This window comes from Mauremys mutica, unplaced genomic scaffold (assembly GCF_020497125.1).
Source record: "Mauremys mutica isolate MM-2020 ecotype Southern unplaced genomic scaffold, ASM2049712v1 Super-Scaffold_100419, whole genome shotgun sequence".
Lineage (NCBI taxonomy): Eukaryota > Metazoa > Chordata > Testudines > Geoemydidae > Mauremys > Mauremys mutica.
Window position 1 is genome coordinate 21,924 of NW_025423338.1, and position 61,164 is coordinate 83,087.

General features: G+C 53.0%; 9 non-coding genes across 9 annotated transcripts; 7 read left to right on the plus strand and 2 right to left on the minus strand.

The window, feature by feature from the left end:
- The first annotated feature begins 3,249 nt into the window (after window positions 1–3,249).
- On the plus strand, window positions 3,250–3,321 carry TRNAD-GUC. The gene has a single exon. It is a non-coding gene; the product is annotated as a tRNA-Asp (tRNA).
- A 14,299-nt stretch (window positions 3,322–17,620) lies between these two features.
- On the plus strand, window positions 17,621–17,694 carry TRNAN-GUU. The gene has a single exon. It is a non-coding gene; the product is annotated as a tRNA-Asn (tRNA).
- Window positions 17,695–20,123: 2,429 nt separating this feature from the next.
- TRNAN-GUU lies at window positions 20,124–20,197 on the plus strand. The gene has a single exon. It is a non-coding gene; the product is annotated as a tRNA-Asn (tRNA).
- A 754-nt stretch (window positions 20,198–20,951) lies between these two features.
- Window positions 20,952–21,060, plus strand: TRNAL-CAA. Its single transcript has 2 exons — window positions 20,952–20,989; window positions 21,015–21,060. It is a non-coding gene; the product is annotated as a tRNA-Leu (tRNA).
- A 1,486-nt stretch (window positions 21,061–22,546) lies between these two features.
- On the plus strand, window positions 22,547–22,619 carry TRNAK-CUU. The gene has a single exon. It is a non-coding gene; the product is annotated as a tRNA-Lys (tRNA).
- A 6,960-nt stretch (window positions 22,620–29,579) lies between these two features.
- LOC123361238 lies at window positions 29,580–29,768 on the plus strand. The gene has a single exon (XR_006576130.1). It is a non-coding gene; the product is annotated as a U2 spliceosomal RNA (small nuclear RNA).
- A 4,406-nt stretch (window positions 29,769–34,174) lies between these two features.
- On the minus strand, window positions 34,175–34,337 carry LOC123361236. Its single transcript, XR_006576128.1, has one exon. It is a non-coding gene; the product is annotated as a U1 spliceosomal RNA (small nuclear RNA).
- A 4,756-nt stretch (window positions 34,338–39,093) lies between these two features.
- On the plus strand, window positions 39,094–39,166 carry TRNAE-UUC. The gene has a single exon. It is a non-coding gene; the product is annotated as a tRNA-Glu (tRNA).
- A 2,095-nt stretch (window positions 39,167–41,261) lies between these two features.
- TRNAT-UGU lies at window positions 41,262–41,335 on the minus strand. The gene has a single exon. It is a non-coding gene; the product is annotated as a tRNA-Thr (tRNA).
- Between the last annotated feature and the right edge of the window lie 19,829 nt (window positions 41,336–61,164).

Here is a 61,164-nt window from a genome sequence, read left to right on the forward strand (position 1 = left end):
TTAAACTGGTGCCCCTGTGCCTGATCTGCTCTTAGCAACACAAATATAAGCATACAGTATTGGAAAACTTGCCACATTCACGTTATTAAAACCAGTTTAACTTAATGAAGCCCACTGTAATGCTAATGCATTAGCACTAAAGAAGTAGCACTATAGAAAAAATTCTGATTTGACAGAATGATGCAAATAATATAATTTTTTTAATTTGTCAAAATGTTATTGGAAATTTATATGAAGCGGTATTGAAACAAAGATTTGTTTTTAATTAAAAGCAATCTTTCTGGCTTTTTTGGCTGCAAAATCAGTTTAATAAGCTGGGTTTCCAAACAGTGGGAAAATATAACCCTGGTTTTACTGCTAGGTAAAGCACAAAGTGACCAAAATGAAGTCAGCACAGAATCATCTCATCTAGATTAAGGTAGCACAGAAATGTTACAGAAGTCCTATTGTACCTTATTTTTGTTTGGAAAGACATTAGCAATAGCAGCACATTCACATGATAAAATACATGATAAATCACTGCCTCTAAAGTTCCATCAAAAACTGACATTTTCACAGCTCTAGCATGATCTGCTGTACAGATTCTTCACAAGGAAGTGTCCCTGACCTTTTAAACTCATATTAACTATGTATTTACTTTATGAAAGTTGGAGAAAACATTGTGAAAATGTAAAACATTGGCTGCCCAACTTCTGGGCTGGCAAAAGCTATACTGACTCACAGGAAGAAAAAAAAAAGCAGGAGAATCTTAGTACAACATATGGTCAGTCTATACAAGGGGTCGGTAACCTTTCAGAAGTGGTGTGCCAAGTTCACTGTAATTTAAGGTTTCTCGTGCCAGTAATACATTTTAATGTTTGTAGAAGGTCTCTCTCTATGTCTATATTATATAAATAAACTATTGTTATTATCTGAGGTCCCGGCCACCAGTCCTGCTCAGGCCACTGCCAGCTGAGTAAATGAAACCCCAGACCAGCAGCGGGCTGAGCGGGGCTGGTGGCTGGAACCCTAGACATGGATCCCAGGCCCTGCTCAGCCTGCTGCTGGTCTGGGGTTCTGACCACCAACTCCTGCCAGCCACCTCACACTGTGTCCCTGAGGTGTCAGGCAAACTCTCAGCACCTGAAGCCTCTGCCACTCACCTGGTGCCCCATAGATCAGCCATAGCCCTGGTTCTGCTCCTCTCTCTAGGGTGCGAAAGGAGCCAAGTCAGCGACTTCATGGGAGCTACGGGGCTGCAGAAAAAACAGAGGAAAAATAGGTGCTCAGCACCCACTGGCAGCCAGCTCCCCCCCCCACCCCACTACAGGCCTTGCTGACAAGCTACTCCTCTTCCCCTTCAGCACCTCCCACCTGCCAGTGATCAGCTGTTCAGTGGGGTGCAGGAGGGGCTGGTGGGGGAGGGGGAGGAGCAGGGACGGGAAGAGGTGGGGGAGGGGGCAGGAATGGGGCAGGAAGGTGCAGGATGGGAAGAGATGGGACAGGGGTGGGGGCTTGGGGGAAGGGGTGGAGTGGGGGCAGGGCCTGGGGAGGAAAGGGGGGATTTGTCCCAGACCCCTCTAGGGCCGGCCCTGAAGGGAAGCACCGACTATCACAGTGACAATAGAACTGACCAGCCTTGTGGGGGAGGCTGAGGGAGATCCGCACTCACCAGGTCTCTTCTCTCCCCCACGGTGAGCCAGACACTGCTCTCTCCTGGCTCTCACTCTAGCAGCTGGACGCCAAGGAGCCATTTCCCCACAGGAAGTGCATTGAGTGCCCCTGTGGTGCTGGGGGGCTGGCGCTGCTGCTGCCTGTGGGGCTGGCAGGGGGGCCGATGTCTGCACAGACTCTCAGCTGCCAGGCCGGAGGGGGCACTTGGGACCTTACCAGACTGGCTCAGTGAAGACGGGGGGTTGACAGAGCAATGCAGACGCTCTCCAGAGCACGGAGCAGCAGCCGCCCATGCAGCCAGGCAATGAGCATTTCCCACAGCCTGGAGCCGAGGGGGAGGCAGCAGCTGCTGCTCCAGCTCCTCGGGGACAGGCCCTGTCAGCCAACAGCCACTTCTTACTCCCCACAGCTAAGGGCGTCGGGTTCCTCCGGTGGGGGTGTGGAGCAGCCATTCATTTTCCTGTTCGCACTCCTCTGCGGGGTGAAAATCGGGGAGGGGAGGCAGAAGCCCCACTTCCCTCCCGAAACGATGCCCAGTGGGGGAAGCCAGGCACCCAAAAAAGGGGGAAAAAGCTTTCTGCTGCCCACAACCAACTTTCTCCCTCCTCTCTTTCTATCCTGCCTCTGCAGCACCCTTCCCCATGTCTGGCCACGCGCTCCCAGCTCAGGGTGACCACACTCCCCATCGGGGCAGGCTCTGCTCAGCCCGGCTCCCCATAGCCTGCACTAAACATATGGGGCCCAACCCCAAAACTTACTCATATTTTACCCCAATGGCCCCAAACTGCCGCTTTTAATATATGCAAATAAGGTGCTGCCACACTCAGGCCTCTCCCCAGCTCTGCCGTGGAGCCACCCGGCAGAGAACAAGGTCATATTTAAATTAGCCAAGACGTCGCTCAGTCATTTCCCTCTGCTCCCAGCAGGTGGCGTCGGAGAGCTCCGAGCTCGCTCCCTTCCCTTTCTCGCGTCGGCTTCAGCCCCCGGGTTACAAACGCACCAACCGGGGAGCAGGAGTGCGGGGCTGCTCCAGGGTGACCAGATGTCCCATGTTTATAGGGGCAGTCCGGTCTGGCTGGACTTTTTCTTATATAGGAGCCTATTGCCCCCCACCCCCATCCTGTTTTCCACAGTTTCTTCAATGTCACCCTATGGGGCTGCTCTGCGGGGACGGACTTGCACACTTGGGAGCCATCAGCCGGATCTGCGTGCCTGGGAAGCTGCATCCCTCCAGAGGCGCTTGAGAAGCCAAAGGGGCCGTGGGTGAGTTTGTGATGAGGTGAGTCTGAAGTGTGGAAGGGGGAGGGTGTCAAGAGGAGGTTTTGAGAGGAAAAAAGGTGCTGCTGAGCTGGTAGGGGAGGGCAAGGTCCCAGGCGGGTGTTGTGTGAGGAGCTGTGTAGGCCCAAAAAGGCGTCCTGCTGGGCAAGGGCAGGTGAGGAGGGCCAGGGCTTTTCCCAGGGCTGTTGCTGCGGCCAAAGCCTTTGGGAAGCAGAAGAGGGCCGGGGGTGTTGTTGCTTGTTGGGGCCCATGTGACGGTGTAGGTGTACGCTGACCATAGCTGGTCTGTTGGAGCTGGGGCCCCTCTCCATGCCTCTTTCCTCGTTAGTATAGTGGTGAGTATCCCCGCCTGTCACGTGGGAGACCGGGGTTCGATTCCCCGACGGGGAGGCTGACCCCTTTTGAAAGGGGGACAAAGAAATCCCTGGCTTGCCCACCACATGCCTTGCGTTCTCCTTCGACGGCCACTTCCCTTCGCACCCCGCACTGATGACTTTCACCTCCAGAGAGACAATTACCTCGCAAGGATACGCTCGCCCTAGCCAAAGCCTCTCTCTGGCCTTCTGCCCCCGGGCCCAGCTTCGGGGCCTGCACGTGGGGGCACGTTTCAGAGCGGCAAAGGGAAATAGGCTGGCCAGGGGCATGAGCAGTGATTTCCCAACACCCCCCACAGTTTTGTGAACTAGTTACACGCCAAACCTGGTGGCTGAACTTTGCGACTTTGTCCTCACCCACAACTATTTCACATTTGAGGACAATATATATCTTCAAGTCAGCGGCACTGCTATGGGCACCCACATGGCCCCACAGTATGCCAACATTTTTATGGCTGACTTAAAACAACGCTTCCTTAGCTCTCGTCTCCTAATGCCCCTACTGTACTTGCACTACACTGAAGACATCTTCATCATCTGGACTCATGGAAAAGAAGCCCTTGAGGAATTCCACCATGATTTTAACAATTTCCATCCCACCATCAACCTCAGCCTAGATCAATTCACTCAAGTGGTCCATTTCCTTGACAGTACTGTGCTGGTAAGCGATGGTCACATAAACACAACCCTATACCGGAAACCCACTGACCGCTATACTTACCTACATGCCTCCAGCTTCCATCCAGGACACCCCACATGATCCATTGTCTATAGCCAAGCTCTAAGATACAACCGTATTTGCTCCAATCCCTCAGACAGAGATAAACACCTACAAGATCTCTATCAAGCATTCTTAAAACTACATTACCCACCTGCTGAAGTGAAAAAACAGGTTGACCGAGCCAGAAGAGTACCCAGAAGTCACCTACTACAAGACAGGCCCAACATAGAAAATAACAGAACACCACTGGCCTTTACGTTCATCCCCCAATTAAAACCTCTCTAGTGAATCATCAAAGATCTACAACCTATCCTGAAAGATGATCCCTCACGCTCCCAGATCTTGGGAGACATGCCAGTCCTTGCTTACAGACAACCCCCAAACCTGAAGCAAATCCTCACCAGCAACCACAGAACAACAACACTAACCCAGGAATCTATCCTTGCAACAAAGCCCGATGCCAACTCTGTCCACATATCTATTCAAGTGACACCATAATACGACCTAATCACATCAGACATGCCATCAGGGGCTCGTTCACCTCCACATCTACCAATGTGATATATGCCATTATGTGCCAGCAATGCCCCTCTGCCATGTACATTGGCCAAACCAGACAGTCTCTGTGAAAAAAAATAAATGGGATGTAAAGCAGACGTCAAGAATTATAACATTAAAACACCAGTAGGAGAACACTTCAACCTCTGGCCGTTCAGTAACAGATTTAAAGGTGGCAATTTTGCAACAGAAAGCCTCAAAAACAGACTCCAACGAGAAACTGCTGAACTTGAATTAATATGCAAACTAGATACAATCAATTTAGGCTTAAATAGAGACTGGAAATGGCTGAGCCATTACACACATTGAATCCATTTCCCCATGTTAACTATCCTCACACCTTCTTGTCAAACTATCTTAAATGGGTCATCTTGATTATCACTACAAAAGTTTTTTTTCTCCTGCTGAGAATAGCTCATCTTAATTAATTAGCCACTTAGAGTTGGTTGGGCAACTCCCACCTTTTCATGTTCTCTGTGTGTATGTGTGTGTGCATATACATATATCCTCACTATATGTTCCATTCTATGCATCCGATGAAGCCATTTATCAACATTGAATTTCATCTGCCATTTTGTTGCCCAGTCACCCAGTTTTGTGAGATCCCTTTGTAACTCTTCGCAGTCTGCCTGGGACTTAACTATCTTGAACAGTTTTGTATCATCTGCAAATTTTGTCACCTCACTGTTTACCCATTTTTCCAGATCATTTATGAGTATGTTGAACAGTAATGGTCCCAGTACTGACCCCTCTGGGATCCCACTATTTATCTCTCTCCATTCTGAAAACTGATAATTTATTCCTACCCTTTGTTTCCAAGATTTTAACCAGTTACTGATCCATGAGCGGACTTCCCTCTTATCCCATGATGGCTTACTTTTCAAAAGTAAATTTAAATTAAATACATTTTTTTTAAATTATATATATTTTTAGAAATCTAGACCTGTTATGTGTAACTTGCATTATCCTTATGTTAAATTTGCATTATCCTAACAAAACATTTACTTTATTCACATCTCTTTTATATATCTCATTGGCCCTGACACCCCCCCCCCCCATAAATTCAAACACCCCCCCTAATTTCAATTCCTGGGGAAACTACTGGGCGCCGCCTCCTGCCTGGCGAGAAGGCACAGCACCGACGGGGTCACAGGGCGCGATGGGCTTCCACGCGCGGCTGTTTTCTGCCGGTCGTGGGGTGACGGATCCTGCCCATGGCGGCTGGGAGCCGCGGGGTCCCGATGGCAGCTGGGGGCTCTGGCATCCACCTGCAGCGGCTGGGAGCTACGGGGCCATCTGCAATGGCCGGGGGCTGCGGCTTCTCCTCACCCCCACCCTGGTGACTGGGAACGCCAGGCTCTGCCTGCAGTGTCTGAGAGCTGGGGGCTCCCTCTCTTGCCTGTGGGGGCTGGGAGCTCCAGGGTCTTCGGCGCTGCAGGGTCTGTTAGCAATGACATGGGGCTGCAGGGTCCTCACGCCATCAATGCCTGTTGGGATATCCTGGGTCCCTCCGCAGCAGCTGGGAACTCTGGGGTCCACTCGTAGGAGCTGCAGGGTCCATACGCAGTGGTGTGGGGCTCTGGGGGCTCCCCGGCCACCCATGGCTGCTGGGAGCTCCAGGGTCTGCCTGCGGGAGCTGTGGGGAGATGAGGGGTTTGGGGTGGAGGAGGGGGCTCCAGGCTGCAGGGTGGGGCCGAGGGATTCAGAGTGCAGGAGGGGGCTGTGGGTTGAGGCAGGGGGTTGGGGTCCAGGACGGGGTGATGGCTCTGGGGTGGGGGCAGGGATGATGGGTTCCAGGTGTGGGAGGAAGCTCTGGGCTGGGGCAGGGGGATGAGGGCTCTGGGGTGCAAGAGGGGACTCTGGGTTTGGGGGGGTTCAGGGCTGGGGCAGGGGGTTGGGGTGCAGACTTACCTCGGGCGGCTCCTGGTCAGCGGTGCAGCAGGGGGGACCTACTGGCCACTTCCAGGGCACAGTGCGGTGCCCTAGGATGCGTAGGGACCAGCCTGCCTGGGCCCCGCAGCACCGCTGACCGGACTTTATAACCTGGTCATCCCACTGGGAGCTCCAGGGTCCCCCTGTCACATGTGGTACCTGGGAGCTCTGGAATCCACCCACAGCAGCTGGGAGCTCTGGGGGCATCCCGCTGCTCACAGTAGATGGGAGCTGTGGGGTCCATCCGTGGTGGCATGGGCCTGTGAGAGCCCCTTCCGCCACTGGTGGCTGATAGCTCTGGGGCCCCCATCAGCCGACAGCTCCAGTCTTGCTGCCACAGGGTTGAGGTGGAAAATGTCGCTGAGATCTCTGAAAGTCACAGATTCTGTGACACCCTTTATATAATCTTAGCCTTAATAGTTGTTGACTGTCTCTCTCAATCTAGTGGTCTGCTCTAGCGCAGATGGGACAGGGAAGACAGAAGCTCACCCCCCAGCACAGGTTTGGGCAGAAATGGCTCTTGGGCTATTTGCTGTGCATGCAGAGGACTTGTCCAGGCTGGTGGAGCAGCTCAGCCAGATGAGGAGCTAGAAGAAGGAGACCTGAGCAGCCTGGAGATCCCTCTTTTTCTCCACAGCCACTGCCTATCAGCAGGATTCCTCCTCCTCCTCCTCCTCAGTGAGACTAAATCTCCCCACCTAGACAGCCAGTCCGTCCGCTGCACCCCAATCTTCAATGTATACCCCAAATTAAGAAAAACAGTAAAAGAACTAAAAAAGAGCCACCGTGGCTTGACAACCATGTAAAAAAAGCAGTGAGAGATAAAAAGACTTCCTTTAAAAAGTGGAAGTCAAATCCTAGTGAGGCAAATGGAAAGGAGCACAAACACTGTCAACTTAAGTGCAAGAGTGTAATAAGAAAAGCCAAAGAGGAGTTTGAAGAACGGCTAGCCAAAAACTCCAAAGGTAATAACAAAATGTTTTTTAAGTACATCAGAAGCAGGAAGCCTGCAGTGGGGCCCCTTGACGATCAAAATTCAAAAGGAGCGCTTAAAGATGATAAAGTCATTGCGGAGAAACTAAATTGATTCTTTGCTTCCGTCTTCACGGCTGAGGATGTTAGGGAGATTCCCAAACCTGAGCTGGCTTTTGTAGGTGACAAATCTGAGGAACTGTCACAGATTGAAGTGTCACTAGAGGAGGTTTTGGAATTAATTGATAAACTCAACATTAACAAGTCACCGGGACCAGATGGCATTCACCCAAGAGTTCTGAAAGAACTCAAATGTGAAGTTGTGGAACTATTAACTAAGGTTTGTAACCTGTCCTTTAAATCGGCTTCGGTACCCAATGACTGGAAGTTAGCTAATGTAACGCCAATATTTAAAAAGGGCTCTAGGGGTGATCCCGGCAATTACAGACCGGTAAGTCTAACGTCGGTACCGGGCAAATTAGTTGAAACAATAGTAAAGAATAAAATTGTCAGACACATAGAAAAACATAAACTCATGAGCAATAGTCAACATGGTTTCTGTAAAGGGAAATCGTGTCTTACTAATCTATTAGAGTTCTTTGAAGGGGTCAACAAACATGTGGACAAGGGGGATCCGGTGGACATAGTGTACTTAGATTTCCAGAAAGCCTTTGACAAGGTCCCTCACCAAAGGCTCTTACGTAAATTAAGCTGTCATGGGATAAAAGGAAAGGTCCTTTCATGGATTGAGAACTGGTTAAAGGACAGGGAACAAAGGGTAGGAATTAATGGTAAATTCTCAGAATGGAGAGGGGTAACTAGTGGTGTTCCCCAAGGGTCAGTCCTAGGACCAATCCTATTCAATTTATTCATAAATGATCTGGAGAAAGGGGTAAACAGTGAGGTGGCAAAGTTTGCAGATGATACTAAACTACTCAAGATAGTTAAGACCAAAGCAGATTGTGAAGAACTTCAAAAAGATCTCACAAAACTAAGTGATTGGGCAACAAAATGGCAAATGAAATTTAATGTGGATAAATGTAAAGTAATGCACATTGGAAAAAATAACCCCAACTATACATACAACATGATGGGGGCTAATTTAGCTACAACGAGTCAGGAAAAAGATCTTGGAGTTATCGTGGATAGTTCTCTGAAGATGTCCACGCAGTGTGCAGAGGCGGTCAAAAAAGCAAACAGGATGTTAGGAATTATTAAAAAGGGGATAGAGAATAAGACTGAGAATATATTATTGCCCTTATATAAATCCATGGTATGCCCACATCTCGAATACTGTGTACAGATGTGGTCTCCTCACCTCAAAAAAGATATTCTAGCACTAGAAAAGGTTCAGAAAAGAGCAACTAAAATGATTAGGGGTTTAGAGAGGGTCCCATATGAGGAAAGATTAAAGAGGCTAGGACTCTTCAGTTTGGAAAAGAGAAGACTAAGGGGGGACATGATAGAGGTATATAAAATCATGAGTGATGTTGAGAAAGTGGATAAGGAAAAGTTATTTACTTATTCCCATAATACAAGAACTAGGGGTCACCAAATGAAATTAATAGGCAGCAGGTTTAAAACAAATAAAAGGAAGTTCTTCTTCACGCAGCGCACAGTCAACTTGTGGAACTCCTTACCTGAGGAGGTTGTGAAGGCTAGGACTATAACAATGTTTAAAAGGGGACTGGATAAATTCATGGTGGCTAAGTCCATAAATGGCTATTAGCCAGGATGGGTAAAAATGGTGTCCCTAGCCTCTGTTCGTCAGAGGATGGAGATGGATGGCAGGAGAGAGATCACTTGATCATTGCCTGTTAGGTTCACTCCCTCAGGGGCACCTGGCATTGGCCACTGTCGGTAGACAGATACTGGGCTAGATGGACCTTTGGTCTGACCCGGTACGGCCTTTCTTATGTTCTTAATCCCCCATGCCTGAGCCTCCCTGCCAAAGTCCTGCACCTGGCCCCATAGAATTAAGTCTCATGTGTCACTGGGAACTCGACTTCTTGTGCCCAGAGATTCTCGGCCCCCCTCAGTAGATGACCCAAGAAACACAGTGTCTGCCTTTTCCAAAGAAGGGCTTGGAGAGGCTTTTCCATTATAACTGTGTGGCCTAATGGATAAGGCATCTGACCTCTGCTCAGGCAAGTGAGAGCTTGAGTCCCTTTGCGGTTGTGGTTGTCCGGTTTTAACTTTGTGCTGAAAGTCCTGCTCCCTTCAGGGCTGTAACTTTTTGGCTGCTCAGGCCAATGCTCTGGCTTCAGCTAGAGCCCCGGGAAGGAGTTGGGGGTCAGGCGTCACAAATGATGGGGCATGAGCCCCAGGTGCTTCCAGTCTTGCCTTTGCCCTTCCTGACTTGCCAAAGAAAATGGGCGGCTGCCCGGACTAGCGTGTGGAGCAGTTTCCCTCTTCCAAATGTGCGCCCGTCCCTGTGCTTGAGGGGGTTTGCTACATAGCACCTTGGGAGCCTGGGTGTTTCTCTGCTTCTCGCCAGCTGGGGAAAAGCCTCTTGGGGAAAAAATCTCCTGCCCCACTGCCAAAGTGAGCACCTTGAGTGGGAACGGTCAGAGGCCCCACCAAGGGGGCTGGCCCTGCTTTCCTACCGTCTTCTGGTGTTGGCCACAGAGCGTCAGCAGCTGGCCTGTGGGTGGCTTTCAGTGGGTGTTTGGCCTGGCAGGGAGCAGCCTGGCTGGGTGTTTTTGTGCCCGTCTGAAGGCCACACATAGGCATGGTCCTGCCCTCCTCTGGCCCTCACCTCGGTTGCTCTGTGGCTTTTAAACCTTCCCTTGGAGCTGTCAGCACCAGCTGCCTCTGCTCTAGATGCCCAGAGCAGGAAAGGTGTGTGGGGCTCCAGCCTGGGACTCTGCCTCCCTCCTGCCCAGCCCTGACTATGAAGCCTGGCCCTGACACTCCTTCCTTCAAGTGCCATGTGGGCAAGAGGAAGAGGGTGGCAGCTGCAGGTACAGGGACCAAAGTTGTGGACATCAGGTGAAGCAGCGAGAAACAACCATCCGGTCAACCCGCAGGAATCTCTAGCCAGACTGTTAAGTTCTGGGATCCCCAACCTACAGTGGCCAGTCCACTGAACAAGCTGGACCAAAGACCTTTCTCCAGTGGGCATCAGTCAGGGCCGGCTTTTTTGCTGCCCCAAGTGGAGGGAAAAAAAAAAGCTGCAGTCAGCAGCACTTTGGCGGCAGCTCTACCAGCACCGCTTCATTCTTCAACGGTGATTCAGCAGCAGGTCCTTCCCTCCGAGAGGGACTGAGGGACCTGCTGCCGAATTGCCGCTGAAGAACCGGATGTGCCGCCCCTCTCCGTTGGTCTGCCCCAAGCACCAGCTTGCTGTGCTGGTGCCTGGAGCTGGCCCCGGCCTCAGTCACCCACAGGGCCGGCTTTAGGGTTTGAACAGTTTCAACGGGGCCCCAGCAGGGATGACTTAAAAAAAAAACACATGTAAAAAAACCACGTGGGGCTTGTACTCACCGGGCGGTGCTCCGAGTCTTTGGCGGCACTTCAGTGGTGGGTCCTTCACTTGCTCCAGGTCTTCAGCAGCACTGAAGGGCCCACCGCCGAAGTGCCGTTGAAGACCCAGAGGAAGCAAAGAACCTGCCGCCGAAGACCCGAAGTGCTGCCAGGTGAGTAAAAATTAAGAAGGCGCCTCTAGCCAGGGAAGGGATTCTCACTAGGTGCGGGGCCTGATTCAGGGGAATAGGCCTAAAGCCCTGGTCACCCAGCAGGAGGGGAAAGAAACCTCACTGTAGTTCACCCAGACAAAGGGTAGTCAAGGACATTGAGCTCCAGGGCTTTGCAGCAAAGCAACCTGTTTCCAGGAAGTCCCACTGAGATTTGAACTCCGATTACAGGATTCAGAGTCTTGAGTGCTGCTAATTACACCATGGGACCTGCTGCTAGTCACTTTTCTGGACCCCTGTGACTCTCAGCTGGCTGGTTTGCACTCTGCACTTATTGCTTCCCACCGGCGGCTTCCTCTCGCAGGACTCTCTTTCCTCCTCCATCGACTGTGGTCCTGCACTATCAGATCCATGGGTCCTGCCCTGAGTCACCTCATCCCCCTGCTTTGTCTCCATTCCCTGCAGGCTGCAAAAATGTTAGGGGAGGCCGCCCCTCCCTTCACTTGGTGCTCCCGCTCAAATCAGCCAACTGCAGCCTCATCTCCTAGAACTCGTTTGATCCAGTCATATAGTCACAGGCTGACTAGCTCCCCAGCCTGGATGCTCTTGTGGAAATCCCACAGGCAACATTGCAGGACGTGGCACCGTTGGTTTCTTTAATGTTGCGGTGTTTGCCCAACTGCCAGAACAGAGCCGCCAACTCCTCCCTCACTGACTCCCACCAATCCCCCTGGTTGCCATAGGACCCTCTGATGCTTTCCTATTCTGCCAACACCACCAGGCTTTGCCTCCCTGCTCCTTTATCTTGCAAGCTCTGGATGTTCAGCTTCCAAAATCCTCTGCCCTGGGTCAGGGATTTGCCCACATTGAGCACATGGTGAGAACTGCGGGATCCAAACTGTCCATTGGCACACCCTGCACTGGGCTGTCGACGTGCTCTCCTTCACAGAAATCCAGTCAATGTGACTCCTGGCCTGTCCCCGCAGAAAGGTGTATCCCCTCTGTGGCTGGTGTGAGCTTGGATCAGAGGAATAGGAGGTTACTGCCCGCCCTCCACTGGTTCCACTACAGAGAAACAAGTCCTCTAAGCCGACCTTGCTACAGACCTGCGCCAGCTAGTGCTCATCATAAAAAAGTTTCCTCTGATGGTTGGGAAAACAGGACCAGTGGTCCTCAGGCCAGTTGGAACAATTGAAATCCCCCCAACACCAAACACCGTGCAGTCCAGAGGAAGGGAGCCACTTCCTTCCATTGATCTTTTCTTTCACACCTTAACTGGGGACGATAAACACTAATATAGAGTAACCAGTGCCATGGAGCACAAAGTCCACCAGTAATTAGGTACCTAGTCAGAGCTCCACCACCTTCTGTACTCGCACCACGGATGTGAAGAACAAGACTCCAACCCCATCGTTCTTCCCTGGCCTGGAGGACCAGAAAGACAGGCCCTTTCTCCAATCACCCTCTGCCCATCAATGTACCCTGAAGTCATTAATCTGCATTTCCTGAATGCCCACCATGTCTATGTCCAGCTGCTCCAAGGCACTGAACATCAAGTGCCTCCTCCTGGGCCCCCAGATCCCTTCTGCCTTCCACATGGCCACTTTAACAGATGTCCCTTCCCTGGTACTGTCCTCACTCAGCTGTACAGAGGAGCTTTCATCCCCAGTCCCTGCCCATCACCCCCTCTGGCACTATTCCCACTGCCTCACTTTATTCCTGCCATATTTGGTCAACCAATAAGTCATATGGGAAAGACAGATCCCAGCCCTCATTGTTAAAGGTCAGGTGGGCCAATTAGGGGCAGAAGCCCACAGTCTGTTGTCTGGCTTGGGAGCAGGGACTCATGTCAGCTAAAGGCTCTGCTACTGCTCCCAGGAAAAAAGCCAGCCTGGCACAAAGAGGGATGAAAGGGCCTGCCAAAGCCCAGGTTTGAACTAGGAACCTTTAGATCGTCAGGCTCATAGAGCTGCAGGGCATTTCTTTGGCCAGTTGCTTCTTTGCCTGGAATGTTTTTGCAGCAGTTGCACACAAAAAGGACGTCATTGTGAGCAGCCCATGAAGACAAGACTCGCTTTGGCCTGACTTGCTCAGCTTGACTTGCTGCCTCATCCTGTTCCTGCCCTAGTGCCTGGGTCAACCTGGTGGCGGAAGGGAAGGGCCAGTGGTGCAGGGAGGAGGTTGAGCTGGACCCTGAGCTAGACAAGGCCCTGGTGGTTGGATTTTTTTTCTTGAACTTCTTTAGACGGCTGAAGCTTAAATTGCTTAGAAAACAAAAAAAGCCCCATAGGCCAACAGAGCTTTGAGAGAAATAGCATTTATGTTATCTTTAGAGCTTGATGTGTTAGCATGAGGTTTTTCCAGGAGGGGGCTATTTTGTGATCTATATTCACCTAGCTGTCTGGTTTCATGTGTTGTCGGTATTAGTGAGTTGCTGAGGCAAGGCTTACATAATGTTGAAAATAACTTACCGATATCGTTTTGAGTTTCATTTTTTTTCTTCATGCATCATTTCATTTCCAAAGGAAGGAATTAGAATAACTAGTCCCCATATTTTCTGTGTTAATATTGAATGGTACAAAAAGGTTATTCATACTGGCCTGTCCGGTTATTCTAGATGACCTTATGCAGCAGAGCTCATTAGCAATTCATTCTTTCACCCCCATGATTTCCTGTAAGGCCAGAGTGGGTCAGACCAACGGTCCATCTAGCCCAGTGTCCCGTCTCTGACATTGGGCATTACAAGAGCTTCTGGTGGAGTGCACAGAACAGGACAAGCTGAAGTGATCCACCCTCATCTTCCACTCCTGGTCTCTGTGTAGTCAGAGATTTAGGGCTTCCCTCAAGCGTGAGATTGCAACTGACCAACTTCACTAATAACTCTCAAGGGACCTAGTCTCTATTAAGGTCTCTCATTCTCGGTGGAAGCCAGTTCTACCTTTCGCCCTCACAACATACCATGGCAAGGAGTTCCGCACGTGAATTTCATCAGGTGGCTCCCCCTCCCCCCACCTTTACTGCATGGTGGGAAAGGGTAAATAACACTTCGCGCTTCACTTTAGCCCATTCATTCCTGGCTTCACAGACCTCTCGCATAGTGGTTCTCAACATCTTTTTACCAGGGGCCCCTAAAATTAAACACACAGCCCTGTGGATCCCCAACCATTGGTGAAGCGGGGGGTGGGGGGCACATGGGGTCACCTGTCTCCCCCCCACCCATGTTCTGCCTTCCATTGTGCCATGCTCCCTGAAATGCTAATGTAACAGGGCAGAGCAGTGGCATGTTTCCTTGGCTAGCTCCTGCCTGCTCCTGGAGTCAGCAGCTGTGAGGCAACCCTCCCTGATGGCAGGGGGTGAGCTCTCTTCTGCATTGATACTGCAATTTTTTTTGCCCTCTGTGCCCCACAAACAAGGCAGGCAGGCTGGGTGGCCTACTGAGCAGCCACTGAATTTGGGGTAGTGCAGCCACAGCATTGTGCAATTCAACGGTATTGGCCTCTGGGAGTTATCTGAGAGTGCTCCAATGTGACCACTCTGGACAGCACTTTCAACTCCAATGCACTAGCCAGGTGCACAGAAAGAGCCCCGGGAATGTTTTAATTTCATTTCCTCTTTTTTTGGAATACGGAGGCCTAGAGATATTCAGGCTGCCTGCAAAGACTTTAAGAACTTAGGTGTATTTTTATCACTGTGAAAGCTATTTGGGGTAGCCCCCACCCCCCTTCTTAATAGTTTTGCAAACAGCCAGTAGGTGGAGGCAGAAGCCTCCAAAAGGCCTCACGTACACAGTACCTTGAACTTTGTAACTAATCTTTTTTGCTTGCCAGAGGCAGAAAAAGATCCTGCTTTAAGCCAGTTTTTCCTTACCAGATAACGGTGTTACGGGGTTTAGTAACCACCAATGAAGTGTTAACATGGCATGGTCTTTGTCTGAAAGTGTATAAAAAGCTTGTGAAACTTGTGTGCAGTAGAGTTTTCTGTATCTATTACAGAGCTCTCCTTTCTTCTGCAGAATAAAGCATTTTTTCCTTATCCCTGTCAGGCTGTTATTGGCTCTCAGCTAGGTAGACCCGATATTTCGGTAACATCACTCAGCTAGTGACAGGGGTATAAAACAAAGACCCAAAATCCCAGTCTGCCTGTGTCTGGGCCTTCTCTCCCTAGGAGAGTCTGAGCCCTTGTTCGTAGGCTAAGGCCTTTGGCTAAGCAGCAGGGGCAGCCATAAGCTGGGAAGCGAACGGTCCCATCCTCACCTCCCAAACCCGTCACACTGAACTAAGGTGGGGTTGGGCTGTTAGGAAGACAATCCTGTCCCGATAGTGCCCATCACCAGCAGATAAAGAAACAGATCTTAAGAGAGCATCCGGTCTGGCAAGAAATCCCTTCTCAATGGTTGTGGTTGGGAAACCCTCATTTCTGTAGGGTTTATCTTTCTGGCCCCCACTTTTCTATTGTCAATCTGTCTGGTTCTCTAATTGTTTCTGGCTGCTGCAGAATTAATTTTGCTGGGTGTAAGTTAATTAGGGGCATGGGATGTAATTGGTTAGAGAATTCTGTTACAATAGGTTAGAATTGGTTAGTTACATTTCAGTAAAATGATTGGTTAAGGTCTAGCTGAGAATATTCCTGTATAAACTGGGGTCAGACAGGAAGTGGAAGAGGAAATTGGAATCATGCTAACGGGGGGGATGGAAATAGGGAACGGGGAACAGGGACACAGCCAAGGCTCTGCAGTGTCAGAGCTGGGAATGGGGACGTGGGGTAAACACTCTGCAGTGTCAGAGCTCATAGACTCATAGACTTTAAGGTCAGAAGGGACCATTATGATCGTCTAATCCGACCTCCTGCACAATGCAGGCCACAGACTCTCACCCACCCACTCCTGTAACAAACCCTTGGCCTATGTCTGAGCTAGCGAAGGCCTCAACTCATTGTTTAAAGACTTCAAGGTCAGAGAATCCTCCAGCAAGTGACCCGTGCCCCATGCTGCAGAGGAAGGTGAAACCCCCCCCAGGGTCTCTGCCAACCTGCCCTGGAGGAAAATTCCTTCCTGACCCCAAATATGGCGATCAGCTAAACCCTGAGCATGTGGGCAGGACTCACCCGCCAGCACCCAGGAAAGAATTGTCTGTAGGGATGTGGGGTAAACGCTCTGCGGTGTCAGAGCTGGGAAGGGGGACACTGGGGAACAGACTCTGTGGGTGTATAGAGATAAGCCCGACTGGTGTGAAGGGCTTTGAAATTTGCTTGCTTGGAAACTAACCCCAGTAAACATCCCTTTGTCTGCGCTTCTGACTTCTGGCCTTTTGCTGCTTGCTGTCTGCGTGACAAGAGCCAGGGAAGTGGGCGGGGGAAGGGAAAGCCCTCTAACAATGGCTCTTTGCTCCTCTCCCTCCAGGCTCAGGGGTCAAGGATGGGCAGGACTCCAGGCTCTGCTTGAAGGATCCTGGCACAGGGGCTGCAGGAGGGAGGGGGGCAGAAAGGATTGCAGGTTCTGACCTGTGCTCTGGAGAGGAGGTAATAAGTGAAGGGGGTGTTTTTGACTCTTGCCCAGCCTCAGAGTCCCCAGGGCTAGAATTCTACATTCCACAGGGCCAAATAATGGGGTGAAGCCATTTGGCTAATGAAAACGAGTGCTCTAGGTGAGGTTTGAACTCACAACCTCAGCATAGCGCCTCTCAGCACTGCCCTATAAGTACTGTGCGCTAACCAATTATGCCGCTGGAGTACCTGTTAATTGTGATTCTCTAAAACCCCTAGGTTGATACAGGCGAGGAGTGACCCCAAAACATTCTCAGTGGGGTTGAGAGCAGGTAGCGACAAGTGTTGTACTTGGTGGGGTGGATTCTTCTTAAGGGTTCCAGGCCCCATTTGACCCTTTTGTTCTTCCCTGTGTAATAACAGAGCTGGTTCAGACTCAATGGAGAGTCTTGCTGCAGACCAACAGAGCTGAAATCACTGATAACCAGCTCTAAGCATTAGTCCTGCTTTGGGACAGTGTCTCTCATGCAACAAACTGCCCAGTCTGCGCTAGCCGTGAGGCTCCCTCACTAACAGCTGAAATCAGGGAGAGCTGTGTGAAGTGCAGGGCCCCAGGGGTGCCTGAACAGGGGGGAACAACACCCCAGGACTTTTAAAAATGGGAGGGCTCTGCCTTGCCACTTTGTAATGACCGTAAGGGCGAGTGAGGGGGGGAGGGGACGGAGAGCAGTGAGCGGGAGGAAGGATCTTGGGGGAAGAGGCAGCGTAGGAGCGGGCCCTTGGGGAGGGGGTGGTGCATGGGCGTGGCCTCAAGTTGAAGGGGTGGGGCTACTGCTTGGGCTCTAGTGGCCGCCACTTTTAGGCAAGGCCACCCAGGGGGTGGGCAAGTGGGGCAAGAAACCCTCCATAGCAGTCCAGTTCCTTGCTGTTGCTTGGCTAACCACTGCATGCATGTGCTATACCGTACCCTGAGCTGATTCCCGGCTTTTGTGCTAAATACAGCCTTGCCCCTCCATGTCTCTGTGGCGCAATGGGTCAGCGCGTTTGGCTGTTAACCGAAAGGATGGTGGTTTGAGCCCACCAAGGGACGACGCTAAGCCCGTGCTACTTCCTTGCTTCCCTGAGGCCTGTGGGGGAGCCTCAAAGGTCCCATTTTGCTGCCTCTTGGCCTCAGTGCTTTCAGCTGGTGGTCCAAAGAGCAGGCTGGATGCCATTCAGAAACCCATCTGCCAGCAGCCGTGCCGGAGGCTCAGGCTTAATCCCCAAGGCCGAGCACAAAAACTTTCAGCCGGGAACATTTCGCTCCCTTCCCGCATCCGCCCAAGCGGCAAGGGAGAAGCGGAGGAGACAGGCCGGCTCAAAGACGCCTCCCTCCCACTTCCCTGTACGCTGTACAAAGCTCTTGGCCTGCCTCATGCCTCGTCAGGAAAGCACAGCCATGCGGCCCAAGCCTGAGTCACGTCCGCGGCCTGGCCCACCCCGCCCCGCCCCGCCCCGGCTGATGGCGCACAGAGCCATGCGAGTCAATGGCAGGTCGAGTCGGGAGCCTCGGCTCTTTCCCCTGACAGCCACACACACAGCGCTGCCTAGCGCCCCCAGAGCCTCCCTCGTGTTCTCCCGCAGCAGCCGCCTGCCGGTGTGGGTGGGAAAAGGGGACCAGGAAGCACTGCAGCCTCATTCCCAGACAGGAGGCCCTCGCCACGCCCGGGCCTGCCTCTTGCCTTCAGCCCAGGCAGCCAGAGGTGCCAGGGAGCTCCCTGGCAGGCTGCCGCTTTGCCTCAGCCACCTCTTGCCTCATGGCCTAGGCTCTTGGGTCTCTGCTGGTCACCGGCTTGCTTGAAGGCCCAGAGGGAAAAGAAACAAGTGCACGCGTAGCAGAGGATGGTTTCAATCCATCGACCTCTGGGTTACGGGCCCAGCACGCTCCCGCTGCGCCACTCTGCTGTTTCTTCACACTCTCCCCCTGCCACCTAGCTGCCACTATCCGGATTAGTGCCTTACACGCCCTCGCTTTGGCAGGCAGATGCACAGGCTGCTAGGCAGCTGCCCTGGTCACAGGATTTTACAGCTAGCTTCTACAGGGTAAAAAGGATCTATTTGGGGTTTGGACCCCATTGGGAGCTGGGTAGCTGAGTGCCGGAGACGGGAGCACTTCTTAAACTGTTTTCAGTTACGCTTGTGGGGGACGAGGTTCAGCCTTGGATCCGTGTCTGCAGCAGGCAAGCACCTCTGGCTCAATCGCCCCCCGCCGTATTAGCAGACTAAAACGCGGAGCGAACGCACACGCCTTGCAAAGGAAGAGGAGCCAGGATCTCAAACAAAAGTCAACATTTTATTAAGATAACGTTCAAAGAAAAAAAAAGTGTATGGTACACAGTTTCGGCGTAGAAGTTTCTGGTGCTCAGGGAACAACGTACAATTTACCCAGGGGGTGCAAAGTTCGGTTTAAAATGGGGTGGCGTAAGGAATACATAATGTGCAATAGCCCTGACTGGGTGTAAAAGGTTAACATACAGACACTGAGTTAGGAGGGTATGTTGTCCATATGAGGGCTACGTTCGGGTGTGGAGTATAACGAGCGGTTACGACGATGAGGATGGATTGACCCGCGTTAGGTGAGTTTTAACGTTCGGTGTTTTGGAATCTTTGCCACAATCTAGTTGAAGCAGGGTCAGTATGAAGTCTACCCTGCCATCTGTTGGTGATCTGTCATCAAGGCCTTTTGGGGCTGATGTCATTTGCATGGTTACACCCACCCCGGATTGCATGATGGGAGTGCTTGTCCAAACGGTCATTTCAGCTGCTGCGGGATCCCCAGTCTCTTTGTTATTGGGGCAGGAGTAATCCAGTGTATTTTCCTGTTGATTTTGGATCAAGGACAGAGTAACTGTACCTGGCATTTGAGGCCTGAGAGTGTCACCCTGGCCTGAAAAGGACTCACCATTAAGGGGTATGGGTTCCTACCAGTAGTGTGTGGAGGGAGGTAGAAATGGATGTTTGTTGGTCTTTTGTAGGTGCTGCTGATGTCCTTTCTGCTGTCCCTGGTGTGGAAAGACAGAGGTGGTTTTGAATCTCTTAAAATTGTTGTTAGTGCTGCAGTTGCTCACCCTCAGCTTATGCAGTTACATCTCTTTCACGGTGTATTTTGGTCCTGAGAGGTAAAAGGTGTGTTGTTAGGGAGTGAGGTAGCAAACGTTAGTTGCAGAGGTGGTGCATGTGCCACAGAAGTCGTGTGCTGCCCCCACCCTGGTCCAAGAGTCCAGTATTTGCATAAACCCACCCACTGACCTGTGACTAACAATCTCGCTCTGCTAACTCTTCCAGCAAAACAGGCCAAAGAAAGTGTATGCGAGCGCTGTACCACAGCCCCGGTGCTCTTTTCGGTTCCTTCTCACAGAACTTTCCCTCCATAGCAGTCCAGTTCCTTGCTGTTGCTTGGCTAACCACTGCATGCATGTGCTATACCGTACCCTGAGCTGATTCCCGGCTTTTGTTCTCAATGCAGCCTTGTCCTGCTGTGTCTCTGTGGCGCAATGGGTCAGCGCGTTCGGCTGTTAACCGAAAGGATGGTGGTTCGAGCCCAGCCAGGCACGACGCTAAACCTGTGCTACTTCCTTACTTCCCCGAGGCCTGTGGGGGGAGCTTCAAAGGTCCCATTTTGCTGCCTCTTGGCCTCAGTGCTTTCAGCTGGTGGTCCAAAGAGCAGGCTGGATGCCATTCAGAAACCCATCTGCCAGCAGCCATGCCGGAGGCTCAGGCTTAATCCTCAAAGCCGAGCACAAAAACTTTCATCCGGGAACATTTTGCTCCCTTCCCGCCTCCGCCCAAGCAGCAAGGGAGAAGCGGAGGAGACAGACCGGCTCAAAGATGGCTCCCTCCCACTTCCCTGTATGCTGTGCAAAGCTCTTGGCCTGCCTCGTGCCTCGTCAGGAAAGCACGGCCATGCGGCCCAAGCCTGAGTCACGTCCGCGGCCTGGCCCGCCCTGCCCCGGCTGACAGCGCGCAGAGCCACGCGAGTCAATGGCAGGTCGAGTCGGGAGCCTCGGCTCTTTCCCCTGACAGCCACACACACAGCACTGCCTAGCGCCCCGAGAGACTCCCTCGTGTTCTCCCGCAGCAGCCGCCTGCCGGTGTGGGTGTGAAAAGGGGACCAGGAAGTGAGGGGCGAGATTAGAACACCTCAGAAGGCACAGGGTTGTAGGAAACCTGAAACTTTAGATGAGGGTGATGGTGTCTAAAAACCAGATGTGATGTTGGTGTTGAACGAGAGATGCTGTCTTGGCCCCCTTGAGCGGCTCATACAATATTGAAGAAAAGGAGGATTGAGAGAGCTGCTTTTGTCCCAGTGTCAGGATGGCCGAGTGGTCTAAGGTGCCAGACTCAAGGCTCTGTCTTTCCCACAACTGGGGCTTCTGGTCTCCTACAGGAGTCATGGGTTCAAATCCCACTTCTGACACAACCTCTTGATTCCACCTCAAGAGGTGGCCTGGTTTCAATTGCCTTTGTAACATATTGGAAGAGCCCTTGTTTAGGAGCTTTCTTAGAGTAGCGGCAAGAGAAGTTAGAAGGAATCGTAAATACCTTCGGAATCCATGTACTCAAGGCACCTAGTTGGGTAAATTCCAGTTTATTCCCCACCATAAAGTTGGCATTGCTTGATCTTGGGCAGGTAGGGAGGTCAAACATATACAGGTGGAGGAAGAAGGGAGCAGTACAGTAGACACTGATAAAGGGAAGGTAAGACTCTTAGTCTCAGGGTTTGGGCTTGAGCCCTAAACTGGGTGCTCTACGTACTCTGGTTTGGCTGCTTCATGAGGGCACAGAATTGACAACATAGGGAGCAGAGATAGGAGGCAGCTACAACCAAGAGCCCTGTTAGATTGTGTCAACATCCTATCAGGAGGTCTCAAAGCCTCTCTCTCAGTTTGTATCTCAGAAATTCTATCCGCTCCAGGATCTTTCTCCATCAAAGAGCCGCTAGGTAGGCAGAAGAAGAGGTGGAGAGGCTTGCGATGGAGGCAACTAAAGCAGAGAAGAATTGTTCCTCTTGGGATTTTTTGTGTTTCTCTTGTGATCCTGACGGAGGAACCGGAAGCATCATTTGATTTTTTTCTGGCTACTTTCTGTCCAACAGATTAAGTTCGTCCATTGTCCATTCCCCTCAGGGGTTAAGAGCTGGAACCCCTGTGCTCAGGGTCACAACCTTAGCCCAACCGAAGGCATTGAAACAAACTCAAATGATGCTTCAGCTTCCTCCCTCAGCATCACAAGACCAACACAAAGAAAACTCCCGAGGAACGGGGCTCTGAGCATTGCCAGGTTGTGAATTCCGTGCCCTCAGGAAGCAGCCAAAATGCTCGAACCCCCACCCGCTTCTCTTGGACCGCTGGCAACATGGTGTTTGCACAGGAGCCGCAAGCCCGTCTTTCCTGTCTTTGTCTATCCCGGCCCCTTCCCCCCAAATGCTTTCATCGGACGCTGCAGGGACCTAAGGACCTGCAGGTTCCCGCACCCACCTCCTAAAGCAAACAGTCCTTCCCTTCTCTGACATTCTTGGAGCCGCACATCCTTGGAGGAGTTTTACCCCAGGGGGTTCTGATTCCCTGCGAAAAGATGTGTCTGGCGGCCGGCGGGAAACTGTCTTCTCTGCCCCCTCTTTGGGCGCTGAGAAGCTTTTTCTGAGAATCAGCACCTCCTCCTGGTGGGAGAATCCTAAATTCCACCCTCCCACCCAGGTTTCTCTGAGCAGCTGCTAGATGAACCCCACTTCTCTGGTCTAGACACCAGCATCTAACTAGCCTTGGAACGGGCCCTGTTTGCTAGCTGGAGAGCAAAGGAACCAGGAAAGAAGGCAAATGTCAGGAAACGAATCTCAGCACGCAAAGAAACTTCCTTCGCTCTTCTTTTGCACTGTCTGTGCCTTTGCAAACCCTTCAGGCCTAGCCTGACTAGCTCCGTCGGTAGAGCATGAGACTCTTAATCTCAGGGTCGTGGGTTCGAGCCCCACGTGGGGTGTTCAGTCTTGCACTCTTCGACATCACTCTCTCCCTTAGAGTCTCAGAGCATAACAGAATCCACTCTTTGTTCTCTCAACCATCTGAGGCGGTCTCGGACCTTTAGTACATCATGAAGACAAGACACATTGACAATTCCATGGTCCTAAAAGAGTTGAGTCTCTTCTAGCCCAGGCAAGAGAGGGAAAAAATAACCTTTCAGAAGCTGATTGCCCCCCCACCCCCTGAGCAGCCATCTAGAAGCTTCTCTACTTATTTCTATATCTTCGCCAGCACTCAGTAGTTGAGATAACTGCTTCTTTCTCAAATCCTCCACCAGCCCTCTTCATTGGGATGGAGATTGCTTAAGGCTGACGATTCCACCACATCTTATTCATCCCTTGTACATTTCTGTAAGCCCATGGAGAGTAAAACAAGATAGCAACAAAACTGTTTTTTAAAAAAAAAAAGACGTGGCCTCAATGTATAACAATACTGGAAATTGTTTTAATATGTTTTCTGTTTCTTTTTCATATCAGTGCTAAAAATAGGAAGGGAACCGTAAGGAAACGAAGAGCTCAGAGCTTGTGTTAACCTCCTTTGAAGACGAACAAATGGCCTCAGTTGGACAGAAAGTAGGCCTAGAAAGTTATGCCCAACCCCCAAAATGTCATCTTCCTGGTGGTCTAGTGGTTAGGATTTGGTGCTTTCACCGCCACGGCCCGGGTTCGATTTCTGGTCAGGGAGTTACCCTCTTCAACAAAAGTCTACCTTGCCTTCCTCACTTGGAGTTCAAGCGGAAGACTGCAACTTCCTGGCCTCCTTCAGAATGCTTGGAAACTCTTTGGAGACCATGGGGAAAGCAAAGCTTCCAACTACTACAATATGGCTATCTACCCCTTAAAGCCCAGCCTCTGCACCCTTTTACACAAATACACTTACTTGTGCAAACAATTTAGTTTTTCCTTCTTACCGAGCCTAACCTAAATTAGAACAACATTGCACTTTGACCCAAGATCTTTTTATTTTATTTTCATTTTTCTTGGTGAAACCAAACCAAACCAAACAATCATTTTGCTTGTTTCAAAATATTTCACTAAATATAATATTCATCCAAAAACCTTTCACCCAGCGCTATATACAAGTCTTTGGAAGTAACACCCCGGAGAAAGATCATTAAGCTTTTCCATTCCTAAGATCTAGCCGCTGAAGGCTTCTGAGCATGGGCTATGGGCCTTTCACCTCTAGGCCAGTGGTTACCCTCTTGCTCAGGTGGCTACTGATGAAAGGCAACGTGGTTTAGTGGCAGATCCATTTCAGCCTCCCTCTTCCAATGTCTATAGGAGGGTGTTTGTTTCGCATTGCATCTAAGAATCAAATCAATTCTCTTGAAACCTCAACCTGGAATCAAGGTGATTGTAGGTCAAGGAAGGAAGGTTTTGTTCATCCTGTTCTAGTAAATGCTCAAAGTTGCGATGCTTCTTGGAGCTTACAGACACATTGGCCAGAATTTTCAGAAGGTCTCAAACCCACCGCTAGGGCCAGATTTGCAGAAGAACTAGGCTCCCAGTTAGGCACTAAAATCTTCAGCCAGATTGTCAAAAAGGCTCAACCTATTTTTCCAAAAGATGAGTTATTTTGGAAAAAAGCTTGTAAAGATTGTGGGTGCTGGTTACTTGTCTATGTGGCCCACACTGCTGGAGTTGGAGGTTCACCAGTGTTTTCTCAGAATGCGGTGTCCGTAGTCTGCCTCAGTTCTGGTGTCCATCTTTTATTCTCCTAATAAATCAGCAGGGAGACTAAAACAACATCGGACTCACAGGGCTCCCGGAAACCTGCCAATTTGGCTCACGCTGAAGGTGTATACAAATCATCTGTGCTGTAGAAGGGCTCTGGGAGTTGAAAGAGTTGTAAATTTAACCCTCTAGGTTTCGGGCCTAATCTGAAACTGTTTCAAAACCAATTCCTTAAATAGACCATAGTTTGAAGCATCAGCAATAGGCATCTTACTGAATATATCTAGAGCTTTCCCAGCCAATTTGGCAACCAAAGTTGTCATCTTCCCTTTCCCGAATAAGCACTTTGTCTGTCCTCTGGGCAACACGCTTAAAAATCACTACCAGTGTCTCAAAGCAATCAGCTGTGCACATATCCTGCTCGACTACGCCACTGTGATGGGTTCGGTCACAGAGATCCCCTTGGGACTGAAATTACTTCCGAGCCCGTTTTCCCTGCCAGCTTGGGACTCCAGAACCCTGCCTTGGTGAGCCAGACACCCTAGCCTGCTGCAACACAGACCCAGGCTCTGGGCCACACCCCCAAAGCTGCAGACTTTAACTCAAAACAGCTCAGCGCCTGTCTCCAGCACCCAGCTCCCAGTGGGATCCAAAACCCCAAATAAATCCCTTGTACTCTCTATAAAGCTTATACAGGGTAAATTCCTAAATTCTTCACCCTCTAGATCACTGATAGAGAGAGATGCACAGCTGTTTGCTCCCCCAGGGATTAATCACTTCCTCTGGGTTTATTAATAAACAAAAGTCATTTTTATTAAGGTTAAAAAGTAGGAGTGAAGTGATTTCAAGTAATAACAGACAGAACAAAGGAAGTCACCAAGCAAACTAAAACAAAACACGCAAGCCTAAGCCTAATACATTAAGAAACTGATTCCAGGGAATAGCTCACCCTCAGAGGTGTTCCAATCAGCTTCTTTCACAGACTAGACTCCTGCCTAGTCTGGGCCCAATCCTTTCCCCTGCTTCGGTCTTTGTTACTTCCAGCAGACATCTTAGGTTTTCTCATGACTGGCAGCCCCTTTGTCCTGCTTCACCCCCTTTTATAGCTTTGGCATAGGGCGGGAATCTTTTGTCTCTCCGGGTCCTCACCCTTCCTTCTAAACGGAAAAATACCAGATTTAAGATGGATTCCACTATCGTGGTCTCTGTAAGACCCCTAGTTTCCATTCTTCCTGGGTTGGCCCACACGTACACAGGAAGGTTTGCAGGTCAATAAACCATTTACAACCAATTGTCAATGGGAGCCGTCAAGGTTTTAAACCATCATTAGTGGCCCACGCTTTGCACAATTACAATAGGACCTCAGAGTTAGACTTCATATTTCCAGCTTCAGAGACAAGAATGAGACATGCATACAAATAGGAGGCATATATTCAGTAGGTTAGAACCTTTGTTATGATACCTTACAAGAGACCTTTTGCATCAAGCATATGCCACTTACATCATACTCACACTTATAAGCATCTTTTCATAAAACGTATGGAGTGCAACGTCACCGGGTGCCCTACCTACCCTGCTTTCGCTGCTTCCTGATGGCACAGAATTGACAACAAAAGAGCCAGGCTAGGAGGCTTCTAAAACCGAGAGAGCTGTTCTATCGCGTCCACATCCTCTCAGGAGGTGTCAAACCCCCTCTCTCCGTTTCCATCCCCCAAATCCTATCAGCTCAATGAGTTTTGTCCCTGGAAGAGCCTCGAGGGAGGCAGAAGAAGCGGAGAGGATTGCGTTGGGGGTAAATAAAACAGAGACGAGTTGTTCCTCTTGGGAATTTGGTGTGTTTCCCTGGTAATCCCTGACGGAGGAACGGGAAGCATAATTCCATTTTTTTCAATGCCTCGGATTGGGTTCAGCTGGTGAACTCTCTGCTCTTGTTCTCACAGGGGAATGGAGACTGGACCGGTTTCCCAATTTGGACAGAAAGTGGCTTGCCAAAGCCGAGGAGAGCCTGCTTCCTGCCTGCACCGAGTTGACAAACTGGGGAAGCCAAAGCTGAGAGACCCCGTAGACGAAGTCAGAGTGCTATCCGCTCACATGGAGGGGGAGCACAAGCCCTGCCTGGGTTTCTCTGCCCAAATTATAATCAGTTGAGTGATTTTCCTGGACGAGCCTCTAGGTAGGCAGAAGAAGAAGTGAAGAGGGTTGCGATGGGGTAAATGAAAGCCGAGGACTCTTCCTCTTGAGATGTCTTTGTCTTGCTCTTGTGATTCTGATGGATGAACCTAAAGCGTCATTTGAGCGTGTTTCAGTGCTTTTCCTCGGGCTCAGGTTGTGATGCTGAGCACAGGGGTTCCGTCACTCTCTCTGCTTGGATCCTCTGTAATGGGGAACGGACCAGCTTTCGAAAGAGCCTAGTGGAGCTGAACGAAAACAGCAATAAACATCCAGGTTCACCCTAGATTAATTTTTTGTCCCCAATTTTCTTGGGGAAACAAAACAAAAACATGGTTTTCTTAAGAACTCAACACCCATTCAGGCTCCAAACTCTTTTGCAAGATTTCCAGAAGGGCTCAACACCCTGAGTGCTGAGCTAGTTTGGGGAAAAAACCCAGACAAGGCTGGTACCGATTGTGAGTGCTGGCTGCTTGACTCTGTGGCCCACCGTGTGGGAGTCTGAGGTTCTCATTAAGCTAAGTGTCTCTATTCTGCCTCTGTCCTAGTGTCCATCTAATAAGTGAGGGGGGAGATTAGAACACTTCAGAAGGCACAGGTTTGTACGAAACCTGAAACTTTAGATGAGGGTGATGGTGTCTAAAAACCAGATGTGATGTAGGTGTTGAAAGCGAGATGGCCCTCTTCTGCTTCCCAAAGGCTTTGGCCACAGCAACAGCCCTGGGAAAAGCCCTGGCCCTCCTCACCTGCCCTTGCCCAGCACCACGCCTTTTCGGGCCTACACAGCTCCTCACACAACACCCGCCTGGGACCTTGCCCTCCCCTACCAGCTCAGCAGCACCTTTTTTCCTCTCAAAACCTCCTCTTGCCACCCTCCCCCTTCCACACTTCACACTCACCTCATCACAAACTCACCCATGGCCCCTTTGGCTTCTCAAGCGCCTCTGGAGGGACGCAGCTTCCCAGGCACGCAGATCCTTCCCTTCAACGCGCACTGGACGGACATTCGAAACACAGCCCTTTCCAGGAGGTAATGCGCTGCTTTTGGACCCTGGCGCCCAGCAAGAAGTCCTGGGACTCTTTTTCTGACCGATGGACCCCACTGACTTGCCTTTACCAAGCAGAAACTGAGGACCGGCTGATGGCTCTCTTTGCAAACGGACGCCATCAGACTGAGCCACGAGGCGTGCTGCAGGATAGCCCCTCCCCACCAAAAAGCAATGCCGTGACACGGATTCGAACCGACGCTGCTCCGGCCAGAGCACAGAGTACTAACCACTATACGATCACGGCCAGGTGCTGGGGGGGCGTAGGCAGCAACCCAGTAGAAAATGCTCAGCTCTGTGCTCTCGGGGCGGCCACCTACCTCGCCGGCATCACAGGTATTTCTCAAGTCTCCCCATTACAGTCACAGGTAAAATGCTGAGCAAAGGAAAAAAGACAGGAAGCCAATCCCATGCCTGTCCCTTTTTCTGTCTTCCTCCACCCCTGGACCAAGTCCCTCCCCGTTTGTCTGGGCCATTGTCCTCATGCCCCTGGCCAGCCTGTTTCCCTTTGCATTTTTCCGTGGAGAGGAATGTTTATGAGTTTGTACCCAATTTTTTAAGGCTTTGCTTTGGCAAGGCTCTTGCCTGCTGTGAGAAAAACAGAAGGGGGCTACCTGAACTGGTGTCACTGGCTGAAGCTTTTCTATAGTATATAAAAAAAAGCTCAGAGCTCTGAAAATGGTTTTTTTTTCTTTAAGATTCTCATGTTAGTGAGATGGTTTCCTAGCTAGCAGGGGACTGTTTTGTGATGTGCATTCTACTGGCTCTTTGGTTTTGTATGTTTTTGGAAGGAACGGTGGAGGAGAGTATCACGGTTGAAGAGCAGCAAAGAAATGTGTTGTTGTTTGTGTTAACGTTTGTTTTTTCCTAAAAGTGTATGGTTTGGATTCATTTGTAACTCTTTGGTTAGTTATTGGTAACGGCTTCTTATTGGGCCCCTGAGTTGAAAAGCTGCTCTTGCAGATTTTAGTTTGTCATTGTTGGAAGGTCAGTTCAAGAGCTGCTTTCTTAGTCTAGTCCATGAGGGTTCTTCCGCCGCCCTCCTTAATATACCTTCCAGAAGGTGATTGCATGGTTTCCCTCGTCTTCCCACAGAAGAGAAATTGTCCATCCCTTTCCTGTTGGGAAAACACCAGTGTTTTAACTTAGGAAACGGTCAACGTTTTGCCCAGACGAGGGCTAGTTCATAGGAGCAGAAGAAGAGGAAGGTTGTGGCCCTTTGAGTCAGATTCCTAGCGTTTCAGGCCAGAAGGAACCAGCCGATCACCTCAGAGGGACTAAGGGGCACCAATGCCTCAAATGGCAAGGAATTGCTTTGATGCAATTGACTGTCTGTTTGAGCTAGTTCTGTGGGAAGGAGCAGAAAAGAGCCTCGGGGCTGCGGAATAGCACCTGCATAGGCTTTCTTTGCCCTGTTTTGCTGTAAGAGTTAACCGTGAGAGATTGGTAGTCCAGGTCAGTGGGTGGGTTTATGGAAATTAGGAGTATAGAGGGGAAACCAGGGAGAGGAAGGCGTCTGCAAGACTTGTCTGTCTTTGAACAGAATTGTGTGTTAAGGGTTCTTGCTTCAAAGTCTTCCACTGGAGTCATTTCGGGGAAGTGATTCTCAGGTAGAGTTCCCGAGTTGTGGTGTTTGTTGCGTGTCTGGGAGCTCGTCCTGGTGAGGTCGAAATGGGTGGGCGCAGGGGTGTGCATGCATGGCAGAGCGTGAGCATTGTTTCTTGGCTCCTTGGCTCCCAGATCAAAGTGTAGTGGAGGGTCACTTTATTGCCATTATCCAGTCCACTCATTTATTCGTGCCCATGATTACCTATAAGCTGTTTGTATGAATGATGTACCCTCACTGTTTGCTGCCTGTACCTTGAACTCACCCACGGTATAGCCCGCATTGGGGACATGATAGACTGTGTATATGTATATGCCGTCCAATACCCAAACGCTAATATCCCCCTACAACCTGTATGTTACCCCCAATGACACAATAACTGACGCTTCAAACACTATGTATTGTTTATTTTTAAATATTCTCTAATAAATTTTCAAATATTCTCTAATAAACTTTAAATCTGTTCTTATCAGTTTAATCTCTGATATGTCCTCGATGTGAGGGCTGTATATTAGCTTAATTTTTGAAGCAGGGGGGGTTAGAACAGAAGCTTGCTTTGTCTGCCCCATGCATCGACCTGGTATTGCAGTGCTTCCAGGAACGGTGTAGCTCCTTTAGGGGAGAACCTTCTGGTTAGAAAAGCAGAAAAAAGTTGAACTGTGACACTTTCTTTAAAGCAGATGTTTTTTTGAAGTAGCAGAAAAATCTGGGTGTTTTTCTTTCTTTACAGTTTCTTGGAAGTGTTTTGTGAGACTATAGATGTAAGAGGTTCTTCTTTGTCTTGCTAGAGAATTATTTAAGAAGCTGGACTCCTTCTTTCTGCTGTGAGACTTTTCAACAGTACGAGCGACAAATGCTTTCCAGATTCTGGGTCTGTTGGGGAGATGGGGTTTTTTGGTTTGTTTTTGTTTGTTTTTTGGGGGGTGGTTTGGGGGGGGGCGGTTGGAAATATTTGAGGTCATGTGTATATCCACAACTGCATGAGTTACATAGACTTCTCCCCACCCGGCCTACGTTCTATGTATCTTGGTTCGTAAGATCAAGACAAGGCACTAGGTGTCGTGCTGCGCCCGGCACACAGGGGACCCAATCCTGATTTTTTTTCCCCCCCAAGCCTACTGTAATCTAAATGCTCAATAATAACCCTTAGCTTCTCATTGTTTCCACCCTCACTATTGGAAAATCCCCAAAATCACGACAGTGGCTTACAAATCAGGAGGATTCTTTTTTTAAAAAAATGTAATGTGGGTTCTCTTTCTTTCCCTTCTGGTTTTCTGAACCAGGCAAGCTATAAACTTACCTTTCTAGTATGGCCAGAGCCCCAGAGAACAGGAGCCCCCGGCGCCTGGGGCTGGCAGGCAGCGGGGCTCCTCACGGTTGTATGTTCCACACTTTGATTTCACCCACCAAGTATCAAGTGTGAACTCCTCAGACACTAGAACAGCCTTAACATGGAGTCACAGACAGACCCCTTGGGCACCCTGACTCTATCTTGCCACCCAGGGGTAGTAGAAGCTGCTGTAACACGCAAGCTCTGTATGTCCTTTAGGGCTAACCCTAGCCAAACAGCCGGGATCCCTTGCTGATGCTTAGAAGGTGTGCCGGCTCCCTTAAATCCAAGCAGCATCGGGGCGGGGGGGAACAACAGTTTCTTCCTGACAGGGATTTTTATTCCATTCTCCCAGAGCTCAAGCTGATGGGGGCAAGTGTTTGTGCAGGGCTCTGCCTCCTCGGAGGTGTGTGAGGCGGAGCAATCAACCAAGTCTTTTGTCCACGGACGATCCACAGTGGCTTGTCTGGTGTCTCAGTCAGGGCCTTCTCTTGTTGGAAAGGAGATGACGCCTCTTCTGGTAAACTAGCATTTCACACTTGGTAATACATCTCTCCTGACTGGTGGCGAGGCGGCGGCAAGGGGGTTTACAGCTTTAGTGCCAACGCTTATATATCACCTTACAACATGGGCTACGGCTATTATAGGTGAGAATAATGCATGCAGCAACTCACGAGCTTGTCGTAAACTCTCAACACGTTTTTATAAAGCTAATGCCTGTTTTAACAACACTAACAAACAGGTGATCAACACTAGTTTCCAGCCATGCGTTTGTCACTTTTCAGTAAGGCCTAGGGGCCTTGGCATGAGCTGGCACCTGGTCTGCCAGTGTCCGAAGAGGATCTGCCATCTCTTATCCCCAGGTGTCTGTACTGAGAGCAGTACTGTTCAACTTATTCATAAATGATCTGGGGAAAGGGCTAAACAGTGAGGTGGCAAAATTTGCAGATGATACAAAATTGCTCAAGAGAGTTAAGTCCCGGGCAGACCGCCAAGAGCCACAAAGAGATCTCACAAAACTGGGTGACGGGACAACTGAATGGCAGATGAACGTCGGTGCTCATAAGTGCAAAGTAATGCACATTGGCAAACATAATCCCAACTATCCCTGTAAAACGATGGGGTCTAAATTAGCTGTTACCACTCGAGAAAGAGATCTGGGAGTCGTCGTGGATAGTTCTTTGAAAACATCCACTCAATGTGCAGCGGAGCATTGGGACTCATTAAGAAAGGGACAGGTAATAAGACAGAAACTATCATATCGCCTCAATATCAATCCATGGTACGCCCACATCTTGAATACTGCGTGCTGATGCGGTCGCCCCAATCTCAAAAAAGATATATGGGAATGGGAAAGATTCAGAAACGGACAACAAAGATGATGAGGGGATATGGACCAGCTTCCATCTAAGAAGAGATTCATAAGATTGGGACTTTTCATTTGGAAAAGAGATGACTAAAGGGGGATACGAGGGAGATCTATAAAACCATGACCGGCGTGGAGAAAGTAAATAAGGAAGAGTTATTTACTCCTTCTCATAACACACGAACTAGGGGTCACCAAATCAAATTAATAGGCAGCAGCTTTAAAACAAACAAAAGGAAGTCTTTCTTCACGCACCACACAGTCAACCTGTGGAACTCTTTGCCAGAGGATGTCGTGAAGGCCAAGACTATAACAGGGTTCAAAAAAGCACTAGATAAATTCATGGAGGATAGGTCCATCTATGGCGCTTTGCCAGCAGTATCCCTGGCTAGGTATCCCTGTTTGCCAGAAGCGGGGCATGGGCGACAGGGGATGGAGCACTTGATGATTCCCTGTTCTGTTCATTCCCTCTGGGGCACCTGGCATTGGCTGCTGTCAGCAGACAGGATACTGGGCTAGGTCTTTAACTTGGACGGGTAGCTGGGAAGACGGTAAATCAGACAGAACCTGTTCGACAAACCTCTTCATTTCCTTGTTATTGCCTGACTCCTTTAATTCATTTCCTTTTCCTTATTTCTCAGCAGACCGACTAGCCACCAGATTTGGGTCCTAGCAGAGGGACCTGACGAGCTCCTTCTTTTCGGCAGCGTTGAACTTGCCAGGGCACAGTCAGATTCTGGATGCTCATCTGAATGTAACGCCTAGCGCTCACCTTTATTTCTGTTTCTTAGCTCTTTTGGGCCATCGATCTTTGGTCTGACCCGTAGGATCCCTGCATTAGGAGAGATGGCTAATTAATGAGCCCGTAAACCTTGGAAATCAAATGAAACCTGAAGTCCGTAGAAGACCTCGAAAGGCCCTTGGGGGGTGGAGTGCGAGCTGAGGAAGAGTTCCCTGCACAGCTTACCTCTCCATTCTCGTTTTCCTGCCCTGAGCGGAAAAGCCAGGAAGCAGCTCCGGGTAGGGAGGGGATACCATATGTGTGCAGTGGTTAGACAGGAAACAGCGAGGAACTGGACTCGTATGGAGTGAAACTGTAAGCATCTTCTGTATGCCTGATGACTGCAGGTTTGAGAGAGTTATGTGGGAAGTGGAGGTTTTCGGTGGGCTTTCAGAGGAAATGTAATGGAAAGGCAGCCGAAAGTGGAATCCCAGTTTTTTAAACAATCCTCCACTAACACACCAAACAGCTCAGGTCTAGTTACTCATTGAAAATTAGAATAAAGTTACAGCAAGATTTCATCATAAATGAAGTCAAAGCCTAAAGATTTCAGAACACAACTGCTATAAGGAGCCACGAGGGAAGCAATACAAAGTCAACCTTGCCTCAGAGAAAGGCAGTTAAACAATTTCTCTTTTTTAAAGCAGCATAATCTCCCCAAACGGAAGGGCCCTGTTCCCGGAGAAGGGTCCTGGAGAGGGTTTTCCTCGTTGGTGCCGGCCATCCACCTCCCCGAAAGGCGGGAGCTAGGTCGACGGAAGAATTCTTCCGACCAAGGCGCGGACTGATGTAGCCGCGCCGATTTACGTTCCCCGTGCAGACCAGGCCCGAGGGTCGGTGCGTGCTGAACAGTTAAGTCAAAACAGCTCCGTCCGTCAGAGGTGTGCAAAAGGGAAAACCCGCTCCTGGGCGACACGGCCACGCCGCCCTAACCCGCAGCGTAGCTAAGGGCATTCGGGGAGGCGGCGGGTGGGCCTCAAGCGACGGAAAGCCCTCCTCTAGCACGGGGTTGTGACAGCCTAGTCTCCGTAGCACAGACAGGGTGGCCACCAAGAGACAGGAACAGACAGCGAAAGCCAAAGCGGCCCCAGAGCAGGGGGCGAGGCTGCCTGTTGGACGAGGAGACGAGGTGGGACAGGCGTTTTGGACAGGCCATCCTCCCGTCAAAGGAGGAAGAGCCCGAGAAGAAGGGCCGGGCAAGAAGCTACAAGCAGGGAAAGAAGCAGAGCAGGCAGGCAGCTCCCCTTAGAGCCAAGGAAGGCACCGGTCCAAGCCCCCCAAAAGCAGACTAGAGAGCAGATCAGCTGCAAAAGACCAGGGAAAGCCAAGAACACAGAAAGCCTTATAAGACCCAAGTAAAGTTTCAGAGCTGAGCTTTGCTTACAAGGAGGAACTTGGGACTAAAATGCCTAAAAATACAGGGCCTGTGGAAAAGAGCACTCCCAAAGGCCTAGACTAACAACTGCTTTCCTGAGAGTCTGCTTTGCAGGGCACTAAGCCTAAACAGCCCACTGTTGGTTTCCTGTTGTTCAAACCAATCGCCAGGGGAGAGCACGAACGCAGTTCCTCATTACTACAAATTATGCAGTCGAGTTTCCTGTATTTGGGGAAATCGCAGGGATCAGAACACCCGCAGTGCAATGGATGAGCCTCACCCTGGGAAAACCACCTTCATGATCATGGTATCTTCCCTACCAGGTAAGTATGAAATCCTGCCGCCCGGCCACCGCCCGCCCTCGCTCGCCCCGCACTTATAACACACGGGGCGGACCGCCGCGCCCCCCCCCACCACCACCGGCCTCGCCCACACCGGCCCGCACTGCCGAGAGCTGCCCCGACGCGGCCCCCGGAGACCGTCCCTTCCCCACGCCGAGCTCCCGGTGCCAAAGTCGGGCCCTGCCTGGCAGCCTGCGTCCGCTCCCACAATGCTCTGCTCGCACACAGATCTGCATACCTGCTCACGCGGCTCCGCCCCTTCGCTCGGGCCCCTGGGAAAGTGGATTAACTTCACCCACAGGAAAACTCTCTCCCCTCAGCATAGAGCAGTGGTTCTCAAACTGTGAGTCAGGACCCTAAAGTGGGTCGTGACCAGTGGTTAGCTGGAGGTGGTTTGCACAAACCAGTTGTTAAATTTAGAAGCGATTTTAGAACTGCTTGCAAACTGGCTTCCCCGCGATGGAAGCGTTGATGGGCTCTGGTGGGAAGGGTGTCATCCCTCCTCCCGGCCTGCAGGGGGTGCTGCACTGCGGGAGCCATGTGAGCTGTTTCCTGGCCCTGTTGCTGCTGCTTCTCTGACCCTGGGGCTTCTGCTACTGTCTGGTGGGTCCCTGGCTGCAGCCAGCCCCTGTCACCCCCGTGCCCTGCCACCCCCCATTGCACCCCCTGCCTGCAGCTAGTCTCTGTCACTCCCCTGCTCACAGCCAGCCCGTGTCTGCACCCCCTGCCCTGCCACCCCCCATTGCCCCCCTGCCCCCAGCCCCATCTGCAGCCCCGGTCCTGCCACCCCCCATTGCCCCCCCTGCCCCCAGCCCCATCTGCAGCCCCTGTCCTGCCACCCCCCATTGCCCCCCCTGCCTGCAGCCAGCCCCTGCCACCCCCCTGCCCTGCCACCCCCCATTGCACCCCCTGCCTGCAGCTAGTCTCTGTCACTCCCCTGCCCACAGCCAGCCCGTGTCTGCACCCCCTGCCCTGCCACCCCCCATTGCACCCCCAGCCCCATCTGCAGCCCCTGTCCTGCCACCCCCCATTGCACCCCCTGCCTGCAGCCAGCCCCTGCCACCCCCCTGCCCACAGCCATCCCCCTACGTCCCCGCCCACAGCCCCTGCCTGTAGCCGTCTCCTGCTCCCAGCTACTCTCCCTGTGTGAGTGTCTGCACCTGCCCGCTCCGGCTCCTACCCACAGCTGCTCCCTGCCACCCTCCCCCCGCCCACAGCCTCTGCCCCCCCTTCCCCCAGCCAACACCTGTCTGCACACCCTGGCCAGAGCCAGCCCCTGCCACCCCTCCTGCCACAGCCCCTGCCCCCTGCCAGCCCTGCCACCCTCCCCCACCCGCAGCCAGCCCTTGCCACCCCCCTGCCATCCGTCCTGCCCACAGCCAGCCCCTCCCTGCCCTCCCCCACCCAGAGCCAGCCCCTGCCATCCATCCTGCCACAGCCCCTGCCATCCCTCCTGCCCCCTGCCACAGTCCCGGCCTGCAGCCAGCCCCTGCCCACAGCCCCTGCCAGCCCCCGACCCCTGCCACAGTCCCTTTCCCCTCCACAGCCTGTCTGCACCCCCTGCCCACAGCCAGCCCCTGTTGCAGCCAGCCCGTGTCACACTCCCTGCCTCCAGCTAGCCCTGCCCCATGCCCCTGTCTGCAGCCAGCCCCACGTCCACTGGTGCCCTGCAGTTCTCAGGGCAGTAACCCTGCACACCTGCTTCAATGAGGGGGGCAGGGAGCAGCTGGGACCCACATATGTGCACACCCTAGGGTGGCCAGACAGCAAGTGTGAAAAATTGGGATGGGGTGAGGGGTCATAGGAGCCTATATAAGAAAAAGACCCAAAAATTGAGACTGTCCCTATAAAATCGGGACATCTGGTCACCCTAGCACACCCCCAGGGAGTGGCGGGGACCCACACATGTGAAATGGAGCTCGTTTCTAGTGCAGGCCCATCTTTTTAAAAAAGAACTTTAGGTCGGGTTAACATACATCCGTATTTTCATGGACATGTCAGGCTTTTTGGTTCTTAAATCGCTGTCTGGGTGGTAAATTTTAAAAATTCCTCCCAGAAAAATACGGACGTATGGTAACCCTATTGGTACAAAAAATCCATACTGTGGCACATCCCTTAAATCAGAACTTTTTATAGGGAACCGGTTGTTAAGATTTTAGCAGCTCATCACTGGTTGTGACCCTGATTTAATGGGGTTGCCAGGGCTGGCATTAGACTTGTTGGTGCCTGGGGCTGAGGCCAAATGTCTGAGCCCCACCACCCAGGGCTGAATCCCCCAAGCTTTGGTTTTGCCATCCCCTAAGTGGGGCAGGGCTCAGGCTTTGTCTCCCCTGCCTCTGCCCAGGGGCTTGGTCCCTCTTTCCAGAACTGTATGCGCTGGGCCCCATTACAATCCCCTCTGTCTTACCCCCATGAGGGATCCGGTGGATGTGGGTGTTCTCCATGCTACTGGGGGTGTCTGGTGCCCCTGTCCCTCCTGGTTAATAGTGAATTGTGTGGGTGCCCCCCCGCCCGTTAAGGATCTGTGTTGTGTGGATGCCCCCGTTCTTCTCATTAAGAATGGTGCAACGGAGCATATGGGTGTGTCCCCCACCCCATGAACTAGCTCCCGTGTGTGGTACCCCTGCCCCCATCCAGGCTCTGTGGTGTGTGGGTGTCGCTGTTCCTCTTTTCAAGATCCGTGTTGCTTGGGTGCAAGTCAGATTCCCCAGCGTGTGGGTTCACCCATCCCCCCATCCAGGCTCTGTGGGGTAGGGGTGTCTAAAAAGAGACTGTGTCTCACCCAGGCTACACTGCAGGGACTATTCATAGGTGCGATCCCACTACTGATCAGCACAGGAGTTTTGACCTGCTCCATTTTTGACCTGGGCCGGTTCACCCCTCCTTAGGCAACCTCGAGACCCCCAGCTTTCCTAGAATCACCGTATTGATGCTGAACTTAGTGCGGACACCCGACCGGCATAGCCCCCTGCAACCCAGAACTCCTGAGCTCAAGCAATCCGCCAGCCTCAGCCTCCCCAGGCGCTGGGATCACAGGCACCGGGATCACAGGCACCAGCCACAGAGCCTGGCTTGTTTTGCAGCTTGGCAGCTGGAGCTTTAAACTCTGCTTGTGAGCTCTGTGCCTGGGCCAGACGGGGACAGCCTGGGACTGGGAAATGCTCCTGCTCCCCCCGCCCGCGTCTCATGTCGAGCTGCAGGCGCCGCTGTCCTGCCAGGTAAGATCCCAGATGTTTCGGTGCCTCTTTCCCCCGCCCAGGTGTCCGGGTACCTCTGCCCCCCATACAGAATCCTGGATGTGTGGGTGTCTGTCCCTCTGCAGAGGATCCCGGTGTGTGGATGCCCTTGTCCCCCCTACAAGATCCTGGGTGTGTGGGTGCCACTCCCCCCCCAGTAGATCTCTGGTGGGTGGGTCCCCAGGGTGTGAGTGCTCCCATCCCCCGATACAGGCTGGGGGGGGTATAACTGGCTCTCCCTGTCCTGCCCAGGCGGTGCTACAGCAGCTGTTCACAGGGGCAGCAACCCCACTGTCACCCTGCAGCTTTAACCTGCTCCAGGGGTGACCTGCTTCACCCTCCTGTGGGAGCCCGGGGAACCCGAACTTCCCAGAATCACCTGATTGATGCCGAGCTTAGCACAGACACCGGCTCAGCATGGCAGGGAGCAGCCCTGAGCCCTGACAATCAGCTTCCCTCCGCCTCCTGCTGCACAGCGAGGATCCCACGCGAGAGGCTTCGTGCCCAGTTTGTTCAGGAGCGTCCCAGGCTCCAGCTGTAAACGCTGCTGGTCAGTTCTAGTCTTTGGCCACACGGGGGCGGCACTAACGGTCCCATCTAAACGCTGTTTGCGTTCGACCCTTCGGATCGCAGATTGTAACCCGCGGGCAGATCTCTGAGTGCAGCCAAATCCTTCCCCAAACTGAACATTGAAGCAGCAGCTCCCATTGGAAAGATCAGGATTTTTGCCTTTAAAAACAAGGAAAATGTCTCCAGCGAGAGACTGAAGACGCTCAATTGATTTCATTGACTGGAGGCTAAGAGGCGATTTAATCATTGGTTTAAATACGTTTTACAAATTCCCGAGGGGGGGATATGTGATTTAAAGGGTTCTTTAATTCACCAGACAAAGATTGAACAAGACCCCATTGGCTTGCAGTCGATGTCAGAAAATCCCAACTGGAAATGACCGTTTTTTAACCATGAGGCTAATTATCTAGTGGAACAAGCTCCGCAAGGGAGGTGGTAAATTCCCCATCACTTGCAGTTTGTAAATCAAGACCGCAGCTCTTGCTGCAAGACACCTGGTGTGTGGGTGTCCCTGTTCTGCGTTTCGGGATCCCTGGTACATGGTGCCTCCCTCCCACCAGTTCAGGATCCCCACAATGGGAGCTCCCATCCCCCCCTACAGTCTCTGCGGGGGAGGGGGGTGTATAAAAAGAGACCGTGTCTCACTGTCTTGTCCAGGCTACGCTGCAGGGGCTACTCACAGGCGCGATCCCACTACTGATCGGCATGGGAGTTTTGACCTGCTCCGTTTCCGACCTGGGCTGGTTCACCCCTCCTTAGGCAACCTGGGGACCCCAAGGTCCCCATGGATCACCATATTGATGCCAAACTTACTATGGAAACCCGATTGGCACAACCCCCTGACCAGGCCAGAGAGAGCAGCAGGTTTCCCCTATTGTTTCCCGCTCTTGTTTTCTTGACTACTTTCTCCTCTGCACCAACTTGCTCTTTTGCTTTGTGAGCCTGGCTAGCTCAGTTGGCAGAATGTCAGACTTTCAATCTGAGGGTTCAGGGTTCAAATCCCGAGTCAGGTGATAAACTACTCCCAAGATCTTAAACTGTCTTGCTGGAGTCCTCCTTGATGTTACTTTTTCTCTGTTGGATTTTCCCTTTCCTCAGAAGGGTCTTTTTGTGTTGGGTTTGAAGGTGCAACTTCCTGACAGCCCCTCTGTCCTTGCAGCCTGGAGGAATAAAGGTCTCTGGGCATAGAGCATGTTCCTTCCCTGCACACACACACATACAAACACACAGAATATCCCTAAGGAATTAGAATCACCTGCTGCCTTCCCCTGTCCTGCTGGATCCCCAAATGAAGATGCTCTTCAGCCTAAACCCAGGTCCCCTCTTTTCCCAGTGCCCCTCAGACCCAACCCTCAGTCCCTCCTATGCTCACTGCACCTCACTCCCAACCAGAGCCTGCTCCTCTTCACCCTTCTCCTCTGTCCCAACCCACAGCCCCCTCCTATTCCCAGTGCCCCTCAATCCCAACCCACAGCCCCCTCCTATTCCCGGTGCCCCTCAATCCCAACCCACGGCTCCCTCCTTCCCTCCAGCAGCAGGTGCTTCAGACCCCTCAGGAAGATTTTCTTGCAAGGTTTCGTGTATGAGTCTGCATGTGAATTTTACAGTATGTTGGAAATAGGTTGGGTTGCTTGCCGAAATGATCACGTTTGGCTGGTGTTGGATTCCCAGTCCCCATGTTACAGGGGCAGGAGAAATAAAGGTTTGTTATCCTTGTTGTGTGAATCAAGGGCAGCACAACTGTGCTTGGCAGACCCTGATTGAGAGACTCACCCTCAATTCAATAGCACTTGCTAGGCAGGGGACAGGGGTTCCAAAGCCAAGTGGGCCAGGGTCTGGGTCCCAAAACTAAAATGTAGGTGTTAGACCAACATTAGGACAGGGGGGCTGTGGAGAGATGAGTGAGTCCCTAGACAACATAGTGAGTACGGTGCCTTCTTATTTTCCCCCTTTTCCACCCAGGATGGCAGGTGAACTCTACAGAGGCACCTCTGGGCTTGCACTGACTAAGGACAACAGCTGTGAGTGGGGTGCAGAGAGGGGATGGCTCATGTTAAAGGACTTTTGGTTGCTGGACTTACGAACCGTAGGGAGAAGGACACTGCCCAGCTTATCTGGGGGGTGGGTCTTTCCCTCGTGGTTTATGATTATGTGTTGGGGCTGCTGACATGACTTCTACTAACCCTGAGCTTACATTGCAGTGTAGACATATCCTGAGAGGGCATCTATACTGTGACAAAATCCCGCTGGCCTGGATGGTCTGATTTGGGCTCCTGGGACTCAGGTTGTGGAGCTAAAAACTACAGCGTAGGCATCTGGGCTCAGACTGGAGCCCAGGCTCGGAGACCCTCACCCCTCGTGGGGTCTCGGAGGCTGGGCTGAAGCCCAAGTGTCTGCACTGTAATTTTATAACCCTGCAGCACAAGCCTCACAAGCCTGAATCAACTGACCCAGGGTTTGAGAATAGTGACTTGGGTGTGTTAATGGCAGTGTAGACATAATGCTAGGCTATGTCCACACTGCAATGAAACACCCAGCGCTGTCCCGTGCCAGTGCAGGCTCCCAGGCTAGGGCTGTGGGGTGGTAAATTTGCAGCGTAGACATCTTGGCTCAGGCTCAATACCTGGCTCTGGAAGCCCTCAAGGTTGGGAGGGAGTTTAGCAAGCAAACAAGGTAAAATGGCAGTGGAGTATTACCCTGGACTCAATGGCATTTCTCCATTGGTCTGTCTGCTTTGGGGCAGGGACAATAACACGTCCTGCTGCATTCGTTATTTCAAAGGGCGGTTTAGGATTTTCATTCTCACACATGGTGCACAAAGCAGGACTCAACCCTCCGTGTAAACTAAATGAGCTGCCCACAGGTTCTGGCAGCCACAACAAGCCATTCAGTGTGAGAGCCCAGTTCTGCCCCTGTCCCAGAGGAAGCAGGATCATCTGGGACAGGCTGGAACACTGACCTATCAGCTCTTAACTCCCAAACTTTCAGTAAGTCTGTTATCAGTGCCTGTGAGTATATTTTAAACAACCATACTGGGCTGGACCAAAGAGCTCTGTGTTTTGTCCTCCCACAGTAGCCAATACCAGGTTGCCCAAGAGTTAGTCAACAAGGCACCACTAGGAATTGAACCCAGGATCTCCTGTTTACAAGACAGGTGCTTTAACCAGCTAAGCCATGGTGCCTGCCTGTGGCAACAACACCGTGTCTGCCCACACCTGACTCCCTGCCATCCCCACTGGGGCCTAAAAAGCTTTGCTTGTGTTTGGATTCTGCAAAGCAGAGGAGCAGGTGAGGTTTTCCTTGCAAGCTGTGTGTGTGTGTGTGTGTGTGTGTGTGTGTGTGTGTGTGTGTGTGTGTGTAAATCTTTGGCCAGGTCTGCACTACAAAGTTATTTCAGCCCTCGCTCGGCAGCTTGTGGCTGGTGCACACACTGCAATGCCACGTCTGGTGACAAAATTGCCCTGTTTTGGTGACAAAATAAAACCACCTCGACGAGAGGCCTAGAGCTTTGTGCAGCAAACTTAAAGTGACAAATTGTCAGTGTAAATGCTGCTGGTCATTATATCACCATAACTGGTCTCCCCCAGTATCCCACAATGCCCGCCGTGAACTCACCTGCCCTGGATTCCTGCTACAGAGGCTGGGCCCCTCCCCTTTCATAGCTCCAGAAAGTTCTGACAGCTGAACTGCTATCTACACCGGGATTAGGTTGATAGAACTGCATTGCCAGCCTGGTGTAATTACACCAACCTAATTTCATAGTGTAGACCTGTCCAAAGAATCACACACACACCTGGGGAGCAAAACTTCATCTGCTCCTCTGCTTTACAGAAGCCAAACACGAGCAACACTTGTCAGGGCCCAGTGGGGATTGGCAGAGAGTCAGGTGTGGGCAAACACGCTGCTTTAAATAATAGCAGGTACCATGGCTTGGCTGGTTAAAGCACATGTTTTGTAAACAAGAGATCCTGGGTTCAACTCCCGGTGGTATCTTAAGGAGTGGCTTTTGGGGCACCTGGTATTGGCTACTGTCAGAAGACAAGATTCAGAGCTGGAAGGACCTATGGTTTAAATTACACTCGCAGGCACTGATAAAGAATTACTGAAAGTTTGGGTGTTAAGAGCTGATAGGTCAGTGGTCCAGTACCCTCAATGTGGTTTTAGCTGGAAACACACCTGGAGGACAAAGACTGAACTGAACTGATTCAGAAATCAGAAGAGAATAATAACAATAATACTTTCAAACCAAAGTCCCCAACCAGACTAGTATTGGTTTTTCAGTTTGGGGAATTTTGTTTTCTCAGTCAGACCTTGCCAAGGGAAGCAGGGAGAAAATGTTTGAGTTGCCTCCTTCAGAACAGCTTGGCCTAGACACTAGCTCTGGTCTTGCTCGGGTTGAGGGTATTTTAATAATTTGGGCAGGTCCCAGGGTGTTTGGAGGAGATGACGAGGATGTTACCTTTTGAGATATAAATTAAGAAATACAGTACTAGAGAATTTTTCTTTTTTTAAGAAATCTGGGATTTAGACATTTTATTTAAAGCAAGGGAGTTCTGAGTTTCTGAGAAGGTTTTTGTTTGCAAGAAGCAACATCATATCAAACAGGGACATGGTTGTCTACAAAGGAGGAGTAATGACTAAATGCATCCAATAAGGATGGGATTGGAACCCATGCATACAGAGCACAATGGACTAGCAATCCATCACCTTAACCACTCGGCCACCTCATCAGAACTATCAATGAAAAGACAGGAGGAGAAATCTAATGTCAGCAGAGAGAGGGACAATAAGGAGTTTTTATATACTAAGTGGAAGCTGGGGGAAAGACTTCAGGAACAGACCGTGTTTGCACAGACACACCTACTCTGCCTAGGTATGCAGCATGATGGAGCCACTTTCCCAAAATGACCAGTTTTGGCTGGTGGCGGGTTACAAATCACTTTAGGACTGAGTGGAATGAAATGTTATTATCCTTCCTGCATGAGTGAAGGGCAGCAGAACATTCCTAGTCAGTCCTGATGGAGGGGTGGGTGGGTGAGGAATAGCTTTTATTGGACTTTGTAGAAGTGATTGAGAACGTCATCCTAAAACAGTGGTCCCCAAACATTTCACACTGTGCCCTCTTATCCAGTTGGGGGAGGGCAAAACCAGAGCTTGAGGGATTCAGCCCTGGGTGGTGGAGCTCAGACTTTTGGCTTCAGCCCCAGGCACCAACAAGTCTAATGCCAGCCTTGGTGACCCCCATTAAAACAGGGTTATGACCCACTTTGGGGTCCTGACCCATAGCTTGAGAACCACTCCTCTATGCTGAGGGGAGAGAGTTTTCATGTGGGTGCAGTTAATCCACTTCCCCAAGAGGTGGCAGCTATGTCAGTGGGAGAAGCTATATCGGTGGGTGTGCAAGCTGTGGTGTTCACCACATTTAAGAAGTTTAATCAAACCCCATTTTTAAAACCACTTCTGGTCTGGGAATGGCAAAGGATCTCGAGGAAGCAGGGTCTGTCCTTCAAAGTCTTGGAGATCATGAGTCCATGGTCATGGGGGTATAGCTTAGTGGTACAGTGCTTGATGGTAGATCAAATGGTCTTTGATTCAAGCCCCCTGTGTTCTCTTATAACCTTCTTTCTTTTTTTAAAAAAAAGGAAAACATTTTCATCCGAAGAAGTGGGTATTCACCCACGAAAGCTCATGCTGCAAAAACGTCTGTTAGTCTATAAGGTGCCACAGGATTCTTTGCTGCATTTTCATTTCCATTCTTCATTATGTTCAGGAGCTCCACTATACAGGGGTGCTTGATATGGATGTAAACACTCAACATTTCACTGTCCAAATGCACAAAAACCTAGCAAAGCTGTCCATCAGCTAAAATCAGTTTCAATCCTCTGTCAATTTATATTTTCATCAATTAAAAAAGGTATCATATGAATGTACATTTGCAGATCCCTCTTCTCCAGGAGCTATGTTGTGCAGAAGAACAAGAGCCACATCCAGCTACAGTTCAGGAGTCTGATGACCAAAGAGCCAATAAATGTTCTGAGGGCTGGAGAAAAATGCCTTCTAGGGAGCTATTGAACGAGCTCAACCTGTTTCGCTTATCAAAAGAAGATTGAAAGGTAACTTCATTGAAGTGTTGAAGGGCTTTCATTGAGAGAATAGATTGAGTATTAATGGGCTCTTGAATCTAGCAGAGAAAGGCATAACAAGACCCAGTGGCTGGAAGGTGAAAAGAGACAAATTCATATTACAACTAAGGCACAAATATTCAACAGCCAGGATGATTCACCACAGGAACAATCTACCAATGAAAGTGGTGGATTCGCCATCTCCTGATGTCATTTCATGAAGACTAGATGCCTTTCTGGAATGTGTTTGCCCCAAAAGTAGCTATTGTGTCATACAGGAGGCCTGTGATATGCAGGGAGTCAGATTAGATGCTCTAATGGTCTCTTCTGGCCATAAAGTCGACTAATTTCTGAAAAACTGAGTGTAGCATTGGGAGCAGCGTCTGATGTTTTACTGTCTAGCCGGCTTGCTTCCTAGAACGAACGCTCCTTGAGTGGGGTGATCCACAGGGAGTAGCTCAAACCTCCAAAGTGCCTGGGCAGGGGCAGGACATTAGCACAGCAAGGGAGGGCTGTGGCAGTGACATCACAAAGGCCTTTTGCAGGACCTCAGACTATTGGTCAAAGGTGGTGGGAAGGTGGTGACCTCACAGAGAGATGCTGACATCAGCCAGGCAGGACAGGGGCGAGGGGCCAGGGAAACCTCAGAGACCCCTGTGGCTTTGCTTCAGCAAGTCTCCTTCTCCAGGTCTCTCTCTGAGGACTGAGAGAGTATTCGGGTTCACGGACGTGAGCGCCAGGAGGAACCTCTTTCGAGTTTCTCCTTCCCTTTGCCTGATTTTACTAGAAAACAGCCATCCCTGTTTAGAAGGTAAGAGCCTCCTCGAGGTTGGAAACCTGTTCAGTCTGATCCATCTGGTGACAGTTGAATTCTAGGCATGGAAAACACAAGCTTAAGGAGGCAGAATTTTATTCCGCACCTGGGATTTTGTCCCTTAAAATCACTGGGGACATTAGGGTTTGTCCTTTTGGTTTCACCTTTTCCTCCCTCCCTCCCTCCTTTCTCTTCGTCTCTTGCTTCTTTTGTCCTTTCTCCTGTTCCCCTCCCAAAACCAGGAGCAGTGTCGGGGTGTGTTTGGGGGGGGCAGAAGAGGGGGACGGGTGGCACTGGGGGAGGGGGAGCTTGGGGGGTGTTGGGGGCGGGGGCAGAAGAGGGGGATGGGCGGCATCGGGGGAGGGGTAGCTCGGGGGTGTGTTTGGGGGCGGGGGTAGAGAGGGGGATGGGCGGCACTGGGGGAGGGGGAGCTCGGGGGGGGTTGGGGGCGGGGCACGGAGGAGGGGCGGCACCGGGGGAGGTGGGAGCTCGGGTGGGTGTTGGGGGCGGGGGAGGAGGGGGAGGGGAGGCACTGGGGGAGGGGGAGCTCGGGGAGGTGTTTGGGGGCGGGGGCAGAGAGGGGGATGGGCGGCGCTCGGGGGGGCAGCCCCCGGGGCGGGTTGGGTGCGGGGCACAGAGGGGGAGGGGCGGCACCGGGGGAGGTGGGAGCTCGGGGGGGTGTTGGGGGCGGGGGAGGAGGGGGAGGGGTGGAACCGGGGATGGGGGAGCTCGGGGGGGTGTTGGGGGCGGGGGCAGAGAGGGGGAGGGGCGGCACTGGGGGAGGGGCGCTCGGGGGGGGTTGGGGGCGGGGCACAGAGGGGGAGGGGCGGCACTGGGGGTGGGGGAGCTCGGGGGGGTGTTTGGGGGCGTAGGCAAAGAGGGGGTGGGCGGCACTGGGGGAGGGGGAGCTCGGGGGATGTTTGGGGGCGGGGGCAGAGAGGGGGATGGGCGGCACTGGGGGAGGGGGAGCTCGGGGGGGGTTTGGGGCGGGGGCTGAGGAGGGGGAGGGGCGGCACTGGGGGAGGGGGCGCTCGGGGGGGTGTTGGGGGCGGGGGCTGAGGAGGGGGAGGGGCGGCACTGGGGGAGGGGCAGCTCGGGGGGGTGTTTGGGGACGGGGGCAGAGAGGGGGAGGGGCGGCACTGGGGGAGGGGCAGCTCGGGGGGGTGATGGGGCGGGGGCTGAGGAGGGGGAGGGGCGGCACTGGGGGAGGGGGAGCTCGGGGGGGTTGGGGGCGGGGCACAGAGGGGGAGGGGCGGCACTGGGGGAGGGGGAGCGCGGGGGGGTGTTTGGGGGCGGGGCTGAGGAGGGGGAGGGGCGGCACTGGGGGAGGGGGAGCTCGGGGGGGGTTGGGGCGGGGGCAGAGAGGGGGAGGGGTGGCACTGGGGGAGGGGGAGCTCGGGGGGGGCTGGGGACGGGGGCAGAGAGGGGGAGGGGCGGCACTGGGGGAGGGGGAGCTCAGGGGGGGGTTGGGGGCTGGGGCTGAGGAGGGGGAGGGGCGGCACTGGGGGAGGGGGCGCTCGGGGGGGTGTTTGGGCTGCTCAGGAGCCGCCCCGCGAACGCCTCAAGGCCACGTGACGCCCTCTCGGAAACTCCGCCTCTCCCGAGACAGCCAATAGGAAGAGGAGGCAGAGCTCTGACCAATGGGAGCGCGAGAAGAAACCTTTCCCCCCCCCCCAGTTTCAGTGCGAGGTTGGGGGCTGCACTGACCAGACCCCCCAGTAGGGGGGCTTCCGGCCGGGGGGGTCCCTGCAGCCTGGTGCCATTCACAGGGAGACCCGCAATAGCCTGACCCCCCCACCCCTGTCCGAGCTCCCCCTCCAGCTCTGCCGGTGCCCCTCACTCCCGACCCGCAGCCCCTCCTATCCCAATCGTGATCTCCAGACCCACAGCTCTGTTGGTGCCCCTCACTCCCGACCCGCAGGCCCTTAGGCGTCCACCAGCTCTGCCGGTGCCCCTCACTCCCGACCCGCAGCCCCTGCTATCCCATTCCTGACCTCCAGACTCACAGCTCTGCTGGTGCCCCTCACTCCCGACCCACAGCCCCCTAGTCTCCCTCCAGCTCTGCCGGTGCCCCTCACTCCCGACCCGCAGCCCATGCTATCCCAGTCCTGACTCCAGACTCACAGTTCTGCTGCTGCCCCCTACTCCCGACCCGCAGCCCCTCCTATTCCAATCCTGATCTCCAGATCCACAGCTCTGCTGGTGCCTCTCACTCCCGACCTGCAGCGACTGGGCTTCCCGCAGAGCTCCCCAGTCACTGTGCTACCGGTGCCCCTCACTCCCGACCCCCAGCCCCTACTATCCCAATCCTGATCTCCACACCCATAGCTCTGACAGTGCCCCTCACTCCCGACCCGCAGCCCCTGCTTTCCCAGTCCTGACCTCCAGACTCACAGCTCTGCTGGTGCCCCTCACTCCTGACCCACAGACCCCTGGGCTTCCTTCAGCTCTACCGGTGCCCCTCACTCCTGACCCGCAGCCCCCTGGGTTCCCCCCAGCTTTAGTGATGCCCCTCACTCCTGACCCACAGCCCCCTGGATTTCCCGCTGAGCTCCCCAGTTACTGCGCTGCCAGTGCCCCTCACTCCTGACCCGCAGCCCCTACTATCCCAGTCCTGACCTCCAGACTCACAGCTCTGCTGCTGCCCCTCACTCCCGACCCGCAGCCCCTCCTAGCCCAATCCTGAACTCCACACCCAGAGCTCTGCTGCTGCCCTTCACTCCCTACCTGCAGCCCCCTGGAGTCCTCGCTGAGCTTCCCAGTTACTGCGCTGCTGGTGCCCCTCACTCCCAACCCGCAGCCCCTTAGGTGTCCACCAGCTCTGACAGTGCCCCTCACTCCCGACCCGCAGCCCCTGCTATCCCAGTCCTGACCTCCAGACTCTCAGCTCTGCTGGTGCCCCTCACTACCTACCCGCAGACCCCTGGGCTTCCTTCAGCTCTACCGGTGCCCCTCACTCCTGACCCGCAGCCCCCTGGGTTCCCCCCAGCTCTAGTGGTGCCCCTCACTCCTGACCCGCAGCCCCTGCTATCCCAGTCCTGAACTCCAGACTCACAGTTCTGCTGCTGCCCCTCACTCCTGACCCGCAGCCCCTGCTATCCCAGTCCTGTCCTCCAGACTCTCAGCTCTGCTGGTGCCCCTCACTCCCGACCCGCATGGGTCACCCCTGGAGCAGGTTAAAGCTGCAGGTTGACAGTGAGGTTGCTGCCCCTGTGAACAGCTGCTGTAGCACCGCATGGGCAGGACAGGGAGACCCAGTTATACCCCCCCCGCCCCAGCCTGTATCGGGGGATGGGAGCACTCACACCGTGGGGACCCTGAGTTGGGACAGAGGGAGGCCCCCATGCACCAGGGATGCTGTAAGGGCGAACCGGGGCACCCACCCACGCACCCGAGATCTTCTAGGTCGGGAGAGTGGCACCCACATACTCAGGATCTTGTTGGGGGGGACAAGGGCATCCACACTCCGGGATCCTCTGCAGAGGGACGGACACCCACACATCCAAGATTCTGTATGGGGGCCAGAGGTACCCGGACACCTGGGCTCCTGGACGGGGGATGGGTGGCACCGAAACCTCCGGGATCTTACATCAGAGGACAGCGGCGCCTGCAGCTCGACATGAGAGGGGGGCTGGGGGAGCAGGAGCATTTCCCAGTTCCAGGCTGTCCCCGTCTGGCCAAGGCACAGAGCTCACAAGCAGAGTTTAAAGCTCCAGCTGCCAGGCCACAAAATAAGCCGGGCTCCGTCGCTGGTGCCTGTGATCCCAGCGCCTGGGGAGGCTGAGGCCGGTGCATCGCTTGAGCTCAGGAGTTGGGGGCTGTGCCAATCGGGTGTCCACACTAAATTTGGCATCAATGTGGTGATCCTGGGGAAGCTTGGGGTCCCCAGGTTGCCTAAGGAGGGGTGAACCGGCCCAGGTCAGAAACAGAGCAGGTCAAAACTCCCGTGCTGATCAGTAGTGGGATCACACCTGTGAATAGCCCCTGCAGCGTGGCCTGGGTGAGACACAGTCTCTTTTTATACAGACACCCCCCGCAGAGCCTGGATGGGGGGGTATGGGAGCACCCACACGCTGGGGATTCTGACTTGGGGGGAGGGACACACCCAAGCAACACGGATCTTGAAAAGCGGAACAGAGACACCCACAGATCCCGGCTGGGGGCAGGCAGGGGAAACCACACACGGGAGCTAGTTCATGGGGTGGGGGACAGAGACACCCACCAGAGATCCTGGATGGGAGCACCCACATGATGGGGCTCTTGAACTGGGAGGAGGGAAGCGCCATGTACCAGAGGTTCTCAAGGGGGAACAGGGACACCCACACACCAGGTGTCTTGCAGCAAGAGCTGCGGTCTTGATTTACACAGGGCAGTGATGGGGATTTAACCATATCCCGTGCGGAGCTTGTTCCACTAGATAATTAGCCTCACTGTTAAAAAATGGTCATTTCCAGTTGGTGTTTTGTGACATTGACTGCAAGCCAATGGGGTCGTGTTCAACGTTTGTCTGGTGAATTAAAGAACCCTTTCAAATCAGATATTCCCCCCTCTGGGAATTTTTAAAACTGTGTATTTAAAATCAGTGACTAAATCCCCTCTTAACCTCCAGTCAATTAAATCAATTGAGTTTCTTCAATCTCTCGCTGTAGACAGAAGAGAACAATGCACATTTTCCTTGTTTTTAAAGGCAAAAATCCTGATCTTTCCAAGGGGATCTTCTGCTTCAACTGTCAGTTTGGGGAAGGATTTGGCTTCCTGGGTTATAATCTGCCCGCTGGGTTATAATCTGCGGTTTGAAGGGTCAATTTAGATGAGGCCATTAGTGCTGCCCCCGTGTGGCCGGAGATGGGAGCTCACAAGCAGAGTTGAAAGCTGGAGCTGGAACGGACCTGGCTGGACACGTGGGGCACAAAGCCTCTCGCGTGGGATCCTCGCTGTGCAGCAGGAGGCGGAGGGAAGCCGGTTATCAGGGGTCAGGGCTGCACCCTGCCAGGCTGAGCCGGTGTCTGTGCTAAGCTCGGCATCAATCAGGTGATTCTGGGAAGTTCGGGGTCTCCGGGCTCCCAAAGGGGGGGGGGTTAAGTAGGTCACCCCTGGAGCAGGTTAAAGCTGCAGGTTGACAGTGGGGTCGCTGCCCCTGTGAACAGCTGCTGTAGCACCGCCTGGGCAGGACAGGGAGAGCCAGTTATACCCCCCCCCCCAGCCTGTATCAGGGGATGGGGGCACTCACACCCTGGGGACCCACCCACCAGAGATCTCCTGGGGGGAGAGTGGCACCCACACATCCAGGATTCTGTATGGGGGGCAGAGGTACCCGGACACGTGGGCTTCTGGATGGGGGATGGGAGGCACCGAAACATCCGGGATCTTACCTGGGAGGACAGTGGCGCCTGCAGCTCGACATGAGACGGGGGCGGGAGAAGCAGGAGCATTTCCAATTTCCAGGCTGTCCCCGTCTGGCCAAGGCACAGAGCTCACAAGCAGAGTTTAAAGCTCCAGCTGCCAGGCCACAAAATAAGCTGGGCCCCGTGGCTGGTGCCTGTGATCCCAGCTCCTGGGGAGGTGGAGGCCGGCGGATCACTTGAGCTCAGAAGTTCTGGTCTGCAGGGGGCTGTGCCGATCAGGTGTCCGCACTAAGTTCGGTATCAATATGGTGATCCCGGGGAAGCTTGGTGTCCCCAGGTTGCCTAAGAAGGGGTGAACCGGCCCAGGTTGGAAACAGAGCAAGTCAAAACTCCCGTGCCAATCACTAGTGGGATCACATCTGTGAATAGCCCCTGCAGCATAGCCTGGGCAAGACAGTGACACATGGTCTCTTTTTATACAGTCACCCCCTGCAGAACCTGCAGGGGGGGATGGGAGCACCCGCACGCTGGGGATTCTGACTTGGGGGGAGGGATGCCCCCCTGCAACACAGTTCTTGAAAAGAGGAATAGAGACACCCACACACCACAGAGTCTGGATGGGGGCAGGGGAACCACACACGGGAGCTAGTTCATGGGGTGGGGTACACACCCATATGCTCCGTTGCACCATTCTTAATGAGAAGAACGGGGGCATCTGCACAACACGGATCCTTAACGGGCCGGGGGACACCCACACACTCCACTATTAACCAGGAGGGACAGGGGCACCAGACACCCCCTGTAGCGTGGAGAACACCCACAGCCACCAGATCCCTCATGGGGGGTAAGACAGAGAGGATTGTAATGGGGCTCCGCGCACCCATGCACCAGGGATTGTTAAGGGTTGAAGGGACAGGGACACCCACACACACTGAGATCACGTCCTTGGAGGAACGCAAACCCTCCACAGAAGGACCTGGTCTGTTCCATGATGGCAGCCCAGCCTGGGTGAGTCAAAGTCTCCTTTTATACAGGCACGCCCCAGAGATCCTGACTAGGGGAGAAAGACATCCACCCACCAGAGATCCTTAATGGTCTAGGGTGGCCCCACACACCAGGGATTCTTATGGGTGGGAGGAATGGAGACAGCCAGACACACTGAGATCACTTCCTCCCAGGAGCCTGGGCCAGACAGGGAGACACAGTCCCCCTTTACAGATCTGCCAGACAACCTTCCTCCCACTCCCTCCACACAATGTTCTTATCTGGAGGTGAAGCCAGGGAAACCACATGGAGGATTCTTATCTGGGGAACTGGGGGGACCCACTTACCACCAGAGATTCCTAAGGGCAGGAGGAACAGGGACTCCCACCTCTGTAGCATGGGGGTGGGTCGCCTGCTGGGATCATCTGGGCATATTTCACCTCGTCAGGTCCCTGCCATTGCCTTGGGGGTCCCTTGTTCGCTGCCTCTGCTATCCAGTTTAGCCTCCTTCCTGAGGGCTGAAACGCTTTGATCTATCTAAGGTCTGTGGGATCAATATGTGTCATGGTGTAATTCTGTGTTATTCGGGGGTCAGACTAGCTGAGCTAATGGCCCCTTCTGCCCTTAAACGCCATGAAAACATTTCCCTGGTTTCTCCTTGCGCCTGACAGACACCACGGTGAGGGGCCCAATAGAAGATCCTGGACACAGCGCTCTGGCTCTTACTTTACTTGGGGACGTCAGCGCTTTCCTATCAAAGCTGCTGCTAAAGCGCTGGATTTGGGGAACGGTTCGGCTCCGATTCAGAGATCTGCCTGCGCGGTGTGAACCTGCCACGAGGAGTGGGAAACGCAACCAGCAACGGGAGGCGTTGGCTGAGCTCCAGGCTGCCCCCGTGTGGCCAAAGCTTAGAACTGAGCAGCGGAGTTTGAAGCTGGCGCTGGGAGGGACCTGAACACGCGGGGCACGAAGGCTCCTGCGTGTAACGCTTGTTGGGTGGGCAGCTGAGTGTAGCTGATTGCCGGAGTTCAGGGCTGCACCCCGGCGTGCTGAGCAGGTGCCTGTGCTCAGGTTGGCCTCCCTATGACGGTATCTGGGAAGTTTGGGGTCGCCAGTCCTCCTAGGGAGAGGGGAGCCACGTCAATCCAGGAAAGGAGGCCGGCAAAACTCTGGTACCAATTGGCAGTGGAATTGCCCCTGTGAAGAGCCGCTGCAGCCCCGCCAGGGAGAGCCGGTCTCTCTTTATGCAGCCCCCCCCACACCATTCCTCAGGACGAGGGTTGTGCTCAAAGATCTGTGCCCCGTGTTTTCACCTCCATGTGAAGCGCACAGTGCAAATAACCCTCAGCGCATCAGCTCAGTGCCAGGCTCCACTTCCACCCGCTCAGAGCGCAGAGCTCCCAGGCTGAGCCTGAAGTTGGAAGCGGGAGACCCTGTAACCAGCTGGGCCCCGTGGCTGGTGCCTGTGATCCCAGCGCCTGGGGAGGCTGAGGCCGGCGGATCGCTTGAGCTCAGGAGTTCTGCGCTGCAGGGGGCTGTGCTGATCGGGTGTCCGCACTAAGTTTGGCATCAATATGGTGATCCTGGGGAAGCTTGGGGTCCCCAGGTTGCCTAAGGAGGGGTGAACCGGCCCAGGTCGGAAACGGAGCAGGTCAAAACTCCCGTGCTGATCAGTAGTGGGATTGTACCTGTGAATAGCCCCTGTAGCGTAGCCTGGGCAAGACAGTGAGACACGGTCTCTTTTTATACAGACACCCCCCGCAGAGCCTGGAGGGGGGGATGGGAGCACCCACACGCTGGGGATTCTGACTTGGGGGGAGGGACGCACCCAAGCAACACGGATCTTGAAAAGGGGAACAGAGACACCCACAGATCCCGGCTGGGGGCAGGTAGGGGAAACCACACACGGGAGCTAGTTCATGGGGTGGGGGACAGAGACACCCACCAGAGATCCTGGATGGGAGCACCCACATGATGGGGATCTTGAACTGGGAGGAGGGAAGCACCATGTACCAGAGGTTCTGAAGGGGGAACAGGGACACCCACACACCAGGTGTCTTGCAGCAAGAGCTACGGTCTTCATTTACACACGGCAGTGATGGGGAATTAACCAAATCCCGTGCGGAGCTTGTTCCACTGGATGATTAGCCTCACGGTTAAAAAATGATCATTTCCAGTTGGCATTTTGTGACATTGACTGCAAACCAATGGGGTCGTGTTCAACCTTTGTCTGGTGAATTAAAGAACCCTTTCAAATCAGATATTCCCCCCTCTGGGAATTTTTAAAACTGTGTATTTAAAAACAGTGATTAAATCCCCACTTAACCTCCAGTCAATGAAATCAATTGAGCTTCTTCAATCTCTCGCTGTGGACAGAAGAAGGCAATGCACATTTTTCTTGTTTTTAAAGGCAAAAATCCTGATCTTTCCAAGGGGATCTTCTGCTTCAACGGTCAGTTTAGGGAAGGATTTGGCTTCCTGGGTTATAATCTGCCCGCTCGGTTATAATCTGCGGTCTGAAGGGTCAAATTTAGATGAGGCCATTAGTGCTGCCCCCGTGTGGCCGGAGAGGGGAGCTCACAAGCATAGTTGAAAGCTGGAGCTGGGAGGGCCCTGGCTGGACACGTGGGGCACAAAGGCTCTCGCGTGGGATCCTCGCTGTGCAGTCGGAGGCTGAGGCGATCTGACGGAATTCAGGGCTGCACCCTGCCATGCTGAGCCGGTGTCTGTGCTAAGGTTGGAGTCAATCAGGTGATTCTGGGAAGTTCAGGGTCCCCGGGCTCCCAAAGGAGGGTGAAGCAGGTCACCCCTGGAGCAAGTTAAAGCTGCAGGTTGACAGTGAGGTTGCTGCCCCTGTGAACAGCTGCTGTAGCACCGCCTGGGCAGGACAGGGAGAGCCAGTTATACCTCCCCCCCAGCCTGCATCGGGGGATGGGAGCGCTCACACCCTGGGGACCCACCCACCAGAGATCTTGTAGGGGGGACCCTGAGCTGGGGCAGAGGGAGGCCCCCGTGCACCAGGGATGCTGTAAGGGCGAACAGGGGCACCCACCCACCCACCTGATATCTTCTGGAGGGGGACAGTGGCACCCACACACCCAGGATCTTGTAGGGGGGGACAAGGGCATCCACACTCCGGGATCCTCTGCAGAGGGACGGACACCCACACATCCAGGATTCTGTATGGGGGGCAGAGGTACCCGGACACCTGGGCGGTGGAAGGGGGCGCCGAAACATCCGGGATCTTACATGAGAGGACATAGGAGCCTGCACCCTGACATGAGATGGGGGCGGGGGAAGCAGGAGCATTTCCCAGTCCCAGGCTGTCCCCGTCTGGCCAATGCACAGAGCTCACAAGCAGAGTTTAAAGCTCGAGCTGCCAAGCCCCAAAACAAGCCGGGCCCTGTGGCTGGTGCCTGTGATCCCAGCGTCTGGGGAGGCTGAGGCTGGCGGATTGCTTGAGCTCAGGAGTTCTAGGCTGCAGGGGGCTGTTCCGATCGGGTGTCCACACTAAGTTCTGCATCAATATGGTGATCCCAGGGAAGCTTGGGGTCCCCAAGTTGCCTAAGGAGGGGTGAACTGGCCCAGGTCGGAAACGGAGCAGGTCAAAACTCCCGTGCTGATCAGTAGTGGGATGGTACCTGTGAATAGCCCTTGCAGCATAGCCTGGGCAAGACAGTGAGACACAGTCTCTTTTTAGATCCCCCCGCAGAGCCTGGGGGGGGGATGGGAGCACCCACACGCTGGGGATTCTGACTTGGGGGGAGGGACGCCCCCCTGCAACACGAATCTTGAAAAGGGGAACAGAGACACCCACACACCACAGAGCCTGGATGGGGGGAGGGGAACCACACACGGGAGCTAGTTCATGGGGTGGGGGACGTGTCCATTGCACCATTCTTAATGAGAAGAACGGGGGCATCCGCACAACACGGATCCTTAATGGGCGGGGGGGGGACACCCACACACTCCACTATTAACCAGGAGGGACAGGCGCACCAGACACCCCCAGTAGGGTGGAGAACACCCACAGCCACCGGATCCCTCATGGGGGGTAAGACAGAGGGGATTGTAATGGGGCCCAGCGAACCCACGCACCAGAGATTCTTAAGGGCAGGAGGAACAGGAACTCCCACCTCTGTAGCATGGGGGTGGGTCGCCTGCTGGGATCATCTGGGCATATTTCACCTCGTCAGTTCCCTGCCATTGCCTTGGGGGCCCCTTGTTCGCTGCCTCTGGTACCCAGTTTAGCCTCCTTCCTGAGGGCTGAAACGCCTTGATCTATCTAAGGTCTGTGGGATCAGTACGTGTCATGGTGTAATTCTGTGTTATTCGGGGGTCAGACTAGCTGAGCTAATGGTCCCTTCTGTCCTTAAACGCCATGAAAACATTTCCCTGGTTTCTCCTTGCGCCTGACAGACACCACAGTGAGGGGCCCAATAGAGGATCCTGGACACAACGCTCTGGCTCTTACGTTACTTGGGGACGTCAGAGCTTTCCTAGCAAAGCTGCTGCTAAAGCGCTGGATTTGGGGAACTGTTCGGCTCCGATTCAGAGATCTGCCTGCGGGGTGTGATCAGGGCCGGCTCCAGACCCCAGCGCGCCAAGCGCGTGCTTGGGGCGGCGTCCTGCGGGGGGTGGCAGGCGGCCCCGGTGGACCTCCCGCAGGCGTGCCTGCGGGAGGTCCACCGGAGCCGGGGACCGGTGACCGCCAAAGCGCCCCCCCGCGGCACGCCGGCACAAATACTTGAGCAGCCCCTGCCGGCAGTCGCGGGGAGGCCAGAGCCCTTTAAATCCCAGCCGTGGCCGGGAGTCAGAGGGCTCTGCGCTGCCAGCTGCGGCGGGTCTGGGGCAGCAGGAGATGGGCGGGGGGGAGCCCAGGGCTGGGGCAGCAGCAGGGTGGAGGGAGGGCACTGGTGGGGAGGAAAGGGGGAAGCCCAGTGCTGTGGCAGTGGGTGTGTGTGGGTGTGGGGAGAGCCCAGGACTGGGGCAGCAGGAAGGTACGGGGGAGCCCAGCGCTGGGAAGGGGGGCAGCCAATTTTTTTTTTGCTTGGGGCTGCAAAAAACCTAGAGCCGGCCCTGGGAGTGAACCTGCCACAAGGAGCAGGAAACGCAACCAGCACCGGGAGGCAGTGGCTGAGCTCCAGGTTTCCCCCGTGTGGCCAAAGCTTAGAACTGAGCAGCAGAGTTTAAAGCTGGCGCTGGGAGGGACCTGAACACGCGGGGCACGAAGGCTCCTGCGTGTAACGCTTGTTGGGTGGGCAGCTGAGTGTAGCCGATTGCCGGAGTTCAGGGCTGCACCCCGGGGTGCTGAGCAGGTGCCTGTGCTCAGGTTGGCCTCGCTATGCTGGTTTCTGGGAAGTTTGGGGCCACCAGTTCCCCCTAGAGAGAGGTCAGCCCAGGAAGGGAGGGCGGCAAAATTCTGGTACCATTTGCCAGTGGGACTGTCCCTGTGAAGAGCCGCTGCAGCCCCGCCAGGGAGAGCCGGTCTCTCTTTATGCAGCCCCCTCCCACACCATTCCTCAGGACGAGGGTTGTGCTCAAAGATCTGTGCCCCGTGTTTTCACCTCCGTGTGAAGCGCACAGTGCAAATAACCCTCAGCGCATCAGCTCAGTTCCAGGCTCCACTTCCACCCGCTCAGAGCGCAGAGCTCCCAGGCTGAGCCTGAAGTTGGACGCGGGAGACCCTGTAACCAGCCGGGCCCCGTGGCTGAGCCTGTGATCCCATCTCCTGGGGAGGCTGAGGCCGGCGGATCGGTTGAGCTCAGGAGTTCTGGGCTGCAGGGGGCTGTGCCGATGCATTAAGTTTGGCATCAATATGGTGACCCTGGGGAAGTTTGGGGTCCCCAAGTTGCCTAAAAAGGGGTGAACCAGCCCAGGTTGGAAACAGAGCAGGTCAAAACTCCCATGCTGATGAGTTGTGGGATTGCACCTGTGAATAGCCCCTGCAGCGTAGCCTGGGCAAGACAGTGAGACACGGTCTCTTTTTATACAGACACCCCCCGCAGAGCCTGGAGGGGGGATGGGAGCACCCACACGCTGGGGATTCTGACTTGGTGGGAGGGACGCACCCAAGCAACACGGATCTTGAAAAGGGGAACAGAGACACCCACAGATCCCAGATGGGGGCAGGCAGGGGAAACCACACACTGGAGCTAGATCATGGGGTGGGGGACAGAGACACCCACCAAAGGTCCTGCATGGGAGCACCCACATGAGGGGGATCTTGAACTGGGAGGAGAGAAGCAGCATGTAGCAGAGGTTCTGAAGGGGGAACAGGGACACCCACACACCAGGTGTCTTGCAGCAAGAGCTGCGGTCTTGATTTATACAGGGCAGTGATGGGGAATTAACCATGTCCCTTGCGGAGCTTGTTCCACTAGATGATTAGCCTTATTGATCAACACTACGAGTTTATATCGAATTTAGCAGCGTTAAATCGCATTAACCCTGCACCCGTCCACACAATGAAGCCCTTTATATCGATATAAAGGGCTCTTAATACCGATATCTGTACTCCTCCCCGACGAGGGGAGTAGCACTGAAATCGATATTGCCATGTCGGATTAGGGTTAGTGTGGCCGCAATTCGAAGGTATTGGCCTCCAGGCGCCATCCCACAGTGCACCATTGTGACCACTCTGGACAGCAATCTGAACTTGGATGCACTGGCCAGGTTGACAGGAAAAGCCCTGCGAACTTTTGAATTTAATTTCCTGTTTGCCCAGCGTGGAGCGCCGATCAGCACAGGTGACCACGCAGTCCCAGAATCAAAAAAGAGCTCCAGCATGGACCGTACAGGAGATACTGAAGCTGATCTCTGTATAGGGAGATGAATCTGTTCTATCAGAACTCCGTTCCAAAAGACAAAATGCCAAAAAATTTGAAAAAATCTCCCAGGCTATGATGGACAGAGGCCACAAGAGGGACTCAACACAGTGCTGAAACTTAAGAAGCTGAAACAAGCATACCAGAAAGCCAAAGAATGAAATGGACGCTCATGGAGGGAGGGGTGACTGACGTCTGTAGCTATCCCACAGTTCCCGCACTCTCCGAAAACCATTTGAATTCTTGGCTGAGTTCCCAAAGCCTGAAGGGTCAAAAATATTGTTGCGGGAGGTTCAGGGTATATGTCGTCCCCCCTCTCCCCCCGTGAAAGCAAAGGGGAAAAAATCATTTCTCGCCTTTTTTCAATGTCACTGTATGTCTACTCAATGCTGCTGTCAGACGCGGTGCTGCAGCGCTACACAGCAGCATCCCCTTCCCTTCCCTTCCCGATGGCAGACGGTACAGTAGGACGGGTATCTGTCATCGTCGTCCCGTGAGTGCTCCTGGCTGGCCTTGGTGAGGTCGCCCAGGGGCGCCTCGGCAAAAATGGGAATGACTCCCAGGTCATTCTCTTCTTTAAGCTTTGTCTAATGAAGATTCAGTCCTGCCTGGAATATTATAGCAGCTGGAGGCTGCCCTCCCCTCCCCCCTTTGAGCTCTACTTGCAGAGGCAATAAAGTCAGTGTTGTTTCAAATTCCTGCATTCTTTATTACTTCATCACACAAATGGGGGGATAACTGCCACGGTAGCCCAGGAGGGGTGGGGGAGGAGGGAAGCAATGGGTGGGGTTGTTGCAGGGGCACCCTCAGAGTCTACCCTCACTTGAAACTGGGCGGTTTCAAAGTGAGGACCCGCATGTATTCCCCCACCCTAAAATCCTAGGGTAGGTCTCCCCTTTTGCTGCCACCACCCGGTCAATTTCGTGGGCCGGGACACCCCTGTTTCCCCCCTGTCTCCCTTCAAAGACACTCCCTGGGAACACAGATCAATTCACAGAGGAGGAACCTTCCCCCTCCCCCCTCTCTCCAGCCTGCTCTGGAGACAGAGATACCTTGATTCAACTCCTTGAATCTCACACACACAGGGAAGCAGCCCACTTCCCCCCCTCCCTCTCTCTCCCAGCCACCCTGGAGAGATATACACTGATTCAACTCTGTGAATCACTGAGAGAGAGTGTCTCGGCCCCTTCCCCGATCCACAGTAGAAGGGATTTAATCAAATCTTTATAGAAAGAATTTATTAAAAGAAAAACAAGAAAATACAGAATCTCTATGAGCCCAAGCTGGACACTCATAGGGGATAACCTTATCAATCTCTGGAGAGAATTCCCCCTCCCCCTTTTCTCAGTAAAAGCAATATCAGCAAACAGGAATAAAGCATTTCCTTTAGCAAACACACAATTGCAAATATAGAAATCAAATCATAAGACTAATTCGCCTTTCTAATTAATACTCACTATTAATTAGTAGAAACTACTCCAGGAGAACTTGGAGACATGACTGTCCTCTGTTAGATCCAAAAACAGTTCTCACACAGACAAAGGCTTCCCTCCACAGAGATTTGAAAAAATCTTATCTCTGATTGGTCCTCTGGTCAGGTGGTCACCAGGTACTACATGTTAACCCTTTACAGGTAAAACAGACCTTAACCCTTAACTATCTGTTTATGACACGCCCCCCAAATCGCCAACAGTGGGAACTACTGGTGGTGATTTCCTCCTAGAACTGTAAAATAAACAGATAAACAAAACACATGCACTATTACATATACTACTAAGTATGTAAACAACAAGATATTTGACATTGAACGCTTTTTATGCATTTGTCCGGACATACTTGGCGACATCCTTGCCCATCCTCCCAGTGGAAGGACTTCCCCAACCTGTCTTTGGTTGTGTTTACCCCAGAATGACCACTGGGATGTCATGGCCCAAGCTTAAGAGCTTGTATCGGTACTTAGTTGGAACTACCAACTGTCTTTGAGGATGCTGGCCTTCCTGGTGTTCACCAGAAAGAATGTCCTTATATAAAAGTCCTTGTTTTACAACAAACTGGAATTGGGTAGAAGAGCTGAGAGGCGGTGGGTTGCTTCGTACCGCCGCCCAAGATTTATTAAGGCTGTCATCGGCTTCCTGCTCTGTCTGGAACTGTTCCCTTGAGGCGGGAGACACCAGTTCCTCTGGGAGCGATGTAGGTGATGAGGTTGTTTCCATTGACTGTGGACCGCTCTCCGCTGTTGCACAAGGTGATATTTCAGGCTCTGGCTGAGCCTCTTGGGTAGAGTTGTTTGCTGCTTCTGCCAGTTTAGGCCCGTTGGCGCCCCCTGGCGGTGGAGTTGCAAGCGCTGGCGTCAGTGCTGGCGCTGGTTCTGCCGCTGGTTGCTTTTCCAGTTCCGGTCCTGGGACTGGATGTACTATGGCTGCTGTAGTTGTTGGCATGAGATTTGGTTCCACCACCTCTGTCTGGGTCTCTGGTAACACAGACAGGGTCCTGGTGGATGGCTCAGGAACAGGGATGGGAGTGCCTGCTTGTTTGGCCTGGCCGCGGGTGACCACTCCCCCACTCTTGGCCAGCTTTACATGGTTGGCCAAGTTTTCCCCCAATAGCATGGGGATGGAATAATTGTCATAGACAGCAAAAGTCCACTTTCCTGACCAGTCCTTGTACTGGTCTTCAGGGATGCTGTACCCATGGCAGGTCCTTTTAACCTTTTTGAAGAAGGCCTTAGTGTCCTCACCTGCCATGTAGGTGGGAAATTTCTTGGGATGGGGAACAGTGCCTTCTGGTGTTGGCCACACCCCTCTGCAGTCAGTGAATTTTATGTGTGGCTTGCTGGTGTTGCTTTTTGGTGCTGGCCACACCCCTCTGCAGTCAGTGAACTGGTTTCCCCAATTGCTAACCCTTTCTATTCCCGAGAGA